The sequence below is a fragment of the Astatotilapia calliptera genome, chromosome 15, assembly GCF_900246225.1.
Source record: "Astatotilapia calliptera chromosome 15, fAstCal1.2, whole genome shotgun sequence".
NCBI classification, from domain to species: domain Eukaryota; kingdom Metazoa; phylum Chordata; class Actinopteri; order Cichliformes; family Cichlidae; genus Astatotilapia; species Astatotilapia calliptera.
Window position 1 is genome coordinate 22,677,082 of NC_039316.1, and position 72,089 is coordinate 22,749,170.

The 72,089-nt window shown below is 41.2% G+C and overlaps 2 protein-coding genes across 2 annotated transcripts in view; both read right to left on the minus strand.

Annotated features, from left to right (window-relative positions):
- Window positions 1–7,133, minus strand: part of LOC113037593 (meprin A subunit alpha-like) — a 14,691-nt gene extending 7,558 nt beyond the window's left edge. The window contains 5 exon segments of the mRNA XM_026194836.1: window positions 1–48; window positions 169–390; window positions 668–765; window positions 4,153–4,264; window positions 7,019–7,133. The exon segment at window positions 1–48 is cut by the window's left edge and continues 96 nt beyond it. Of these exon segments, the coding sequence (XP_026050621.1) occupies window positions 1–48; window positions 169–390; window positions 668–765; window positions 4,153–4,264; window positions 7,019–7,133 (595 nt within the window).
- A 22,797-nt stretch (window positions 7,134–29,930) lies between these two features.
- adgrf3b (adhesion G protein-coupled receptor F3b) lies at window positions 29,931–55,980 on the minus strand. The gene is made up of 17 exons (XM_026143434.1): window positions 55,921–55,980; window positions 55,623–55,635; window positions 55,187–55,321; window positions 45,255–45,407; window positions 43,056–43,111; window positions 42,882–42,940; window positions 42,166–42,308; window positions 37,536–37,766; window positions 36,788–37,024; window positions 36,465–36,602; window positions 35,883–36,082; window positions 34,833–35,018; window positions 32,823–34,136; window positions 32,293–32,334; window positions 32,124–32,153; window positions 31,965–32,038; window positions 29,931–31,170 (listed from the first exon to the last, which is right to left on the minus strand). Exons 1-16 carry the CDS (start codon window positions 55,978–55,980, stop codon window positions 31,973–31,975), a joined length of 3,063 nt encoding a protein of 1,020 aa, XP_025999219.1. The 3' UTR covers window positions 29,931–31,170; window positions 31,965–31,972.
- Between the last annotated feature and the right edge of the window lie 16,109 nt (window positions 55,981–72,089).

A 72,089-nucleotide genomic window follows, 5' to 3' on the forward strand; every position in this document is an offset into this window, starting at 1 on the left:
TGCTTGCATACTCAAAGGTACACTGATCCAGCAGGGTGAGCGGCCCGGCTGTATGAGAATGAGAGGAGGGGTATGCACATAGGAATGTGTTTTACACAGTCCTATAGCTGTCAGATTAAAAAAAAAAAAGTCGACTCATTGAAGCCCAGTGTGACAACATATACATACAGCAGTTGCACATCCTGGTGAGCCTGAGGGTGTCCATCTTGCTGAAATCAAGGTACTGGCCAATAAAATTGTAGAACTCTGGGATTTTGGTGGTGATAGTGGGGATGGATTCATTCTTGTTGGAGGAGAAGTGCCTGTAGTGCATGACGGACTCATAGTCGTATGCAGTGTTTTGATCAGTGATGAAGTCGTCATTGTATTTGTTGAAGTTATGTGGAAGTCCTGCAGGAAATGTTCTCTTATTTAATAAATGTTATCATAAAAAAGCAATCATAAATAACTGTACATTTGACACTTCAATTATGTGTCACAATACAATGCATCATAGCATTACACTATAATGATCGTAGCATGTATGTTTGCGTGTTCCTTGCCTCTTGTGCACAGCACAGGGTTTGCTAGTGTAACTATCTATGCAGCAGTACACTTTATCCTAATATTTTTTTGAGTCAATTTCTACATAGAAAATGGCTGAAAAGAATGAAAGAACTACATATACCTGACGTAACCTGGTCCAGCCAGATGTTGTCCATGCGGGACTGTTCATGGTAAAATCCCAGAGCATGGAGCAGCCAGTGGCGTGTCCAGCGGGGTGGCCTGGGGGGGCACAGGCCACCCCCCCAACCAGACTGACCACCCCAGGTGCCACCCCGAAGCTAAAACAATAAAATTTAATGAAATATCAAATGTACGATTATGGTTTCACAGTGAAGCTCAGATATCCGAGGGTAAGTGAATGCAGCACCGGCTTCTGCATCATGTTAGCAAAGGTAGGAGAGCCAAGCACGAAAGACGGCACCGCAGAAAACATTTTTTCGGCGAAAGGTTAACAAGTTAACATAGCTGGACTAGCCGTCGGACATTTGCACGGTGGGCTGATGACTTATTTATTTATTTTTTGCATGAACAATGAGAGGTGGTGGATTGGCCAGATGCTGGCCGATGTGTAAAAATAACTCAGTTGTTTGACTTGCAGTCAAGCCAGCCTCCAGTTTGTTTTACGTTCCCTGTGTATCCCTGCCTCACCTTCCCTCATCCACCTGTTGCCTCTGTGGAAGCTCCGCCATAGCCACCACCATACAACACTTGTGTCAAGCCAGCCTCCAATTCGAGACTTGCAGTCAAGCCAGCCTCCAGTTTGTTTTACGTTCCCTGTGTATTCAAAGTATTACGGGAATGGATGTGGAAACCGGATTTCAAAATAAAAGCCAACTTCGAGTGAATTAACAGATATGTTAAGAACATAATAACATATAATTTAGGCTTCTTTTTTTTTTTTACAAACTCTAATGTTAGATCTATATGACACAGCCTTGTACCCTAATTGTGCCCTGTCACTATCAAGGCCATCTTATTTTGGATTTCAAAGTAAAAGCCCTGTGAATCTTCATTTTTGAACTACTCTTTCAATGACTTAATAATGCTCTTAAAAGCAAAAGTCGTATTTCCAAATACCATTTGGACTTTATATCAACACTTTCCAACCACAGTCTTTTTCACAGTGATACCATATCAATATCAAGTCAGTCTGATTTTGCCTTTCATAGTAATGGCCCTTTGAAATTGCCAATATTTGACTTAATCTTCTAACGATTCAAAATGCTCTAAAATGAAAAATTCTTGTTTCCACTTTAGATCAACAGTATACAGACCCACAGTGATACCATATCAATATCAAATCATTCTGATTTTGCTCTCAAAAATAAAAGCCTTTTTAAATTGTCCATAATTGACCTACCTTTCAGTGATTTCAAATTGCTCTAAAAAGGAAAATTCCTGTTTCCACAGGGTAATTCCACTTTAGATCAACAGTATACAGCCCCACAGTGATACCATATCAATATCAAGTCAATTTGCCTTTCAAAGTAATGGTCCATTGAAATTGTCCATGTATGACCCACTCTTTCACTGACTTCAGAATCCCATTAAAAGCAAAGTTGCTGTTTCCACAAGATCATTTCACTCTACATTGACAGTATACAACCCCACAGTTTTATCACGTCAGTATCGGAATTATAATTGTTCATTTGGTACTTATAATAATTAAACGCGGATGCTGTTAACAGGACAATTATTGTTTCCACTAAGTAATTGGAGTTCATGCAAACCATACACAACCTCTACAGTGGTAAGATCTCAATCTCAAATCAATCTCGTTTTGCATTTCAGAGTACAAGCCTTTTGACTTTGTTTATAGGAGATTCTCTTTCCACAACTTCAGAATGGCATTAAATGGAAAGTTCCAGCTTCTATGAATTAATACCAGTTTGTGCCAACACATATCATTGCATATAATCTAACAGTGGAGTTGGTGACCATACTTTTCGGTGACATTAGAATGCTGTTAAATAGGAAAATCCCTGTTCCCATGCAATAATTTTTCCTCTAAATCAATAATATAGTCCCTCAAAGTTGTACGCTGTGAAAATCAAGTCGTTCTTGTTTTGGATTTAAAAATAATCGCCCTGGAAATGGTTTGCAAGCTGTTTTGTAATTTCTTTATTTAGAATGACATCTTTCCACAGACTTGAAATATGAACGTACTATCAATTACAACTTACTGGCAATTTCAATTCTGTCACAATCAATTGAATTGTGTTGAAACAGCAATTTTCATTTTTAAAACATTCTGAAATAATTGAGAGAGTATATCACATATGGACAAATTCGACGGGCCATTAATTTGAAAGGCGAAATCAGACCAACATGAAATTTACATGGTTTTACTGTCGGGTTGAATACTGTTGATCTAAAGTGGAATTATCCTGTGGAAACAGCATCTTTCAATTTAAGAGCATTTTGAAATCGTTAAAAGAGTAGGTCGTCTACGGGAAAGCAAAATCAGACTGACTTGAAATTGACATGGTAACATCGTGAGGTTGTATACTGATGATCTAAAGTGGAATTACCCTGTGGAAACTGAAATCTTCCTTTTTAGAGCATTCTGAAATCACTGAAAGTTAGGTAAGTTATGGGCATTTTCAACAGGCCATTATTTTGGAAGGCAAAATCAGAATGACTTGAAATTGACATAGTACCATGGTGTGGTTGTACACTTTTGATCTAACATGGATTCATCCTGTGGAAAGAGCAATTTTCATTTTTAGAGTGTTCTGAATTCTTTAAAAGAGTAGGTCGTATATCGGCAATTTGAAAAGTCTTTTATTTTGGAAGGCAACATCAGACTGATTTGATATTGATATGATATCACTGTGGGTCTGTATACTGTTGATCTAAAGTGGAATTATGCTGTGGAAACAGGAATTTGCCATTTTAGAGCATTTTGAAATCACTGAAAGGTAGGTCAATTGTGGACAATTTGAAAAGGCTTTTAGTTTGGAAGGCATAATCAGAATGACTTGATATTGATATGGTATCACTGTGGGTCTGTATACTGTTGATCTAATATGGATTCATCCTGTGGAAATAGCAAAATTCTGTTTAAGAACATTTTGAAATCGTTAAAACAGTAGGTCGTATATGCTCAATTTGAAAGGGCTTTTATTTTGGAAGGCATAATCAGAATGACTTGATATTGATATGGTATCACTGTGGGGCTGTATATGTCATCCAGGGAAGGACGGACGTTGTTTTGCTGTGCTGTATTTTAATGTGAAGTGTACATGTTTATTTTTTATATTGCATGTATTGGTTATACTTTGTGCAGTGTTTTATTTAGTTTGCATGTTTTAGTTACCGTCAAATTGTCCTGGAGAGACTCCGCCCTTTCCCCCGTTTTTATTAATTGGACACACCTGAGAGGAAAGGAAAGGTAATTTACAGAGTGCTCAATGACACATAAAAGGGTTGTAGCCGGTGTTCACAAGGGACACGGACAGGGAATGCGAGAAGAATGCGAGCAACACAGACAGAGGAAGAGACATGATCGGAGGGGAGATGATCAGAAAGAGAGAGACGATGAGAGGAAGACGATCAGCGACTGGAGAGGAGCAGATGCCCAGCGACTGAGGAGAAAGAGATTACCAGCGCTTGGGGAGCAAAAGATGACCAGCGGCTGGGGAGGAAAAGATGACCAGCGACGGGGGACGAGACAGTGGCAGTCGGACGGCAATAACGATAAGAGCCAGCTTGTGTACTGCGAGAGAACAGGAGCAGTGAGACAGCGGTACCGATTCCAGTTTAAGGAAGCGGCGGGCGGAGTTGAGAGCTCTGCCCACCCGGGTAAGTCTTTGACTTATCCTTTTTATAAAGTAAACTGTCAAAGGAATAGTGACTGCCGCTCCCTCCCTTCCTTCAGTGCACCGGGACGTGGAATGCGGGGAGGAAGGCGAGGACTCCGCTGGGTTTCCCTCTCTGACTACTACGCTGGATTTCTTAGTTTTCTGTGACTTTTAGGCCGTGGTGGATCCCACTGGACTTTTAATGTTGTGTGTTATTGATTTTTATTGTGTCTTCCCTTGGCCAAGGTTGTCTTAATTCATTTTACATTTTTAACTATTTAAATATAATAAATTATATTTTTAATCTTACAGTTTAAATTGTGTGCTTTCCCTTGGCGGCTCCACTGCTCTGCCCGTTTTGAGGAAGGTTTCCTTCCTTTTTAAAAAACACAAAATATTGTGGAAACATAATCAGCCTTTCCGCCCCGTGTCACATATACTGTTGATCTAAAGTGGAATTACCCTGTGGAAACAGGAATTTTCCGTTTTAGAGCATTTTGAAATCACTGAAAGTTAGGTCGTATATGCTCAATTTAAAAAGGCTTTTATTTTGGAAGGCATAATCAGAATGACTTGATATTGATATGGTATCACTGTGGGTCTGTATACTGTTGATCTAATATGGATTCATCCTGTGGAAATAGCAAAATTCTGTTTAAGAACATTTTGAAATCGTTAAAACAGTAGGTCGTATATGCTCAATTTGAAAGGGCTTTTATTTTGGAAGGCATAATCAGAATGACTTGATATTGATATGGTATCACTGTGGGGCTGTATACTGTTGATCTAAAGTGGAATTACCCTGTGGAAACAGGAATTTTCCTTTTTAGAGCATTTTGAAATCACTGAAAGGTAGGTCAATTATGGACAATTTTAAAAGGCTTTTATTTTTGAGAGCAAAATCAGAATGATTTGATATTGATATGGTATCACTGTGGGTCTGTATACTGTTGATCTAGAGGATTAAGTCAAATATTGGCAATTTCAAAGGGCCATTACTATGAAAGGCAAAATCAGACTGACTTGATATTGATATGGTATCACTGTGAAAAAGACTGTGGTTGGAAAGTGTTGATATAAAGTCCAAATGGTATTTGGAAATACGACTTTTGCTTTTAAGAGCATTATTAAGTCATTGAAAGAGTAGTTCAAAAATGAAGATTCACAGGGCTTTTACTTTGAAATCCAAAATAAGATGGCCTTGATAGTGACAGGGCACAATTAGGGTACAAGGCTGTGTCATATAGATCTAACATTAGAGTTTGTAAAAAAAAAAAGAAGCCTAAATTATATGTTATTATGTTCTTAACATATCTGTTAATTCACTCGAAGTTGGCTTTTATTTTGAAATCCGGTTTCCACATCCATTCCCGTAATACTTTGAATACACAGGGAACGTAAAACAAACTGGAGGCTGGCTTGACTGCAAGTCTCGAATTGGAGGCTGGCTTGACACAAGTGTTGTATGGTGGTGGCTATGGCGGAGCTTCCACAGAGGCAACAGGTGGATGAGGGAAGGTGAGGCAGGGATACACAGGGAACGTAAAACAAACTGGAGGCTGGCTTGACTGCAAGTCAAACAACTGAGTTATTTTTACACATCGGCCAGCATCTGGCCAATCCACCACCTCTCATTGTTCATGCAAAAAATAAATAAATAAGTCATCAGCCCACCGTGCAAATGTCCGACGGCTAGTCCAGCTATGTTAACTTGTTAACCTTTCGCCGAAAAAATGTTTTCTGCGGTGCCGTCTTTCGTGCTTGGCTCTCCTACCTTTGCTAACATGATGCAGAAGCCGGTGCTGCATTCACTTACCCTCGGATATCTGAGCTTCACTGTGAAACCATAATCGTACATTTGATATTTCATTAAATTTTATTGTTTTAGCTTCGGGGTGGCACCTGGGGTGGTCAGTCTGGTTGGGGGGGTGGCCTGGGGGGGCACAGGCCACCCCGCTGGACACGCCACTGGATGGACAGCAGGGAGAACACACGGGTGAGACATGGTGGATACACAGACGGACCAGCAACTACAATGACAGAGGATACGACTTAAATACACAGAGAAACACAGGGGAATTACACACAGGTGGTGGACACAGCTGGGAGAAATCAACAAGACGAGACAGAGGTAAAACTGAACACACTCACATGAGACGCAGACCTTCACAATAAAACAGGAACAAGAAACCATCACACTAAGACACAGACTCGACATAGAGAGAATGACACATGGAACTAAACTAAACCTGCAAAAACATGACAACTCAAAATACTGGGTCAAACTGACCCAGAACCGTGACAGTACCCCCCCCCCCCCCCCCCCCCCCCCCCTCCAAGGGCTGGCTCCCGACAGCCCAAAACAAAAAAACAGAGCACCAGACCAGGGCGGGCAGAGGGGGTCCAGGAAGGAGGGTCCGAAACAAAAAACAAGGAGCACAAGAGTCCAAACACACAAGAAAACAGTCCAAGAACACAGGAAAGCAGATCAAAAACAAAACCAAATCAGAGCTCAAGAGTCCGAGAAAAGTTCAGGGGGTCGACCCGGGGGTCGACAACACAAAGACCAAGACAGTTCTGGAGGCCGACCGTGCACACGGCAACGGCGGCAACGGGCAAACAGTTCTGGAGGCCGACCGTGCACACGGCAACGGTGGCGAAGGGCAAACAGTTCGGGAGGCCGACCACTTGGAAGGCAGTGGCGGCCACTGAGCAGGTCCGGAGGTCGGCCGCGATGCCAGCGGCGGCGACGAACTCTTTCCGGAGGCCGTCCCCGAAGGCCATGATGCTGACTTAGAGGCCCGGAAAACGGACGGGCTCCTCGGGCCCTCCAGCGGAGGAACTAAACTAAACCTGCAAAAACATGACAACTCAAAATACTGGGTCAAACTGACCCAGAACCGTGACAAAATAAGAGCTTAATAAAGACGCTTAATTTCTTTTTTTTTTTCTTTTTTTTCTTTTCTTTTTCTTTTTGGCCTGTCCCGTTTGGCTCTTTTGCCATCGGAATTGTTGTCTAAAGGCAAAGAAAGATGCCCAACGGATTTACTTTACCAAACTGACCATCCCAGCCTTGCCGTAATGGTCCATTTGATTCACCTTTTATTGTTTATTTTATTTTCACTTACTGAATACGGGACAGACTTGACTGGGGGAAAGAAGGGGAGAAAGAAAGAGGGAAAGAGAAACAGCTGAGAAGAGGGACGGGGGAGAAGGGCAAAAGACAAAAACCAACAGAACGGGCAGAGAAAAAAAATACATATATCAATCACCTGGATCACCTGCTGAGAAAGAAAAAAGAAAGCAAGCAGAAGAGAACAAGAGTAATAGAATAAACAACATCACAATGATATATGGGAATATGACAGTAAATACTAAATATTAAACATTATTGTGCAGCACATAAGATCAACAGAACACAGTGTGCTTTGAGGTAGGAGCCAAAAAGGGTGTAGTTTGTGGGTGTGATCACCCGTGTGTACACCTGTGAGCATGGACGCGCTTGTTTTTTGTTTTTTAAAAGGTTCCTTCATGTAATAATCTGCTAGAGGGTGTGGGGGGGCCACAGCCCCGTCCTCCAGGGCGTGAAGCAGGTGTGGAGGAGATCAAAACTCCAGACATCCAGAGGCCCCCAGAACACAAGAGACCAAGGAAGACCAACAGAGGGGCAGCTGCGCCACTGTCCCGGAAAGAGCTGAGGAGAGTCCCAGATGAGGGCTCACTCAGCAGCCGCGGAGCAGAAGCCAGGGGGAGTTGCAGTGACGCGCCCGTGAGCTCCGCCGGCAGCCAGCTGCGCCTGAGTGACCGAGCCCCAGGCCGAGAGGCCGGGGGCACCCCACCTCCGAAGTGGCCCGAGCGAGCCCCAGGCTCCAGGCCCCGATAAGCGGCCGCCAAGGAGTGAGCCGGTGTGTACCTGGACGCCCATCCCCGGACACAAAGAACCACCAACGCACCGATGTCTGAGGGGGTCCGCCACTGGCAGGGGAAGTGGTGGTAGGGGGAGATAGGCCTCCAAACCTGGGAGTCATACTGTTGTGATACTGGGGAGAAAAGGGTAAGGTTTGATAGACTAAACCCTTACACACAAAACTTGAAAAACCTAAAGCGTGTGTGAGACTGCTAGCTGTGTTGTTCAGCAATATACTCATCTACAAATATGTTACTAAAGAAACTGCAAACTATGAAAGGAATCTGGATTTAAATAGAACATAGTAGTGCTGTAAACACTAGTATTAGGTGTCTATGGAACAAATCTCCTTCAGCGTTCAAAATGACCAAAGTGAGGACTACAGGCGTTTCTCTCAGTTGGTTGTGTTCAGGGAAAAAGCAGCTAAATACACTGAGACTGCTCCACATTTGTTAGTGAGTTAACTCTGGATATCTGTAGGTTTTGTCAAATTTGGAGTGAACAAAAGCAGAAAAACTGTAAAAGATGCAGACAGTGAAAGCCTAGTTTATTTTATGAACACAATGAAACATTTTACAGTCCACAGAGCAAAGTAGCATACACGATAAATAGATACACATAACACAGACTGTGAGAAGTAAAACTCATCGTCTTACCACATGTTATATTCTGTAAACTTAAAATAAACCACTGAAATTAGTGTTTAGTGTTTTAAAGTCATTATTAAAAAACATGAGTCAACATTACTGAAGTGACACTTTAACGATGCTTCATATCACAGTCTTTATGATGATAAAACATGTTCTCTCATAGTAGATGTCTGTGCTGACACTTGTCATGAAAATGTCCTGAGCCAGGGTTCCTCTTGGATTACCATTGATCATTAATAGGATGCACAAAAGATTTGTTGCGTTATCCCCATAAACAACATGCTTTTATAGAAATCATTGTGACACAAATATTTAGATTCTTGTTTCACAATGTGCCTGAACTCAAAATCTTTAGAGTTTCATATTTATAAAGTATCGCAAAGAATACATTTATACCATTGTATGAGCTACGCTTCTTGTAAAAAAATAAACTGATTGGTAATGCGTCTGAGAAAAGCTCCTGCTGTGACCTTCCTTCTGTGAGGGCACACACTCACACACACACACAGAGAGAGAGAGAGAGAGAGAGAGAGAGAGAGAGAGAGAGGAAGAGATCATTAATACAAAGGATTGGAGCCGTTTTTGGATTTTCACTTGTTGGCTTTAATATGAACAGTCACATTAAATTCATTCCAATTTTTAGCCTTTGCTTCAATTAAGATGCTTCTTTAAATCTACAACGGCTTCCTTTTCAAAAAATTTACTGACATAATAAGGAAGTAGCTATGGAACTCAGTAAGTATGAGCAACAATAGCTTAGGGACAGTTTCCACAATAAAGAGGATTTCATCATCTGCAGTTCGTCAAAAAAGGGCCGTATTAAAAACAATTCAGCAGACCCTCAGAGTGTGGATACAATCTGTTTTCAACTGTAGAGGTAGAGGTACACTTCATGTACTTATCAATATGCAGTTTAGAGGCTTGCATTAGAGGGCTTTGGTGCTTGGGCCTCTTTTATTTAGCATGGTTATACCTTTGTGAATTTAGCTATCATATGTTTGACATGCAACTAAAAATTCGAAAATATATATTTTTTAAATCAGTAACTTTGCAAATTTAGAGGAATTGTTTTCGGACAACATATGTGTCACATTTTAAACAGGGTTTGAATAATCAGCACTGACCTACAGACAGACATTTATGCCCTGGGTTAACAGACATGCTTACCTTGTGAAAGGCCCTCGGATTTCTTGGAGCAGAGAAACATGCTGTATTGTTGCTTTTCTCTATTGTATAAGCAGCGCCCGACTGTCAGAAACGCTCTGTGCGGGTAGCAAAGTCGGCTCCAACGCACATTCAGGTGAAAAAATAAAAAGTTAAAACGATATACCTTGCGGCATTTGTGAAGTGCTGAGGAAATACTATGTGTCTGATGGGGTGTTTTTATATAGGTGGACTTGGTTTCAGTTGGGCTCTGAGATGCAGATATAAAGAGCAGGTTGTAAAGAGAAAGGTGGAAAAACTATGGTGGTTCGGTTAGTCAGTAGGATGTGTAATTGTCTGCCTGTAGAGATAAAGGTGTGGGGTGTAAGAAAATGTGAAAACCATTTGGAGGCTCAGTTGGACATGGTTTCAGTTGACCTCTGACATGATAAGATAAGATAATGGAACTGTTTGTAATTAAAAAATGTGGAAACTATGGAACTATAGTTGGGTTGTGTGCTGGGATGCTCTTGATAAGGGAGCCTCTTTTATTGTTTCATGACTTCTTTTGCTGACTGTTGGGGGCCTAACTGTAACCCTCTCTGTCTAACTGTTGCAGAGTGTGACTAGGTGTGAATATGTGGTTTTAGAAGTATCACAAGAAAAGTTTATTTCTAAAGGAATACCTATTCTTGTTTGTGGTACTCTATTTAAAACTATTAGCCTCTGTGTCTTTTCGGAGCGCTAAGGAAAAAAGTAAAATGCCCCTAAAGTAGTTAAATCATCTATGTGTAATCATCGAGACTTACTGTTGCAGTGTGTTTGTGACTAGTAGATAATCATAGGGCTAGTTGCATTAAAGGAACATTGGGGTTGATACAGTGCTAGTGTGACTAGGTGTGAATATGTGCTTTTAGAAGTATCACTGTTTATTTCTAAAGGGATACATGTTGTTTGTGGTATTCTGTTTAAAAACCACTAGCCTGTGAAACTATTAGAAAAGTGAAATCTTCCTAAACTAGCTAAATGCCGTGTGGGAATACACGGTTTTTAGAAGTATCACTGTTTATTTCTAAAGGGATACCTGTTATTTGCGGCACTCTGTTTGAAACTATTTGCTCCTAAATAACACTAAAGAAAAAGCAAAATGCTCCTAACTAGTTAAAATACCCCTAAACTAGTTAAATTACTACAGCTCTGCATTTAACACCATAATTCCCTCCACACTCACCACCAAGCTGGAGCATCTGGGACTCAGCTCATCTATGTGTCAGTGGATCTCCAACTTCCTAACTGGCAGACCACAGGCAGTAAGGATGGGCGGACATGTCTCAGCCTCCACCACTCTCAGCACTGGAGCCCCCCAGGGGTGTGTTCTGAGCCCCCTGCTGTACTCTTTGTACACATATGACTGTGTGGCCACTACCAGCTCCACCACCATCATCAAGTTTGCTGACGACACCGTCGTGGTGGGCCTGATCTCTGATAACAACGAGACGGCCTACCTGAAGGAGATTAGGAATCTGGAGAACTGGTGCCAGAGGAACAACCTCCTTCTAAACGTCAGTAAGACAAAGGAGCTGATAGTGGACTTCAGCACTAAGCAGGAGAGGAACTACCAGACCCCCGTCATCAACGAGTGCCCAGTGGAGAGAGTGGACAGCTTCAAATACCTCGGAGTTCACATCACGCAGGACCTGTCATGGTCCTGTCACATCAACACCGTGGTGAAAAAGGCCCGACAGCGTCTCTACCACCTCAGACGCTTGAGAGACTTCCAACTGCCCTCCAAGGTGCTCAGGAACTTTTACTCGTGCACCATAGAGAGCATCCTGGCGGGAAACATCTTAACCTGGTTCGGGAACAGCACCATGCAGGACAGACGAGCTCTACAGAGGGTTGTGCGGTCAGCTGAGCGCACCATCCGCTCCGAGCTCCCTGACCTGCACTCAATCTACAGCAGGTGGTGCTGGACCAAGGCCAGGAAGATCGTGAAGGACCTCAGCCATCCCAACAACAGACTGTTCTCTCTGCTGAGGTCAGGAAAGCGATTCCGCTCCCTGAAGACCAACACAGAGAGACTGAGGAGGAGCTTCTTCCCGCAGGCGATACGGTCTCTCAATCACACCACCACACAGTACTGACCCACACATATGGTTCTTACACACACACTGGACTTTCTGGACTTTGGTTTTGCACAACACTGGTCACTATATTCTTCATTTCCGGTTAATACTTGTACAGCTGCTGTTATTGTGTATATATTTATTTATATTTAGATTTCTTCATACATTCTTATATAGTTCTATATTGTGTATTGTGTATTTTGTTGTACAGTAATTTTATTTTCAACTTTAATTTATATATTTATCTTTATCTTATTCTTCCCAGTTAAATTTACCCTTCATTCTAATTTGTGTTGTACAGTTATTTCATTTTTAACCTTAATTTATATTCTATTCCTTCCTAGTTAAATTTACCCTTTTTAATTTTTCATATTTATTTCCTATCTTATTCATAGCCTTTTCCTTTTTTGTTTTCTTTAGGTCACGAGCAGTTGTCCAAGCATTTCACTACATATCGTACTGTGTATGACTGTGTACGTGACAAATAAAATTTGAATTTGAATTTGAATTTGAATTAAATCATCTATGTCTAAATAACAGTGCTCTGAGACCTATACAATCCTTTAAAAAGAGTTTAATTAAAACACATAATGGTTTCTGTGAGGAGAAAACTCTTAGGAGGCAAGAAACTCAGACTCAACGATTTTGCATGTACATGGGCGATGCCCCGCACAGAGGAATCGCGCGGGGCTGTCAGTACATTCTTTATTTATACTCAAACAGCTTTCACACCAATAGGTGTGGCATGTACAGAACTCAATAACAACTCCTTAAAAGGAGAGACCGTTAGCTTATCTGTTGAAACAGGAAAAAGGCGTTTAGCTGTCACAGCACATTTTTTCTGCACACAATGTCTCACTTCCCTTTCCTGCAGTTGTACAACTCATAAACTCTTCTTCCTTTAAATGAAGCTACAAATAAACATAACACAAAACTCAAAATCTTCCAACATTCCCTCCTGTTGTAGCTGAATTTAAAATATACAGCAGATACATCAATGTGTTTCAGACACAGACCCTACATTGTGAGTGCTTTCGGTCTAGTCGTCATAAAATGTGTATCATTCAAACATAATCATTCATCATATTAGTTTCATACTCATCGTCTTCTCCTTCTTCCTCGTCTGGCACAGTGACATATGCAACAAGAGATTGGGATATCATTCTTGATACCATTCCTCTCACACAGGGAATAATGCATGTCATAAAGATACAAAACATGATAAGTATTACGCCAATAAACATCAAAACCTTAAACATCAGCATTTTCCATGAGCCGCTCATAAGCCAATCCCACCAATTACTTTGTGAATTTGCCCAATCGGTTACCTGTGCCTGTTGAATTTCTCTAAGTAATTGTAGAGCATTTGTCATATTGTCAGAATGCACACAGTCCGCCCTTTTCTGCCAAGATCATGTCCAGGGCAACTCAGTGTTGCATAACAGTTATTCTTATGGCATCAATTTCCTGATTTTGCTCTTTGTTGATGCTGTTCGATGCATTTAAAAACAGCCCAAAACGATAGTCCAATAGTCAGGGGGTCACTGTGGTTTAGGACAATTCCTGAATATTGATAACCTAGACTGGCAAAACTTGCTGCGCATTTCACTTGGGTCATGTTCATAGGTCTGCCATATAATGTAGCATGCTGTGTTGTAGCAGGCATGTGTGAGCATATATAACAATCTTTGCCTTCTGTGCGATTATATATGTATCTGTACCAGGCGTTGTTCATCCAGGGATGGATGTGGTCCTGTGTCACTTCAGCCAGGTGTGAGTTGTCATGTGTCCATGCCCTTCTATGCAAGTTGACTTCTTGATCCATTAAGTACATCAGGGTCCATGCTGTAAGCAGCAGGGCCAAGGTGGTAAGCAGAATAATCTTCATGGTGACCAGACACACCGATTTACTCTGGTGAGTAGACTACAGGCGAGAAGTAGAAGGCGGGATGTACCCAATCAGCCCTCCCTTCACCTTATAGATCACCAAAGAGTCGGGGTGGTGGTGTCTTTAGGTTGAGCTATCACTCACTTCCACCTTTTTGCAATGGCTCTGGTGGATCCAAGAGGGCCTCTCAGCGATTTTGCAAGCTGTTGGTGTCGTTAGGAGTACTTGGTATGGACCTTCCCATACCATCGAGACAAGTGGGAGGTCAATCTGTAAAATTTTAAGCCTAACTCTGGCCTGTTTTCTCCCAATTATTATTATTATTATTATTAACCTTTATTTTACCAGGAAAAGTCCCATTGAGATTAAAAACCTCTTTTTCAAGGGAGTCCTGGCCAAGAGGTGACAACATGTTAAAATTACAAAGTTACATACATGTTATAAGTAACAATTACATTTTAAAAAACATTTTTCTCTGGCTTTCTCAATTTGGACTTAAAAGCATTTAATGAAATAAGATCTGCTATCTTCCAGTCTTTTTTGCATCATGTTCCATGTAAAAGGGGCAGCATAAGAAAAAGCCCTCTTTCCCAGTTCAGTTCTGGCAAATGGAACATTGAGCAGAAGAAGATCGCTTGAACGCAGGCTATAAGAAACAGTACTCCTCCATGTGAGCAGATCGCAAATATAGGTGGGCATTTGTCCAAGCAGGGCCTTGTAAATAAAGATGCACCAGTGATCAAACCTCCTGGAGGACAACGAAGGCCATCCCACTCGAGCATACAGATCACAACAATGGGTCAAAGCCCTACAGTTTGTAATAAACCGTAAAGAGGCATGATAAACTGAGTCAATCTTATGAAGACACTGGGCGGAAGCATTCATGTAGAGCAGATCACCATAATCTAAAACAGATAAAAATGTGGCATTTACAAGACGCTTTTTTGTCTCAAAAGAAAAGCAAAATTTGTTTCGAAAGAAAAATCCTAATTTTAGTTTGAGTTTTTTCACAAGATTGTCTATGTGAGATTTAAAGGTCAGAGAATCATCAATTAAAAAGCCAAGATATTTATACGTGTGCACCACTTCTATGAGGTTTCCCTCAAGAATGGACACCAAAGGGACAGTTTGAGGAAGTCTCTTCATGTTTGAAAACAACATTAGCTTTGTCTTTTCAGCATTAAGAACCAATTTCAGCTCCAGAAGTGTGTGCTGAACCACATCAAAAGCTTTCTGCAAAGATTCTATTGCCTTTTCAAGGTTTGAGCCAAAGGAATAAATAAGATAAGATAAGATAAGATAAGATAAGATAACCTTTATTAGTCCCACACGTGGGAAATTTGTTTTGTCACAGCAGGAAGTGGACAGTGCAAAAGTTATGACGCAAAAATTAGAATACAATAAGAATAAATACAGTACACAGCTGTACAGAATAGAATCAGAGTCTAATTACTGATACGTTAGTTATAAAAAATTACGAGAAGAAAAGATAAGAAAGAAAGAAACTCAGAATGAGCAGAGCTGCTGTAACAGGCTGCCGCACACGGGGGGCGCCGGAAGTATGCCGGAAGTATGCATTTATTATTAAATAACTGTGTCATCAGCATAAAAATGCATACTAGCATTTGACACATTTTGTCCCAAATCATTTATATACATGATGAACAACAGAGGTCCTAAAATTGAACCCTGTGGCACCCCAGTGTGAATATTCAAAAATTCTGAGTACAGATTTTCACATTTAATGCATTGAGTCCTGTCACTCAAATAGTTAGTGAACCAGGAGACAGCATGTCTAGACAGCCCCAAAGAAAGAAGCCTATGCTTCAAAATAGCGTGATCCACAGTGTCGAAAGCTTTTGACAGGTCGATAAAGAGAGAAGCGCAGTGCTGTTTTTTATCCAGAGCAACAAGTATGTCATTTATCACTTTTGTGGCAGCCGTAACAGCACTATGCTGTTTTCTAAACCCAGACTGCATTTTTGAGAGAACTTCATTAGAGTACAAGAACTCTTTTAATTGCTCACTGATGAGAGACTCAAGGACTTTTGCCAAGACATACAAGTTTGATATTGGCCTGTAATTAGTCAGAATGGCCGGGTCGCCTCCTTTTAATATTGGCGTAACAAAAGCAGACTTCCAAACAAGTGGAATTTCTTTAGTTTGGATTGAAAGATTAAAAAGGATCATAAGAGGTTGTGCAATGTAATCAGCTGCTATTTTCAGAAAATAGGGCTCTATTAAGTCTGGCCCTGGGGGTTTCCTGTGATCTAAGGCTTTAAGAGCTTTATGCACTTCCTGGACAGAAAAAGGAGAAAAATCAAAAAGCTCCCCAAAATATGTTTGGGGTTCTGTACAGGGAGTCATGGGGGCTGCTCCAACAGAGTTAAATAAAAAACCAGTAGCTACGAAGTGCTTGTTAAAGCTATTTAAGACCTCAGTTCTGTCATAAACTGGGACAGAATCTTTTAAAATGAATTTTGGAAGAGCCTGTGATATTTTATTTATAGATAAGGACTTAATTACTTTCCAAAATTTCTGAGGGTTATTGAGGTTTTCTGTAGTAACAGATAAATAGTATTCTGACTTAGCCTTCTTGATAAGTGTCGTGCATTTGTTTCTTATTTTCCTAAAGTCTAACCAGTCAGTCAGGGAATCATTTTTCCTAGCTTTTGCCCATGCCACATTGCGCTGATGGATGGACTCTGATAATTCCGATGAAAACCAAGGGTTCTCCCATCCCTTGACCCTAAATTTTCTGGCAGGTGCATGCTTATTTAAAATCTTCATAAAAATTCCTTTAAAATAAGCCCAAGCCAGATGGATGTCTGGTATCAGACTCAAATTTTCCCAGTTTACCATGGACAAGTCATAATGAAACGCTTGCTCATTAAATGTTTTAAAATTTCTTTTACAAATGATACGCGGTTTACATTTAGGGATTTTAGTGTTCCTACAAGTAGCAACTACACAATGATCGCTTAAATCATTACAGAACACGCCTAGAGACAGGAACTTATGAGGGACATTTGTTAGAATTAGGTCAATCAAAGTAGATTTGTCAGGACTCTTTATATTTGGCCTTGTAGGTAGGTTGACCAACTGGCTAAGATTTACAGAGTCACAGAAGGATTTAAATTCATCAGAAGCTATATTCAGCCAGTCCCAGTTCAAGTCTCCAGCCAATAGAAGTTCATTATAATTTAATTTGGACAGAAGATGCTTTAAAGATAATAAAGTTTCCCTTACAGCAGACGGAGGCCTATAGCATCCAACAACTGTTATAGAGAGAGACTTTACTATTTTAATATTCAAAGCCAAGAATTCCATTTGTTTAGGAATAGATTCAGATAAAGCAATAGATACTTCATATCTTGATTTAACATAAATTGCTACGCCTCCACCTTTCCTAGGCCTATCTGTACGATAAAGATTGTATCCCGTTATGTTGATGTCCTCGTCTGTAATAGATTTGGACAACCAAGTTTCGGAGATAATCACAATATCCGCGTTTGTCGATTTCGCCCAAATTCTGACCAAGTCCATCTTATGTAATAAACTGCGTACGTTTAGATGAATACATTTTAACCCTGGCTGAGATTTAAAGTCGGCAGGGGTCTGAACACTTTTTAACTCAGGTCCAGGATTTGGTTTCACATCTCCGGATATAAGTAAAAGTAAAACAATCATCATTAACCTTCGTTTCATATTACATTTAAAAGCATTTTCGTACTTTGCAGATGTTAACGACAAATACTGCTTTTTCTTAAGTGAAAGTGAAAGATTATACAGAACAAGAGAACCTTGTAGTTTGGGTAATACTTCATATCGGTTTAAGCTTACAACCAAAGCCAAATGAATCGTTGGTGACTCCAGGTGCTCTGCTACAGTTGACCTAGTGCCACTAAAATAAGTCTCACCCATACTCAGCTCATATTTTGCAGTTCTCACCCAGGGAGCACCGCAATGTCCCAAGTCCCAAACCACGAATGCACACAATAAAGCTTCGATAAGTTATGTTATGTTAATCTATGGTTTTGCCACTGTACTCAAAATTCTAGGTTGAGAAAAGTCCACCTTTATTTATTTGTGACCTGTATTGACACACTAAACCATACCATTAATATCATTTTCATTTCTTTTCTTAAAACCTCCATTTGCTTCATCTGTGTACGTGACAAATAAAGATTTGAATTTGAAATTTGAATTTGAATTTGGCTAGAGTCTGTTTCTTCTGTTTTTCTCTCTGGGTGCTCAGTTGTCACAGTGAGTCTCCTTTTATGGGCATGCAAAGTTCCTGTCACACACACTTCCTGTTACTCTCTTTTGTGTTTCTACAGGCTAATCAAACTCATTTTGTATTTACAATCTACAAACCCTCTGTAATTCTACTAACTTTTGATCTAAAATGTAGCATTATTCACACAATAATTTCATAATCCTCTCACACACACTGCCTTTTGAATAAACTAAACTCTTTGCATTTTTATCTATTTCAGGCATTTTCTGAGTCTCTGTTTTATGGTGCCGTTAGCCCTCTCTACTAACCCTGCACTCCGTGGGTGATAAGCACAATGGTTCTTATGCTGAATCCTAGTGCTTCAGAGACCTTACTGATCACATCATTGACAAAATGTGTCCCATTGTCTGACTTCTCAGAGAAGGGATACCATATGATGGAATAAAATGATTACATAGACATTTTGCAACTGAGATTGCATCTGCTTTTTTCACTGGATAAATCTCTGGTCAGTTTAAAAACACATCTATGATCACTAAGGTATATTTTGATCCTTGACATTCATTCAACTCAATAAAATCCATGTGGATGGTATGGAATGGATGAGGTGGTGTGGGGAACTGGCCTCTCTTAGGTCTTAGGTTTCCTTGTGAGTTGTGTTTCTGACAGATTAGGCATGTTCTTACAAATTCTTTTGCTGAAATTTCAAAATTTATAGTGTAAAAGTGTGTATTGATTATCTATACCATCCCTCCTGTTGACACATGTGTTACTCTATGTGTCACTAAGGCTGCTGTCCTGTGTAACGACTCTGGTAATATTGATTTTCCATCACAGACCATTAAATCATCTTTCAGTTGTGCTCCACATTTCAGCCACCTGTTCTGTTCAGTGGTTGTTGCAGATTTTTTTGTTCGGTTTTTAGTACATCAAGTGGTATTTGTGGACAGTAGTCGGATACTAGTAGCTCTGCCGATTGTTGTGCAGCCTGTTTTGCTGCTTGATCTGCAAAATTATTTCCTTTTGTGACAATAGAGTTGTCTTTTTGATGTGCTGCACATTTGCAAAGTGCCAATTGTTTTGGCAAGGTGATCACTTCCAATAAGGTTTTTAATAAGCTTCCGTGTTGCATTGGGTTACCCGTAGAGGTGACCATACCTCTGTTATGCCAAATTTTTGCAAAGTGGTGCACTGCTGAAAAAACATACTGGCTGTCAGTGTATATATTTATATTTTGGCCTGCGTGCAATTCATATGCACGTATGGCTGCACACGTGCAGCTGACTTTTTTACTGCCTCTGCTGCGGCTACACAGGCTTGCACATGCAGGCAGGCCTGACGCAACAGAGTCTAATTTACACGAGTCTAAGTTTCACTAGGGAGGCTAACGGGCGTTGTTTTTCTCCAAATGCTTGTGTTAACACAGCTTTCACATAACCTGCTCCTCCATCTACACGTAAGTAGAAAGACTTATCATAGTCAGGCAATGCTAAAACTGTATTTGTCTGTAATGCCTAATTTTAAATAACTGAATGCTTCTTCTTTTTTCTTCTCTATAGATGCAACATTACATTTTCACTTAAGGCATTTTTAGATAATTTGTAGTTTTTCAAAGAATTCACACATCACACACATCTTACATATTTCAAACTTTGAAGTTAGGGTTTTATATATATATATATATATATATATATATATATATATATATATATATATATATATACATATATATATTAAACTTTGCATTGCTCACAGTTCATAGCTCACAGCTCTAAAACTAGGCATTTGTAAATCATATGCCTAATCACTATGTGTCACTGTGATCCACAAGTATGGTCACAAATTTGTTTCCAAACCAACAAAATAAAATAATCAAACAAAAACAAAAAACATACATGAGTCAGGACACAAAAAGAAAAAGAAAAAATGCTGCCACTGAAACAAAGCAGAAGTGTGAGGGAAAAAACTGAACTCACAGACAGCTGCATGTGTTGGCTTTTAATAGTATGCAGCTTCTGCTCTAAAAAACAAATATTATCATCTTTTTTCTTTCTCTATAATAACAATAATATATTACAATTGTCATGATCCTGGGTCCTTTTGACCCAGCGTTTTGTGTTTTCTCTTCGCGATTTTGGTTCTGTTCTTCCTCTGGTTAGTGTTTACTCTGTTCTGCCCGTGTGTTCCTGTATCTAGTCCGCGTTTCTTAGTTTGTGTCCTTTCATGTGTAAGTTCCTGTTTTATTGTGAAGGTCTGTGTCTTATGTGAGTGTTTTCAGTTTGCCTCCCTAGTCTCGTCATGTTAATTACTCCCAGCTGTGTCCCCACCTGTATGTAATCCCCCTGTGTTCTCTGAGTGTATTTAAGTTGTGTCTTCTGTCATAGTAGTTGCTGGTTCGTCTGTGTTGTTTCCCCTCGGTCTCCCTGTATGTATTTCCCCGGATCTCCCTGCACCGTCATTCTTGGTTTGTGTTGTTAGTTTACCCAGTTTAGGTTTCAGTTTCATGTTCCTAGCGCCTTTGTTGTTTGCATTTTTGTTGTTAATAAACACTCACCTGCACCAGAGCTGCCGCCTTTTGGTCCTATATATATTCCACACGGCTTGCCCCCGCAAACCGTGACAGAACGAACCAGCCACCATGGACCCAGCGGCAGTAAATCCGTCCGAGGAGCTCCAGGACGACATCACATATAATGTGGAGATCCTTCTCAGCCTATGGCTGGAACATCCCCCGGAAGAGCTTCGCCGCGCAGCAGAAGACCGGCTGCAACGGCTCTTTTCCGGCCTGCCATGGCTATTGGACTCGCTTCCTCCGACCATGCAGGCTTTTCTCCGGCTCACACCGCACCTTCTCTCAGCCACTCCTGCCTCGCTGCCCGACTCGCCGGATGTGATCTTGCCCGGCCCGTCGGAGCCGTCTGCGGGGAGGAGACGCCGATCGCGCCGCAAGCGCGCCACCCCACAGCTGGACGTTCGGACTTCTAATTCGCCGGCTGTGGTGAGTGAGGACTGTTTTCCATTTGCGGACTGTATGACTGTTCATTCAGGGGCGGTGTTCTGTGCGGCAGATGACTTTGTGAACAGCATATCACCTCCCCCGCAGCCTCTCTCAGCTCAGTTAGCTCCCCCGCAGCCTCTCTCAGCTCAGTTTCCAGAGCCTCCCTCAGTTCAGTTTCCAGAGCCTCCCTCAGTTCAGTTTCCAGAGCCTCCCTCAGTTCAGTTTCCAGAGCCTCCCTCAGTTCAGTTTCCAGTGCCGCCCGTAGCGCAGGCCCCAGTAGCTCCAGTGCCGCCTGTAGCGCAGGCCCCAGTAGCTCCAGTGCCGCCTGTAGCGCAGGCCCCAGTAGCTCCAGTGCCGCCTGTAGCGCAGGCCCCAGTAGCTCCAGTGCCGCCTGTAGCGCAGGCCCCAGTAGCTCCAGTGCCGCCTGTAGCGCAGGCCCCAGTAGCTCCAGTGCCGCCTGTAGCGCAGGCCCCAGTAGCATCGGCTTCACTCATTCACTCCGTGCAGGGAGAAAGTTCAATTTCACCTCAAGGTGCTTTTCCTGGTTCAGCCGCCATTGGCACTGTTTGCCGCTCCAGGGCTTCCCCAGAGGCTAGGTCCCAGTCCTCAGCTGATTCTGGACCCCTGGAGTTTAAGCAGCCACCTGGGAAGTGCCCCGGGTCAGTGCTGTCTGAGCAGGGCCAGTGCTCAGCACAGCACCCATTTCCTTCATGTCTGCCAGTGGACTCCATGCCTGCTGGCTTTGTGATGGCTTCTGCTGGAGGGTCCAAGGGGTCCGTCCAGCCTTCGTCTCGTGTCTCCGCTGGAGGATCTGAGGGACTGCTCCAGCCTTCGTCTCGTGTCTCCGCTGGAGGGTCCGACGGACTGCTCCGGTCTTTGTTTCCTGTTTCCGCTGGAGGGTCCAAGGGACCGCTCCGGCCTTTGTCTCCTGTTTCAGCTGGGGGACCCGAGGAGCCCGTCCAGCAGCCTTCCTCATCAGCTGGTGGTTCCGGAGAACCACACCAGCCTCATGCCTCGTCGGCTGGAGGGTCCGAGGGGCCCGTTCAGCCTCCTGTCTCCGCTGGAGGGTCCGAGGGGCCCGTTCAGCAACCTTCCTCGTCAGCTGGGGGTTCAGGAGAACCGCACCAGCACCATGCCACATCAGCTGGAGGGCCCGAGGAGCCCATCCAGCCACCATCTGCTACGCCAGCTCCAGCCTGTGCTTCGTCAGCTGCAGCTCCAGCCTGTGCTTCGTCAGCTGCAGCTCCAGCCTGTGCTTCGTCTGCTGCAGCCTCAGAGCCTTCGTCTGCTGCAGCCTCAGAGCCTTCGTCTGCTGCAGCCTCAGAGCCTTCATCTGCTGCAGCCTCATCGCCTGCTGCAGCCTCATCGCCAGCTGCAGCCTCATCGCCAGCTGCAGCCTCATCGCCAGCTGCAGCCTCATCGCCAGCTGCAGCCTCATCGCCAGCTGCAGCCTCGTCTGGTCCGGCTTCATCCGAGTCTTCATCCTCGTCTGGTCCGGCCTCTGCCTGTGCTTCTGTTACGCCTGGTCCAGCCTCTGCCTGTGCTTCTGTTACGCCTGGTCCTGCCTCTGCTTCAGCGTCGCCTGGTCCTGTGCCCTCCAAGCCTCGGCCGGTGCGCCTGACACTTGGGCGCCGCCGCTGCCTTCCGCGCGGCCGGCCCCCTGATCGCCATCGCCTGAGTGGCCGCCGTTGCCTTCCGCACGGCCGGCCCCCGGACCGCCATCGCCTGAGTGGCCGCCGCTGCCTTCCGCACGGCCGGCCCCCGGACCGCCATCGCCTGAGTGGCCGCCGTTGCCGTCCGCACGGCCGGCCTCCCGAACTGTATCCGCGTCGCCGCCGTTGCCGTCCGCACGGTCGGCCCCCCCGAACTGTTTTGGACTCCTGTGCTGTCGGCCCCCTGGCCGGCCCCCCCGAACTGTTTTGGACTCCTGTGCTGTCGGCCCCCTGAACTCTTCTGTTTTGGACTCTGTTTTTTTTCCTGTGTTTTGGTGTGCTTCGTTTCTTTTGGTTTTGGGCTCGTTTTTTGTTTTTGTCTTTTGGCCTTCTGGTGCTCCGGTTTTGTTTTGCTTCGAGCCCTCCTTCCTGGGCCCCCGCCGCCCGCCCTGGTCGGGTTGTTTTCTGTTTTTTCTGGCTGTTTTGTTTCTTGTTGGGCTGTCTGGAGCCAGCCTTTGAGGGGGGGGGTACTGTCATGATCCTGGGTCCTTTTGACCCAGCGTTTTGTGTTTTCTCTTCGCGATTTTGGTTCTGTTCTTCCTCTGGTTAGTGTTTACTCTGTTCTGCCCGTGTGTTCCTGTATCTAGTCCGCGTTTCTTAGTTTGTGTCCTTTCATGTGTAAGTTCCTGTTTTATTGTGAAGGTCTGTGTCTTATGTGAGTGTTTTCAGTTTGCCTCCCTAGTCTCGTCATGTTAATTACTCCCAGCTGTGTCCCCACCTGTATGTAATCCCCCTGTGTTCTCTGAGTGTATTTAAGTTGTGTCTTCTGTCATAGTAGTTGCTGGTTCGTCTGTGTTGTTTCCCCTCGGTCTCCCTGTATGTATTTCCCCGGATCTCCCTGCACCGTCATTCTTGGTTTGTGTTGTTAGTTTACCCAGTTTAGGTTTCAGTTTCATGTTCCTAGCGCCTTTGTTGTTTGCATTTTTGTTGTTAATAAACACTCACCTGCACCAGAGCTGCCGCCTTTTGGTCCTATATATATTCCACACGGCTTGCCCCCGCAAACCGTGACAACAATATTTTATTAGTGTATACCACTATACTACAACTGAGCCAATTTAATAGTTAGGATCATCTTACTCAGCAAAAAGATAATTTAGAATTCATCCAATCTGCACAGATTTGCTTTTTCTCTGAACAGGTTTGTGCCTACTTTTTTAGACTGGTCTTCTGTTTGCCTCATCTCAGATCCAACCTTCGGTCACATTCGTTCTCTCTGTTGCATGGCGAACCAGGCAGTTTATTATAATATATTATTTATATTTTATTTTGTATCCATCAAGGGCTTCGGGTGATCTGCAGTTTCACCATTTCCCAAGTTGGAGACATTTACCTTTTCACACACTTTCCTTGGCTGAACAATGACACAGCCTTAATGTACCTTATGCATCTCTCTGTTTTATTTAATAGGTTTTCGTGTGAATTATTTCCTTTTATTCATTCTATACATTCTGGGCATGGTCGTCATGCCAACTATGTTTCATTGTTAATATCAGTTTACAGGTGGTTATCCTTGCTATTATTAGTTTGAATATGTTAAAGATAAGTTCTAATGTAATTTTGCCTTTGTTTATTTTATTTTTATACTTCTTATATTTATATCTATTCGGTGGGGTCTGTTTCCAACCTTTTTAAACTACTTTAAACTACTTTAAACTACTTTGATCTCTAGTTTTCCCTTAATAAGGGATTTGTCAGTTGCTGCACTGTAGTGTGACCTGATGCTGATTTTACTATTAAAGTATCTTCTGAGAATTGTACTTCCTGTGTTTTTCTGTTCAAAACGGTTTTACATGCTCCTGTGTCACATAACATCTGCACTGGTTGGCCATTAACATATACTGTCAATGTAGGTTTGCCTTCTACTTCAGAAACTAATTGATGGATATTAAATACTTCTGCGTCACTTTTGTCCTTTTCTCATTTAGTCATTCATTTGAATATTGTCGTTTGTCTGTTTTATGTCTGCAATCTCTGGCGAAATGCCCTTCCTTGCCACAGTTCCAGCACTTATTATCTCTTTCTTTACTTCTTTTGCGTAAGTCTGTCTGTCCTACGTATCTCTGGCCCTTTCCTCTAAATCCTCCTCTGTCCCTATCTGTTACCTCTGCCTTTTTATTTTTCTTTTCTTGTTTCTTTTGTTTATTCTCACATCGTCTATCTGCCTCTCGCTTCCATACTTGGAAATATTCTAATTCTTGCGTGCATTTTCCTTTTTTCTTTAAATCTTTTGCTTCTCCTACTTCTTTTAGTAGGGCTTCTTTAAGTTGTGTTAGTGCAGATGGGCTACCACTTTCACTACTGCCTGCGATTGGATCCTCCTTTTTATTTCCACACGGCTCATCTCACTCGCCGTGACAGTTTTTGAGGGTTTCCACTGATATCGCACACAAGGTTTTGGGGGATACTGGGAGTCCCTAACAAGTTATTGTATGGGGTTTAGCACACCGCTAAACCGAGTTCGGGAGAAGCCGGAGGGTTTTTTCAGGAGTTTAACCTGCTTATTTGCCTAAAGGTTGGGTGGGAGCCGCAGTGAGCTTATGCTTGGGGGGATCGCAAGGGTTTGTGAATCAGATTTTGATTCTCATTTTCTTTGTTTGGATTAAACAAATGCAAATAAATTGAAATAAGTTTTCCAACGGGGCATGCAGCCTGTATGTCTCACCATACAGAACGTTACAAAAGCACAAGTTTAACTAAGCACTTTTACTCTGGTTTAAGGCATTTTTACACACACACACACACACACACACACACACACACAGAGAGAGAGAAGGGGCCCAGACACAGGCGCACGCACACACGCACTGACCCACCACCAGATGGCGTTTTTTTTTTTTGCCCATAAAAAAAAGTAAACTTTTTTTTGGCTTGAAAATAAAAAATGCTATTTGATATATAAAAACGTTATTTTTTCTTATTTTTGGAAAATTAATGAGTTATGAAATATGATACTTTTATGAATATGATAATTTTATGAGTGTCACTTGTCTTTGAGTGAAGATTTAAGGTGATGGGAAATACAAATAACTGCAATTTGAATCTTTACTGAAGCTCAGTATTTGACACAGAGTTCAAGCTCATTGCTGTAATAACTAATAATGATTAATATAATATTAACTTTAATATCGGCCATATTATATTTACATTACCAAAGTGAGATGACTTTAGTCTCATGAACAATATTATCTAATTGTTATTTACTACCTAATCTTAAAATGACTGTCCAGTACAGAAATGAAGCCCAACAATCATGTTTTTACAGTCCTGTGGTCTCAGTCTCAGATACTTATCAAATCACACAAAGCTCATGTTGACACAAACAAACAAATGAACAAAAGATTTTCTCCTTCATTTCTGTCAAACAATGCTGTTAGAAATGTTTCCAGTGGTTAGTATCATGGTTGCTGGGCAACCTGGGCAGCGCGACGGAGGCTGGACTGTCCCATTTCACAGGCCTCGCACTTCCGGCCTTAGGGGTCTTTGAGTATGCAGCCCTTGTGGACCATTAAGGCTGCGTACTTTAAGGCTGCAGACCCTGAATTGGGATACAGCCACAGAGTGGCATGTGCTGCCAACCCCTGTTCCCAACCCCTGTTTTAATTGAAGAGTGTGTGTGGAAGTGAGGGGAAATCATCTTGCAGGTTTGTGATGGTCTTTAGAATTGCATACACCTGATCTGTCTTAGGCCATTTGTACCTTGCTCAGTTTTTATATTTGCTTTTATACTTTTATGACTGTTTATGTCTAAATGTTATCTTACCATGTCTGATATCTATACATTTTTCTTATGTTTTTAATGGTATTGTTTATGTGTTACTGTAAGGTGACCTTGAGGGCTGAAAGGCACCTATAAATAAAATGTATTATTATTATTATTAGTCCCTAAGGAAATTATGTGGGTTACAGTTGCTCCAAGACAGCAAAAGTAACAGACTAAACTATTTAAACAATACAATATGTTACAATTTTTAGAAATAGCAATAATATATACATACATTTTGGGATGAATATACTGTGTGGCATTATTAGTATGAGGTAATTTTTCCATTTCTGGGCTTACTGCTTTCCATAATATTTAATTTTATATTATAGATTTTATTATCAAAGGAATATAAATGGATGAGGTCAATGACACAATCTATAAGGCTGAAATCTTTATAAACATGCACATTTTTATTCCATTGCAACATCAGATCAATATCACCCCTGAGCCTGGGCATTAGAATAGAATAGAATAGAATAGAATTCAACTTTATTGTCATTGCACATGCACAGGTACAGGGCAACGAAATGCAGTTTGCATCCATCCAGAAGTGCTTTAGTGATATAGATATATTACAATATATATTAGCAATAGTATAGATATGTAAGTATATTACAGAAATGGGTCTATTATGGTATGTTATAATGTACACGGTATGAAGTATGTTGTGAATGTTCTATAACTATAAGTATGTACAGGCTGTAGTGAGTACAAGCTATGTACAGGCTATGAACAGGATATAAATATGAAAAACTATACAGAATATGAAATAAATAACTTTACAGAAATCTGAGATATACAGCTATACAGAAATGGGAACTATGCAAGTTGTAAACAGTTGTAGGATTAAGTTTCTACAGAGGCTATATAAAGTGCTAGTGGTTGTAAGTGGTGGTTCAGTCCATGTTATTATTGTGTGTTTGAGGGTACAGTTGTCCATTGTGGGTGTGTGTATGTTCAGTCCATGTGTTAACGTGGGTCAGACACAGTTTTAAAGCATGTTTTTAAGATACAGTGGATTGCTTTCATATTAAAAGGTCTGTCTGCTGCTTTTCAGGTGTGCAACAAGCCAGGCCAGATACTAGTGATGTGCGGATCGATCCTGAAATATCGATTCCTCCAATACCAATCATTTATGTTCTAGAATCGATTCTCACATTAAAATATCGATATTTTAGTAATTTAGAGTAAATTTGTAGTTTATCATTAACAGTAACAGAGTGGAAAGAAACCATAACATTTGGATTGTCTACATTAAAAGGAACTACTTCCTCTTCCACCTTTCATAGTCATGTGCGAAATACGGCTGTATAAATGTCTCGCAGCCCCTTGGCGTGCGCAGCTGAGCGTAATTGGAGTCATGTGCGGACGTATTTTACCTCCACAAACAGCTGAGACGTGGTTTGCGATACATGTGGCAAAAAAGTGAGGTGTTGTGGCCATACTAGAGAGACATTCAAAAGGGCTGTTGGGGGGTGATAAATACATTTTACAGGGTTTATTTAAGGGATAAAATACGTTAAATGTCACCGTTATTATTGGCCGGCTCGGAAACAGCGGGGGTGTCCAAATTCAGAGGCTACTTCCACCTGAGGACCCGGCCTTCGCGGTCTAAAGAAAGCCGGGTAGTACGGCACGAGCTCCCTCGGTGGAGTGAAACTCAGCCGTCTGCTCCTTGCTATCTAAAATATAACTGGGCGCTTGCGTGAACTCTGGACTGTCTCACACTTTGTTTAATTAGTTTTCTGTTTGACGTTTATTCAGCTGTGTGAAAACCCCGGAGGAACCCTCCCGTTAAATTTTATTTAATCTCATAACTTTAATCTCAGCCAAACCGATTTACTCACAAACATATAAAACACCAAAAAGCCAAACAATAACATTTTTAAGTTATCAAAGTGACTTATATATCATGTTTAACCCGAGTAGCGAAATACCGCGGGGGTTTGAAGACGATGTGTCGGTCGGCTCAGATATTTGACGTTTACAGAGCTACATTTTCACCTCAAAATATGTTAAACGTTTTTTTGCGACCCAGAAAGAGAAATAAGAGTAATATTAAAACTAAGTAGCTGCCGTCATTGTTGGAAACTGGAATTGGCTGGGCTGCGCTATGAATTCTGCAATATGGTTTTTCAATTTTGTTGTCCGGTTGGAAAATCGGGAGAAATTCGGGAGAATGGTGGCTCCGGGAGATTTTCAGGAGGGGCACTGAAATTTGGGATTCTCCCGGAAAAATCGGGAGGGTTGGCATGTATGGTTGTGGCAACATCACTAACCTTGTCAAACACCTCAGAGTAAATCATATCACAGAATATGACGAGCATATGTTGAGGCGAACTGAAGAGGAGGAGAGGGACAGGTGCTGCTAGGGCAAGACACACGTCTCTCACAGAGTCCTTTAGTGCTGCAGGCAGGCAAGGTGTTCAAATAGCCACAACTTCAGTTTTTTATTTCTATATGATGAACTCTGCAACAAGTAATCTGATGTCCTGTAATCATTATGATGCTATAATTTGAGATACAATAAATAAAATAAGTTTTTGTACAAAGTATCGGTATCGGATCAGTATCGTCGATACCACCCTGAATATTACTTGGTATCGGATTGGAAAGGAAATCAGTGGTATCACACATCACTACCAGATACTACTCTGGAAAGATGTGTGAGAAGCTTAATATAGATAGAATCTTCCTGGCAGCTGTGACTGGTGGCATAACAGGAACAGTAGTGCTGACCCTGGTTATTGTATTCATTATCAGAAGACCACAGTAACTTTCACTTGAGTGGATGACATTTTCTCTGCATTTGTTCATTAATGAAATCAAAACTGTCATCAGTACTGGAGTGTAATGTAGCTGAAACTTTAACTTTGAAATGTAAATTTGTTATATTAGGGCTCATTTGGGAGGGAGATGGATTGTGAATGTTTCCACCTGCAAAGATTATTGTATCACATAAACCTTTCCATTGATTTTTGAAATAACAAGGACCTTCTATTAGGCATCAGGATTAGAAGCAATATAAGGACCAGGAGTAAATTGAGCCACTCCACTCAAAGGTGATGTCCCAACATAACATTATAAAAACAATGATTTGTCTATTTGTATGTGACAGTGATTTTTTTTAAAGGAAAATGTAAGGTTGGAATTCAATTTCACAACAAAAAAAGAATGTTATTTATTTTTATTTGAACAGATTTCAGATACATACAGTGGCCACACAGGGATAGTATACAGGTTATAGTTCACGCCAAACATAAATTTAAATATACAGTAATTCATCTTAAATACAACCATTAAACAAGTCCGGACTTGTTAAAGCATTTACTTTGTTCTATGCACAGTGAGCACTTGCACTCTTAGTCTACTTAATATCCAAAATCCAGTTAAGTCGAAGATGTACACAGTTAGTTATCTTTAATTTTACTTGGAATGGAAGAAAACAAATGATTGTTGCATCTACAAAGATAACTGACAAAATCTACCAACCTTAGCTAATAATAATAGCAAGAAGAATAGCTAGAAGTACTATGTGTCATGTACAAATATCATCGGAACCTTAGCGCTAATCATTGACAACAATGCTCTATTTAAAGGTATAGTATGCTACATTTTTTGGTTATTGCTAGCAAACACAATTTTCAAACTCACTACCAGATTCACTTCAGCCAAAGACAGTATAAAATATGTTCAATGTTACCCGCTGGTTCCTGAAATCTCATTTGAAGCTTTAAGATAATTCTTTTGAGTGGCATTTTGGTGTTTTGAAACCTGATGTGAAGAGTGAAGGGTAGAACTGACCATGAAACTTGTGTTGATGTAGATATCGTGGGAAATTCTCTTTTCTGGCAAGAAGAATGACCTAGATTTCCAAGATGACTGGAAACGAGTCACTGAAACCCTAACCCTTGCCATTCAGGCTGTCATTTATGTCAAGGACGGCATTTAGTAACGACTGCAAACAAAAGTATAAGACAAGCCTCACTTTTACATCTGGCAGGTACAGCCATGTTTTACACTACCTGTCAATGCAGCTGAAGTGCATTCTTCGTCCTGTTTGCTGTTATTGTCCTGTATATGTGTTACAGTCAAGAAACATCAGTTACATGGCAAAATAAGAATAAATAAGAAAGGCAGGGTCTCTGGAGATAAAGACACTGTCATGCACTTCTAATTGGTCATAAATAATAACTAGACAGGGGTTCTATTGCTTTTTAGGAAAACTACATATAACTATAGATAATGATATGATTATAAACAACATTTAGTTAAATCTCCTTAAACAACGCACTGTAAATGTCAATGAACTACATACTAACTTAATGCTAACTGTATTCTCCAGTAGAGGGGTAGTTGGACAGGCGAGTTGTTAGTTCAGGATTCACAGTCTGAAAAGCAAAAAAATAAAACTTTTAAGACTCAACTTTAATTCACAAAAGATCATTTCTGCTTCCATGTGGTGAAGAAGTAATTAATGCTGACCATATGGGTACTATAACTGTTTGACACGAGAGCCTCGTGAAAAACAGCACAACATTCAAATTGTGATCACAAAACCAGCAGAAAACAAGTATTCATATTGTTTCAACAGGTTCAGTGTGACCATGGTTTAATAACTCATTTTATTCAGTTTGGGTTACCCAGAAATCAAAATGTCAATTTCTGCTGCTTAAAAAAAAGCAAAACCTTGAGAAATGTGTCTTTTCCACACTGTAGATAAAGCAAATAAACAGGGTTCATAACTTTGGCAATCCATGAAATGTTTATCATCCAACATAATCAAGGCAAAATTACAATTTCTTTCTTGGCTAAATTGTTGCAATTATTTGTAATTACCTTATCCCTTATCCCTAAACATGATATCTGCTAAACACCAACGTTATCATTTTAAGCATGCTAGTATGTTGATATTACACAACCTATGCCGTTCCACCGGAGTACAAGTGCAACCCTGCTACTCAGCCTTGTTATAGATTACTTTGTAAACACAAAACAACTTGTATTTGTGTGGTGGTTTACAGCAGCCATCAACAGTTAATAGATATAACCCTGAAAATGCGAGTTTAGTTACTGAAGGATCTCTCATCACTCAGGATTGATCAGTTCAGTGGGCTACCAAGTTTCAAGATAGAAATTTGGCATTATTAAAGGAATATTGTTAAGGACAATAGATAGAACTGACCTACATCTTCAGTGGTCTTTTGTGTACGTAGTTGAAGTGAATTTCTTTGTGCTGTCATTTCCTTTTGATTTTCCCTGAGGGAAGAGACCAGAAGTATTATCAACCATGTTTCTATCACTTTATCAGGCAATTCTGTATGTATCTCATTGTTGTGCTTACAGTTATGAGCTTGAACAGTTCCTCTCTGACCTGATAGTAACAATGTAGACAAATTGTTTAATACATTAAGTACATGGCAAATACTAAACACTTTCTTCTAACCATCAATTTTTTTTTTTTATAAATATATCTAGAGTGATATCTGTTCCACTAAAATGATTAAACCTACCTTCTGCTCTGCAAAACACCCTGTGATCAAAATAAAAAAACCCTGGAAGAGAGAAAAAATACGTAACATGTCTAAAAAGACACAATGGTTTTCCTTTTGAATCAGGTTTGCAGTTTTTATCAGCAGAGACAAGAGTTTAAGGGAGTTATATGCCAATGGGAAAGTTAGATCTGTGCATTGCCATTGAATGAAGTTTTCTGATCATCATCAGAAACTTGGATATTGATAATTAACTCAACTTTAATACATGGCTTTATTTTTACTTTTAAACAATGAAATAATGAATGTTTTAAAATATGTTACTTCTACAATTGATCAACAATGAAAAGCAAAAAAATATAACTTTTAAAGAAAAAGAATTATAAAAAAAGACAATTATAATTTATAAACTATAATAGAGGGAAATGGAGATTTGTCCATTGTTGATTTTCTTATTCATATTTGTGAATGTTTTAGATCATCAAATACATTTTTTGAAATAATTATTACCTAAATTTGCTTGGTATGTGCTAACTGTGCATTCAAATTACCTGGAAGGTATTAAGGATGGTGAAAATGTAGGTGATAACGTTATAGATGGGGCTATCAGACATGATGAGTTGAATGAAGCCAACAATCCATGTCACTCCAAAGACAGGTGTTAGAACAATCACCACTTTGAGGATGCCTTTTGCCGTTTCCTTGTCATCGGCCTTGCTGCTGTCAGGGACTGAGGTCTTCATCAGTGTAACGATGACAACAATCATGGAAAAGAGATTTGCCAAAACAATGGTTCCCACAGGCAGGAGAAAAGCATGCATGGAGCCAACCAAGAGTTTTACATAAACTAGCCAGCATGTTTTGCTGTCGTAGTAGTCCTGGTTGGTGTATTTGCAGTACACATAGCTGGATCCCACCATTAGGATTGGGCAAACATAGCCTAAAATGCTGGAGAGGAACATGAAAACTCTTTTCCTCAGTGGGCTGAAGACAAAGATGAGCTGGTGGACAAGCATGATGCTCAGGCACAGCATCCAGCAGAACATAGCCAAGAAAAAGAGGTGTTTGCATATGGTCAGTACTAGACACCAGCTGTCAGTTAAAGTCTTGGGATTGCTAGAAGCCAAGAAACTGCAATATGCAAGCAAGAGGAATGTGGCAATGTTCACTATAGCTGTGTGCCGAAAATGAGAAAGGTTAGTCTTGACCACAGCTGACCACACCAGAGATTCAATGATGAGAAAGATCACCAAGGAGCAAATGGACACACCAAGGCCAATATTTGAAATAAGTTCAAGGATAGGATCTTGTTTTCCTCCATCACCCTTGGACATTAGGACAGAGAATGCAGTTAGGTGGTTGCACTCACATATTGTGTGGTTTTTATCAGAAATGCTGATATTGCATCCTTCATCTGACCATTGATTCCTTGTGGTGTTCCAGAAGACACAGTGAGGTTGAGTGGGGTTGGTTTTCCCACTGGGGAAGTCCAGTCTAATTTGTATAGTTGAATCACTATTATTGTCCAGTGTGGCTGATAATATGAGGTCGGTACGTTCAGGTTGTATGCCATTAAAGCTGTTATTTAATTTACTCATTAGATTTTTCACAGCTACAGTTTTCAGTATTCCATTGGTCTTGTTCATATTCACACCAATGTCAAACACAGACACATCACAGTCATTACTTCGACAGAATGTAAGGTCTAGATTTGTACTGTTGATTCCGTCGCTCTGGTTGACCTTAATGTTCTTCACTAGACCTTCCACAGACTCTAGGTAGTTTGATGACATTTTATAACGAATTGTGTCATTTACCCCACTCCAGGTGCCATTCAACATATTGCTTGCTGCACTAACAAAATCCTGAAAGACAGTAAAATAGAAAATAAACTTAAAAAATTTATTTGACTGAACAGTGACTTTTCACACTTTCTCAGTTGATGCTAGGACCCCTATTCAGGCGTAATCCGCTTGGGTGTACAGTCAAGGATCTTTAAGTACTGCATGGTCTGTTGTTGAAATTTAAAGTGGAAGAGAAACTACATGTATAAAGGGTCATTTCCACTACAGAGCCCTGTTTTGGTTAGTTGTTGCTAATAGACTTACATCATTTATGTTAGCTAATTAGTAACAGAACAAGTAACATGTTTAGAAAGAGTTATATGTTGCTGTATTGACAGTTAGCTGCATCACAGAGTCGTGAAGGACATTATTTTAGCAATTCTTTTGTTATTCTATTATTTCTTAAAGGTCTTACTGTAGATTAAAGAAAATGTAACATATTTAAACTGATGAAACTGATAATCTGCCATATTAATCCATATTATACAGTTGGTGGACATTTTTTCCTGCAGAATAGGTACTTGTACATTTTTATTGACTTATTTCCATTGTGTTGTATTATTGGTATTATTCCTCTAACTATCTTGACATGACATGAGTAGTAGAATGTAGAATGAGTATATGTTGAGGATTATTTGAATTTCTACTTCTAAAATGAAGTCTGAACTTTTATATTCAGAACTATGTATGTATAACAGAAAAGGTAGATGTGCTTACAGGAAAGATATCCTCTCCCAACACAGTTGTGTTTGATGCGTCGGCCATCATATTTAGAACACCGATGGAGGCGCTAATGTCAGCAATACTTTCACCAGATCCAGAACTTAATGTAGAGCTGTTCTTTAGCCCTTCAAATATATTCTTGGCCACCTCCGTGGTGGCCCCTAGTCCCTTCAGGAAGGCCTAGATAAAGGAATTAGTGTGTAAAGAAAAGAAAAATCCTATAATTCTATTTTATAGTTCACAACAGTAAGCACAACAGACACTTTATTTTAAAGTCTTGACATACTTTTACATTTGGATTTGTATGGGTTACATGCAAAACATTAAACAAAGCAGTAGTTTTACATATGCAATATGCTACGCTGTGTAATTGAAATCGCTCCAGATTTTACCATACTCCTTCTAAATGGTATGATCTATATAGCTTAGTTTTGGAGTTTATTAAATTTTACTTATAATGTTGGGTGAAAATGGTAACAAATTGCAACAAAAACCTCTTCGTGATTAGTTGCCAGCAGATATCTGTAGTTTACATGAAAAATGCCAACTTGTCTGTCAAACACTCACCATTTTATTCTCTTAGTCGTAGTGACAGTATGATGCAAACAGTAAACTGAAGACTGAGTTGAAATGTATTGGTTGCATTAGTAAGGAATACTTTATCAGTTTCTGGTTTGTGTAAGTGTATTTGGAGCCAAGTTAGCATCTATTCTGTAAACCACTGGTTATTGTGGGAACCTGCTGGTGACTAAAGCAATTCACTCTAGCTTCCGTCAGCAAACTTCCAGTTACTACTTAATACTGGAATACACTTTTTCCGTAGCAACTAGTGGTCACCGACCAGTCTCTAGGCCTGTGTGACTGAGACCTAGCCTCAGCAGAGAGCTGAGAGTATGAACTTTAAAGTCAAGGTGAACTAAGATGAAAATTTACAAACCTTTATCATTGCAGTTTCAGAAACTAAAAATACTGAAACACATACACAAATGCAAACGAGAGCAAACAAAAACGTATTATTGTAATGACAAATAAAGACACACTCACTTCAGCTGCATTTGAAATTTTGTTCAATTGTTCACTGACGCAGCTTGAGAACACTGCCTGCCAGGCTGGGCCGTTACAAGGTCGGGACTTATAGCCAACCGTGCCTGCTGGGCATGTTCGAATAATCACTGTGTCTCCAGCTGGGGTTTTTGGCCATGTATCTTTATCCAGTAGCTCCTCTTTACAAAATGGCTTCCCAGCTTAATAATAAAATAAAAAAAACATTAGGAAAAAGAAAATAATATTATTAATTATATTTATATCATTAGCTGGTGCAGCATAGGCCTTTGCAAACATATGCAATTCTAAAGCCTGAGAATATGTCATTATACTACACATGAAATTTACAATAAACAGATTAAAGTAGACCCATTATACATTTCAGGCATATATTGCTGAATATTGGGTAGCCAGTCAGTTGACAGTTGGCTTAAAAGAAAGGTGGTATTATTGGAACTGTTTTTCAGACAAGATTGCACCAGCCCCTGGCATAATAGTAGAATAGAAATCTGGAGCTGGACTGAGCATAATAAGGCCCCTTTAAACGTATTTTAAAAAATAGACAATTTAAAGAATCCTTACCATAGATAACTGGGATGTTCAATTGTGCACTTTTAATTTGACCGATTACATTCTTAAAACTGATATTAACATATGGTTCAATCGTTTGTTCGCAGAGGATGGCAGGATTGAATGTGTAGTTGACGTAACTGCTTGAAGCTGTAACAGAAGATGACATTTTTTTTAACTGAATAAAGATTTTGTGCAGTAAGCTTTACACATATTTTGCATTACTGATTAATCTGAGTGTTTTTAATGACATAAATAAACAACAACAACAACAACAAAAAAAACTATGTATTTGTTTCTGTTAGAATACTGAAAATTCAAGGAAAAAATCTTACTTGTCATTTTTACATCAGGAGACACTTTACCATTGTAGCCCCACGAAATGGCATAGGTTGTATTGCTTGCTGGGATTATGGCACTGACGGTAATGCTTACACTTCCCTGATTTTCTGAACAGTCCACAGTAAGAGGCATGCTACTCAGGGTAATTGTATCAGGTAGGAGGGCCACACTCAGATTAGTCCTGCCTATGTGCCTGATTGACCCAATGGTAAATCCACACTCATATGTGCCTGCAGGGAACATAAGACAGTTACAATTATAATGGAGGGTTGGCCCTTTACACATTAATTGACATTTCAGTTAACAACACATGCAGGAAATGACAGGAGCTGAGCCACCAGTTGCCATATTACTGACCATAGTGGAAACAGCGCTGAGAGTATAAACAATATATGTCAAAAATATTACAATGCAAGTTTATAAAAAATCAGATTCTTATTTGTTATGAACAGGTTCAGAGCAGAGCTGATCAAACAGTTTAAATCCATTGTGCCATTGTGCTACCCACACAAAGGATCAAACCAGTTTTTTTGACCTGTCCCCTCATCCCTGTTGAAAATCAATAAAATATCGATCACAAAAAAGAAAATAAATATTCAAACCTGTTCAGAGGAAGTGCTTCACAGGATTAATTCATTATACTATCTTGTTAGTGTGAGTTTATAACTAAGTGTATTTTGTATACTGATTTCATATCAGAGATGTTTTATCTCTAATCAAGAAAAAAGTGTAAACACTTGCCTTCCCAAGTGCCTGTCACCTTGTTGAGGGTAACACCAATACAAGATTGGAAGGTATTTGTGCTACAGGTCTTATTCAGCTGGACCACACTGCCGTCGTTGAGCTCAAAGCGCTGATTCCCTGTGGTTAGATTCCAGCCTGCGCTGTCTGTGGCCTCCTCAAGTTTGCATGCAAGTTGTGGCGTGGACTGATAGCAAACTTGAGTCCCTGGGGCCTCTACAATGACCATTCCTGTGTTAAGATAATACATGGAAATATAAATTATAAAAATGCTAAAAAGGTCACTTTAAACTTATCCAACTTTAAATTTAGCCAACAACATTGTTTTGGAACATTTATGAACATTTATTTTATTCATACTGAATGGTTAGAATAGATAATGTCACAGTTCTGGGTCATTTTGACCCAGCATTTTTTGTTTTTTATATTCTGGTGTTTATCTGTATTATGATTTATGTTCCGATTCTTGGCTGTGGCTCAGGTGGTAGAGCAGATCAGCTACTGATTGGAAGGTTTGTGGTTCGAGTCCTGGCTTCCCCAGTCTGCATGCCAAATATCCTTGGGCAAGTTACTAACCCCAAGTTGCTCTCCGATGCATTCATGAGTGTGAATGTTGGTTAAATTGCACTTGATCTTAGAAGTGATTGTATGAATGGTGTGAATGAGGCATGTTGTATGCAGCGCTTTAAGTACTCAATAGCCCTAATTTCACCCAGCTGTCTCCCTCCTGTTTTTCATTCCCTGATTACTATGCCATTTATTTAAACCCTGTATTTGCCTTTGTCGCGTTGTACCCTCTAAATGCTGTGTGTTTGTGTTCCAGCTCCTTTGTTCTGAGTTGAGTTTTGTTTTGCTTTTGTGACTTTTATTTTATGAGGTTTTTCCAGCAATAAAAGCTGTGTTTTGAGTTCCAGTCCCATCGTTGAGTGTCCTGCATTTTGGGTCCTTTTTTTCCTTCCTGCCTGCACACAGCCTATCATGACAGATAAATTGTAATAACCATGCATTAGTGAAAACTAAAATTAATTGGCATGGAGACAAATAATGGGGATATGGTAAGCTAATGTTACTGCAGCTAAATTGGTATGGTTAAATATATGTGGGCATAATATTTCATTTTGTTTTGTTTTTCCAATTTTTTCACATGTAGTTTTATTGATTCTGAAAAGACAGATTGACATATTTGACATTACTGGAATTAACTGAAGAACTCAAACATTTTATAGACAATAAAGAGTGTGCAGTTGGAATACCTCTATCTAGGGATTGAGAGTAACGAAGTTTCTATTCTCTGTATGTCCTGTACATGTGGCAGAATTGACAATAAAGTTGACTTTGACTTTGACTCTAGATCTCAAAATGCTTTTGACACAATATATTATTAAACAAACTGGAAAAGTGTGGTATTAGATAGTTTGTGCTGAATTGGGTGATGAGACAGCAATTTGTAGATATAAATGAATACAAATCAACCTGCATGGATATACAATCTGGAGTTCCTCAAGGTCCGGTGCTAGGCCCGAAACATAAAATATTCATATGACATATGAGTCTCAAAAATAATAAAATGTTTAAGACTCATGCTACGTGTTCTCACTTTGTTGCACTTGTGGAAATATATGTTTTTCAGTGAGAGTTTACAGCAGCTTTGCTGAATGGTAAATGGCCTGTATTTGTAAAGCGCTTTACTAGTCCCTAATCAATCAATCAATCAATCTTTATTTATAAAGCACTTTTCATACAAAAAAAATGTAGCACAAAGTGCTTTACATAGTTAAAAGCAGCCCACCCCACCCTCCAACTCACTCCCCACACTCTCATTAACATAAATGATGTGAATACACACATATCCCCCCCCCCCCCCCCCCGCACACACACACACATACACACACGCGCACACTTAAAGAGTAAAAATTGGGCTGGGCTCGCATGAGCCAAGTGAGGAAACACTATAACAGGGAGCCGTCTGCACCGGGAGCCGGTCACAGACCGCAGCCTCCAGGCTGGGCACACAGCAGGAGGGAGGCCAAGGAGCCCCCCAGCCAGGCTGAGAGGACCCCCAGAAACCCAGCAGCCACAGTCGATCACAGCCCCGGTGCAGAGAGCGCCCTCTGAGGAAATATGACACAATAGGATATATACAGGGTAAAATGATATATACAGGGTAAAATGATAAAATAAATAAGAACAGGATACAATATAAATATAAATATAAATAGAGTAAGAAGATTAAAAAATGAATAAGAATAAAATCAATAAATATTAGGTAAAGTCTAAATTAATAATAGAATAACAGGATAGAATAAATAAGCATAAAATAAATAAACGTTAGGTGAAAGCTAAATTAAAAAGGTGGGTCTTGAGCCTGTTCTTAAAAACATGTACGTTCTGTGCGGCCCTGAGCTCCTCCGGCAGGCTGTTCCACAGACGAGGACCATACCACTGAAAAGCTGCCTCTCCGTGAGTATGTGTCCTGACTTTAGGGACAGTCAAAAGGCCAGTACCAGAGGACCTCAGGGTCCGCGAGGGTTCATACGGTAAAAGCAGATCTGAGAGATAAGAAGGCCCAAGACCATTAAGACATTTAAAAACCAATAAAAGAACTTTAAAATCGATCCTGAAACACACGGGGAGCCAGTGCAGCGATTCTAAAACCGGTGTAATGTGGGCCCGCCCTCTGGTCTTCGTCAGCACACGAGCTGCCGAGTTTTGCAAAAGTTGTAAAGTTGAAATATTCTTCTTAGGAAGACCAGAAAGCAGGGCATTACAGTAATCAATGCGACTGGTAATAAAAGCATGCATCAGCATCTCCGTGTTGGCCCGAGAGAGAATTGGGCGGACTCTGGCTATATTTTTTAGATGATAAAATCCAATTTTGGTTACATGTTTAACATGTGGGATAAAACCAAGCTCAGAGTCAAAAATAACACCCAGGTTTTTCACTTGTAGCGAAGGACATAGTGAAAATGCCTCTAATTTAGACAAGAGTTTCTCTCTCTGAGCCTCAGGACCGACAATTAAAACTTCAGTCTTGTCCTGGTTAAGCTGTAAAAAGTTTTCTGCCATCCAAGGACCTTAAAGCGCTTTACACATTCAGTCATCCACCCATTCACACAAACATTCACACACTGTTAATTAAAAAAAGAAGTGAGTAAATTTGGCTTGATATGAAAACTTTATGTAGCCCTGGCTATATAAATAGGTCATTTATTTAGATAGTTCATTTATATTGATAGTTAAATGCAAATGTTCACTGTGTTCAATAATGTGTATACAAATGCCTGTAAGGTATGTGATGTGTGTCACTTAAATGCACAGCCTTTTTATTTGTATTTTGAGGTTTATGTCATTATTTTTGAAATGTTATTGATATGTACTACAGCTCCAGTGAACCCTGAAGTAGTCTCTGGTAGATGGGTGGGAGTAAGTGGGGAGTGCACTCTGCAGGAAGCGAGAGAGATGAGAGCTGAACAACAGTGTCGAGTGAACGCAGAGTTCATAGAAGGGCGACAGACGTATTTTCGGGTTGACGGGTAGTTAACTGTAGTGGAAAACTGTTGTACTCTACTGTGAGTAGGAGACGGACGTCTTGCTGGTGTGTCAGAGAGGTCCCTTCTGCTGGTGTGCTGAAGTTATGTGTTCACATGATAGCACGTGGAGACGACGACTGTGAGTGCTGCTGCCGCGGCCTGCTGGTAGCCTTGACCCAGTGGAGGTGTGAGTACTATTGTTTGCACGTGCTTTTTATTTTACTGCTTGGCAACAAGTGAAGCGACCATATTGTTTTAGGTCCCAAAGCACCCGAGCCACGACTCAGGCCTGCAACGAGGGGTTTGCTAGCAGAAAGACTGTAGCACTTGAGGTGTGTGTGTGTCGGTGAGAGTGCGTGTGGGCCCACAATATTATTTGATTATTTTGTTTCTGTTCAGGTAGATGGCTTACCATTGTTTATCAAACTTTATTAATTTTACTTATTTTCCTTTGTGTTGTTGTTAACCAATTATTCACTAAAGTGGAGTTAACTTTATAATTGACCTGCTTGTGTGTGGTTTATTTCCATATAGTGTAGTTTTATTGCATATTTTATACCATAAGCATTAAAAAGGGAGTATCAGTAGAAAAGTAACAACAGGAACCCAGGGCCCCTCTCAATAGAATGTGGGATGGGTGTTACATTTAACTTTGCATTAAATGTAAGCAAAACAAAGATCATGTGCTTTGGAAAATGAAAACTAACTCATTAAGCATTGTTGCTAATGTATGGATAGAAAATACACTTGGGGTGTGAACAAAAACAGCTGGACGGCTCATTTTAGACATAAAAGCAAAAGAGCAAAGACTGTTGCATTGTTGGAAACACAACATTCTGAACCATACTGCTTACTTATTTTGTCATAGTTGAATTAGTGTGTGGAAATATGGGGTAACATATACAAAAACACAATACCCATAATGCACATTCCAAAAAAAAGAGGTATGATACTTAATATAACTCCATATCTGGAGCACACAAACTCTATATTTTTAGGTCCAAACAAATGTCATAAATCTCTGGTACAGAGAAATATATAGATTAGAAGATCAAGTTGTACAGGAATTGAAAGAATAGTAAAAATAATTTTTTACTGACCTAAAGTGTCCACAAATATAGCTGTAGGTGTAAGCAGACTTGTAAGATTATTGACTATGTCTTGAAGTTTACTAGTCAGCACTCTGACACTGACAGCTACCTGAAAGTCAACATACTGCAGCGATGGGGATGTGGAGATGGTTCTGTAGAGAATGATGGAAAAATAACTTGTTATCGACATAAAAAAAACATTACAGTACAAACAGTAAGTTTTATTTACTGTGCATATCTAATAAATTACATATTGCAAGGTCTCCAAAAAGTATTTGGACAGTCTCTTTGGAATCCTAAGATTAATCTTTTTCGCAATCACTTTTGTGCACCATGAAATGCAGAAAAGAAAATTAATGAATGCAGTTTTCAAGTGCTGTCCCCTCTATTGCCAGGGAACAGCTATTGACACTAGTCATCAGGTATGCACAGAGTTACTGAAATGATGAGAGTTTTACATAGAATTCTTTGGCATGGTTTCAGGGTTTCCCATCTACCAATCAGCTTTGAAGCTCAGGTCTCTGAAACAGCCCTGAAGACATTAGCTAACTCAGGTAGAATCATTTACAAAAAACTCACCTATAATAACTAACAGTTTAGTTGGTGACTATAAGTGGTGTCACAATAATAAGTGATGTTGTTTAAAAAAAAATAACATTGACGAAAAACAAACACAAAACCAAAAAGGTAACTTATATAACATATTTCTTTGTAAAATACAGTACCTTGGACCAGTAACGTTCACATACTGAATAGCATTCAGTTTTTGAAATTGGTTTTGAAGCTAAGAAAAGAAAAAGCATGACATCGTTGATATTTTTGTACTATGTAACAATAGAAAACATATTTATATTTATAGTTTATTTATAGAATAGTACAAACGTGAGGATGAGACATACCGTTGTGGTCTTGGTTGAATCCCATGCTGCAGTCTGTACTGATCCATTGATGAAAACTGTGTTCATTGTAAATATTACAGTTTGTTATTACTTTGGGTTTTATTTTGGTTGTCAAAGACAAGCATGCATATCAGCATGGGGACTGCTTTGAATGCACAGACTGGGATATGTTTAGAGAAGCTGCTACATACTCAGACACCGTGGACCTGGAGGAGTACACAATCTCAGTGACCAGCTACATCAGCAAATGCATTGAGGATGTCACTGTCTCCAAGACCGTGATCTGCAAACTATAAACCCTGGTTCTCTGCAAAGCCACGCAACCTGATGAAAATCAGAGACTCTGCCTTTAGGTCCAAAAATAGAGGAACTTACACTACAGCCAGAGCAGATGTATCACGGGCCATCAAAGACGCAAAGCGGCAGTATGCAGACAAGATCAACACACATTTCACAAGTACAAAGGACACTCGGCGAATGTGGCAGGGCATCCAAACAATCATGGGCTACAAGCCAACACCTCCAGCATGCAGCAGGGATCCCTCTCTGCCAGACCAACTAAATGACTTCTTTGCATGTTTTGAGGCAGAGAACAAAGAGCCAGAATAACAACCTGTCTCGCATTAGTCTTCTGAACATTTAGATGGTTGTTAACTTCAGGAAGACCTCAATGGCTCACACTCCACTGCACATCAACGGATCTGCTGTTGAGATGGTCAACAGTGTGAAGTTCCTCGGTGTGCACATCTCAGCTGACCTCTCCTGGAACCTGAACACCACCACCATCATGAAGAAAGCCCAACAACGTCTTCACTTTCTTAGGAAACTGAAGAAGGCCGGTCTCCTTCCTCCTATCCTCACATCATTTTACTGGGGAACCATTGAGAGCATCCTCTGCTGCTACATCACTATCTGGTACGGGAAATGCACCCTCGCTGAAAAGAAGTCTCAGCAGCAAATAGTGAGGAGAGCAGAGAGGATCATTGGAAGCCCTCTCACATCCATCTCCCAACTCTATGACAGACACATCATTCGACGTGCGAACAGCATAGTGAAGGACACTTTCCACTCCTCACATGCACTGTTCTCCCTCCTTCCATCTGGCAGACGGTTTCGCAGCATTAAAACTGTAATGACCAGACACTGCAAGAGCTTCTTCCCCCATTCAGTCATAGCCCTCAACTCACTACCACAAAAGGACTGATATAAACATACACCTCTACAAACACCTTACAATACTTATCAAAAGACTCAAAAACAAGAAGAACTTCCACAAATCCGCTTCAAACTGGTCCTGGGAACAATATTCTCATTTGCACACTCAGTCACATACTTCTGAACACACACCTAAATTCTTTAGGTGAAATCTTTACATTTTTGCATTTCGTACACGTCTTTGTCATGTCTCATCAATAATATCCTGACAATAGCTTGAAACTGGTATTCAATACCTACTGCACATTCTCTCAGTCCTGTCTTTGTTTATCTTTGTTTATCGTACAGGTAATATTGTATAGTTACCATTATAGTATTGTATAGAATTGTATAGTTAGTAATTAGCACCTTTTTATCCCTTAATTTTTAGCATTTCAGTACACTGTATACTGTGAATACTACTGTATTGACAATAAAGCTCTTGAATCTTGAAAAAGTAAAAGAGTGAAAAGCAAAGGATAAACATAGCTGTATTCAACAGATTTGTACACCACACTTATTATAGTTTATATTAATTTAGTTTCAACTGGAATCCAAGTACATTTTCTCATTTTAATTTAGGTGTAATTGTTCAAAATGTTCAAGTTGTTACATTACTTTCAGTGTATGCTTTGTTTTTGATTAATTTATTTGTGCTTTTTTCATGGCAATATTTTGGAAATTCAAAACAGTATCTTAATACTATTCAACAAAACAGACACTGTTGTCAAATTTGACCAAAGACATGTTTGACTATTGTTATATATATTTTTTTAAATAAATAATATTGTTTATTTGCAAAAAAAGTACTTCTATTTTTAAGTACTTTTAATGCTTTCAACACTCATTTTAATGCAAATAGTTTAATTTTGCATTAGTTCTCTATAACACTGGTATACACTAAAACTTATTCCATATCATTAATCAACAGAATAGAAAAAATAAAATAAAAATAATAAACAAAAAAACAAACAAAAAAAGAGTTACACATTTCAGGAGATCTACCTTGAACTTTAGGAGAACAGAGGGGTGTGATGTAGGATACATTTTGTTTGCAAGTAGCATCCCCGCAGCAGCTGTAGTTGTAGCACACTTCATTGCTCCAAAGATAATTTGTAGAGCAGTTGCAGTTCGTGTCAGTTCCAACAATGAGGCATTCTAGAAATAAAAGAAAACATTCTTAATTCTCTGAGTTTTTTCTTTTTAGTTTTTTTATTTGAGGGTTAGGGCCACTCTGGATCATCAGAACTGTATGGGAAAATTTGACTGACACCTGCTTTCCTTCATAGTACAACAGTAGACAACATGTAATGTAAAAATATCTTGTCATGGTCCGTGGTCCTGTGTCTAAGGTGTCTGTGTGTGTGTGTGTTGGATGCCCTGGTGGCCACACCCCTGGGCTGGGCCATTACCGGCACACCTGCTTTCCATCCGGGGCGATTACCTTTTTTTTTTTATAAATTAGTGTGAAAATGAAAATCACTAAAATGACCATTTAAAGGTAATTTTTTAAACACACATCTACATCCCACTTCTGGTTTGGCAGAATCTGCAGATGCAGCTTGTAGCAATGCTCATGCAAATTCAGACCACACACCATTACTTCCACAGGCATGCTGAAATGATCTGTATGTAAACATGCCATGTTTTTTCTTGCAGTTTCAGTACAAAACTATCCAAGGCCTAAAAACTCTGTTTGCATTAGGAGTGTGTGTGTTATTTTGATAGTCTTGTGTTTCCTGTGCTTTGTATCGGCTTTTACTTCCCCTGTCTCATTTCCTGATTTGTTGCAGCTGTCTTCCTTGGTGTTTCCCATCTTCCTAATTATCTGGTGTGTATTTAAATTCTCAGCTTCCATATGCTCTTTGTTATGTCCTCTCTTGCAGTTTTTTTTTTGTTGAGTAGTTGTTGATTTGGTTTCCTTGTTCCTGTACCTGCATTATTTTGTATTATGATTAAAGGACATGGGAAGTAAGTAATTAGTTTGTGGGTTACTATGTTTTTTTTTCTGTTGTTTTTTCTGTTGTTGTTGTTTTTTTGTTGTTGTTTTTTTAACCCTGCAGTAGTTTTATGATTTAAGCTTTTTTTGTGTATTAAAGTCACCAGTGACCATCAAAAAAAAAAAAAAAAAAAAAAGATTCTAGCCAATCATTTTACGTTTCCGAGGATAATAGGCGGGGCCAGGTACGTGCGTTCTTTTAGAGCAGAGCTACAGATTAAAAATGGCCAAGGCGAAGCGGTCAAAAGTCTGGCTGTACTTCACAGCAAAATATGCAGACTCAGCAGCCTGCAACAAGTGCTTTAAGGTGATACTGTCAAAGGAGGTAACACCTGAAATCCGATGAAACACCTGGCGACGCATAGCGTTTTCTTTTAAAAGCCCAGAAATGCGCCGTATGATAGCTTGCTGCGAGACCTCACACCGAGCACATCTACTGTGCGTGGGTTGCCTGTTATCGGACCCGGAGTTAGCAATATCCCCCAAAAACCCCGAAGAGGAGAGTCCTGGCCCCTAGCCCTGCCAGTGTAGCAGAAATGATGATGGCAGCAGCAGCCGTTCTTCTCTGGGTGAGTAGCTTAATGTTGTTCATGTGTAATTTACGTTGCGTAGGCTAACCACGTTATTACATTAATGCATGTGAGGTGAACTAGCAAACACTATCATAGCTACATGCGGCTGTCTTCTTGTTTGATGGCAGATACTCCCTTCACCCTGGCCAAAAAGGCTAAAATGACCAAAGAAAAAGAGGGAAACAGATAAACATGAGAGTTTTTTGGACAAAGTGTTTTTTCCATTGATTAAGCACTGCTTCCAGCTAAGAGTGATACCATATATGCCCCATAGCTGCAGAAAAGGCTAACTTTGTTATCTTTTTACAAAAAACAAGCTGAACATGAGAGATTTTGGGACCAATTTTGTGTTCTCCATTCTTTAAGCACCGGTTTGAGCACCGTTTGAGCACCGGCACCGTTTCAAAAGTACCGGTTTGGCACTGGTATCGGATAAAACCTAAACGATACCCATCCCTAGTCTCCAAAGACGTTTCAGAGAATTTGGCAGTACATCCAACTGGCCTCACAACTGCAGATCATGTGTAACCACACCAGGCCAGGACCTTCACATCCAGCATGTTCACCTCCAGGATTGCCTGAGACCAGCCACACGGACAGCTGCAGCAACAATCGGTTTGCATAACCAAAGAATTTCTGCACAAACTGTCAGAAACCATCTCAGGGAAGCTTATCTGCATGTTTGTCGTGCTCATTGGGGTTTGAACCTCACTGCAGTTCGTCGTTGTAACTGACTTGAGTGGACAAACACTCAAATTCAGTGGCATCTGGCACGTTGGAGAGGTGTTTTGTTCACAGATGAGTCCTGGTTTTTACTGTTTAGGGCAGATGGCAGACAGCGTGTGTGGGTGAGCGGTTTGCTGATGTCAACATTGTGGATCAGGTGGCCCATGGTGGTGGTGGGGTTCTGGTATGGGCAGGCGTATGTTATGGACAATGAACACAGGTGCATTTTATTGATGGCATTTTGAATGCACAGAGGTACCGTGACGAGATCCTGAGGCCTATTGTTGTGCCACTCATCCACGACCATCACCTCATGTTGCAGCATGATAACGCATGGCCCCATATTGCAAGGATCTGTACACAATTGCTGGAAGCTGAAAACATCCCAGTTCTTGCATGACCAGCATACTCACTGGACATGTCACCCATTGAGCATGTTTGGGATGCTCTGGATTGGTGTATACGACAGCGTGTTCCAGTTTCTACCAATATTCAGCAACTTCACACAGCTATCGAAGAGGAGTGGATCAACATTCCACAGGCCATGATCAACAACCTGATCAACTCTATGCGACGAAGATGTGTTGCCCTGCATAAGGCAAATGGTGGGCACACCAGACGCTGACTGATTTCCCCCCCCCCCCATAAAGCAAAACTGTGCACGTTTCAGAGTGGCCTGTTATTGTGGGCAGTCTAAGGCACAACTGAACATTATTTACGCTGCCTAATCAGTAGTGATGTGTGGATCGATCCTGAAATATCGATTCCTCCGATACCAGTCATTTATGTTCTAGAATCGATTCTCACATTAAAATATTGATATTTTAGTAATTTAGAGTAAATTTGTAGTTTATCATTAACAGTAACAGAGTGGAAAGAAACTATAACATTCGGATTGTCTACATCCAAAGGAACTACTTCCTCTTCCGCCTTTCATAGTCATGTGCGAAATACGGCTGTATAAATGTCTCGCAGCCCCTTGGCGTGCGCAGCTGAGCGTAATTGGAGTCATGTGCGGACGTATTTTACCTCCACAAACAGCTGAGACGTGGTTTGCGATACATGTGGCAAAAAAGTGAGGTGTTGTGGCCATACTAGAGAGACATTCAAAAGGGCTGTTGGGGGGTGATAAATACATTTTACAGGGTTTATTTATCGGATAAAGTACATTAAATGTCATCGTTTTTATTATCGGGTTGGAAACAGCGGTGGTGTCCAAATTCAGAGGCTGCTTCGCGGTCTAAAGAAAGCCGGGTAGTATGTCATGAGCTCCCTCGGTGGAGTGAAACTCTGCTGTCTGCTCCTTGCTATCTGAAATATAACCGGGTGCTTGCATAAACTCTGGACTGTCTCACACTTTGTTTAATTAGTTTTCTTTTTCGACGTTTATTTAGCTGTGTGAAAACCCCGGAGGAACCCTCCCGTTAAATTTTATTTAATCTAATAACTTTAATCTCAGCCGATTTACTCACAAATAAAACACTGAAAAAGCCAAACAATAACATTTTTAAGTTATCAAAGTGACTTATATATCATGTTTAACCCGAGTAGTGAAAGACCGCAGGGGTTTGAAGACGATGTGTCGGTCGGCTCAGATATTTGACGTTTACAGAGCTACATTCTCATTCTTGAGGCGAACTGAAGAGGAGGAGAGGGACAGGTGCTGCTAGGGCGAGACACACGTCTCTCACAGAGTCCTTTAGTGCTGCAGGCAGGCAAGGTGTTCAAATAGCACAACTTCAGTTTTTTTTATTTCTATATGATGAACTCTGCATTATTAAGTGATAAGAACAAGTAATCTGATGTCCTGTAATCATTATGATGCTATAATTTGAGATACAATAAATAAAATAAGTTTTTGTACAAAGTATCGGTATCGGATCAGTATCGTCGATACCACCCTGAATATTACTTGGTATCGGATCGGAAAGGAAATCAGTGGTATTGCACATCACTACTAATCAGCCCCTTGATATGCCACACCTGTGAGGTGGGATGGATTATCTTTGTAAAGGAAAAGTGCTCACTAACACATATTTATAAAGATTTGAGAACAATATTTGAGAGTCATGGGTCTTTTGTGTATGTAGAATAATTTTCAGATGTTTGCGTTCGGCTCGTGAAAAATGTGAGCAAAAACAAGTGTTGCGCTTATATATTTTTCCGTGCATTTATTCATCAATCTAAACTAGTAATCTCACATGAGTTTAGTAGAACTGACAAATGAGCACTTCCTGACAAAACCTGAAACAGTGCACATTGGTAATATTCTTTTATTAAAACAGAGTCCAGTCCAATAATTTTGACTCTTGTAAGAAAAACATCAGTTATAGACAAATTGCAGTTAATATTACTGCAGCTCTGTTATGTTGAAGATAATGTTTAAGTAATCACAGCCTGATGATCCTTTTTTTTTAAAGGTTAGATTACACAATTTTATTTACTTGGGGATGCAATAATAACAGCTCTTCACACAACCCTCACACACCTGGACATTAGTAACTCCTATGTTGGAATGCTATTGGTGGACTTCAGATCTGCCTTCAATGCAGTTCAACCCCACAAACTGGTTAAAAAACTAAGCAACCCATGACTCAGCAGCTCACTGTGCAGCTGGATATTGGACTTTCTGAGCAACAGACCCCAGAACATCAGAATGGGAGAACACACCTCCTCCACCCTCATTCTGAATGTAGGTGTCCCACAGTGGTGTGTCCTCAATCGCCTCTTATACTCACTTTTCACCCATGACTGTTCTCCAATCCACACCAGTAACACCATCATATAATTTGCTGACGACACCACCATCATAGGACTACAACAACGATGATTCAGCCTACAGAGAGGAGGTTCAGCATCTGAAGCAATGGTGTGACGACAACAACCTGCATCTGAACACAGCCAAGACCAGGGAGATGGTAATCGAGTTCAGAAGAACAAAGCGATCGGGGCACTCTACCCTCTACATTGATGGGGAGGAGGTAGAAAGGGTAGAAAGCTTTAAGTTCCTCGGAGTCCACATCTCGGCCAACCTTACCTGGTCCATAAACATTTCCCACCAGGCAGGAAAAGCACAACAAAGGCTATACTTCCTCAGGGAACTACGCCAGGCCCAATTACCCCAGAGACTGCTAGTAAACTTCTACTGCTCCACCATCGAGAGCCTTCTGACCTACTTCTGCACACTCTGTTTCAACTGCTGCACCGCAGAGGACAAGAGGAAACTGCAGCGGGTGGTGAGGGCAGCAGGCAATCGGCACTTCACTAACCCCCCTCAGAGACATTTATACTGGCAGACTTCAGCAGAAAGCCAGCATCGTCATCAAAGACCCCATGCATCCTGGACACTCACTTTTCCCCCCTTCCCTCTGGTAAATGCTACAGGTCCATCAGGTCGAAGACAAACAGACTCAACAGAAGTTTTACCCACATGCTGTCCAACATGCCCTACCTCCACCCTGATTGGAGGATAACTGCACTGCCAACGCTCATGGACATTATCGGGGCGATTGTGGCTCAAGAGATGGGAGTTCGCCGGTTCGAGCCCCGGCTTGGACAGTCTCGGTCGTTGTGTCCTTGGGCAAGACACTTCACCCGCTGCCTACTGGTGGTTGTCAGAGGGCCCGGTGGCGCCAGTGTTCGGCAGCCTCGCCTCTGTCAGTGCGCCCCAGGGTGGCTGTGGCTACAATGTAGCTTGCGATCACCAGTGTGTGAATGTATGCATGAATGGGTGGATGACTGGATATGTAAAGCGCTTTGGGATCCTTAGGGACTAGTAAAGCGCTATATAAATACAGGCCATTTACCATTACACCTTATTTATAAACCGTATTTCTATTTATACTTCGATGCAACCAACATCCCTACCTCTCTAAACTGTATTTATTATAACCTTATTTATTATAGTTGCAACAGCACCCCCCACTCGATGTGCAATATCACTGATCACACTGCACCTCTCAATGCACCTGCTCCTCAGATTATTCATTTATATATATATATATATATATATATATATATATATATATATATATATATATATATATACCGCTTTACTAGTCCCTACATGAATAGGATGAGGGACCTATGGATTCTTCGATACCCAACATCCACAATGACGGCGAAACAACTAGTAGTTCAGTGTTCCAACATTCGAAAGAAGGGACTGCTCTCACAGCTAGAGATTGACGAGGTACAACACAAATGCTACGGCAAGGAGGAGTCAGGACGCCAGGTCAGGGAGGCGATATCATCACCCCCACCCGAGATTGGGTACATAGCCCCAAGTGCGATAGGAGAAGGATCGTTGAGTGCGAGAGGAACTGACCTGAAAAATAGGATCATGGCCAAGCTTGAAACCTGGATCCCCCGTAGCCGGTTACCAAGATTACGTGAAGTACCCTCAGAAGGTCTGCTAGATGATGTTAATGCAGCACTACGGGCAATACCTACAACCACGATTACCGACACTAACAAGCTGATCTACAATACGGCAGCAGTGATCAGTGAGATGCTTGGCTACAAGTTGAACAGCCACAAGGGGCAGTACCCTCCATGGAGAAGGAGGCTAGAGGGCAAGATCAAAGTAGCACGGAGGGAGGTTAGCCAACTAACGGAGTTGCAGCAAGGTGCGACAAATAAGGTGCCTAAGAAATACAGCAAGCTGTCCATACCTGAGGCCTTGGAAACTGCCAAGCAAAGACTCAGAGCCTTGGCCAGCCGCTTGAGGAGGTACACCAGAGAGATAGAAGGCAGGAGAATAAACCAGCTGTTCTCCACAGAACCAGCAAAGGTGTACTCTCAGTGGCAAGGGAACAATAAGAGAACAGCACCACCAAGGCTGGAGACGGAGCAATACTGGAAGCGCATATGGGAGAAGGATGCAACCCATAACGGCAATGCTCAGTGGCTAGAGGATCTGAGGGCAGACCACAGCGACCTCCCTGAACAGGGTCCAGTAACCATCACAGTGGCAGATATCCAAGAAAGGGTCTCCAGTATGAAGAGTTGGACAGCACCAGGGCCCGACATGGTTCACGCCTACTGGCTGAAGAAGCTGACTGCACTCCACGAGCGTCTGGCAGCACAAATGAACCAGCTGCTAGTTAACGAGAGACACCCGGAATGGCTAACCGAAGGTCGGACGGTCCTGATCCCCAAGGACCCCAAGAAGGGACCGGTCCCCTCCAACTACCGACCAATAACCTGCCTCAGTACTACATGGAAGCTCCTGTCAGGCATCATATCGGCTAAGATGAACAGGCACATGGGTCAATACATGAGCGGGACACAGAAAGGAATTGGCAAGAATACCAGAGGCGCAAAACACCAGCTACTGGTAGACAGAACAATCAGCCGAGACTGCAAGACCAGACTGACCAACCTGTGCACTGCCTGGATTGATTACAAGAAGGCCTATGACTCAATGCCCCACAGCTGGATACTGGAATGCCTAGAATTGTACAAGATAAATGGGACCCTAAGAGCCTTCATCAGGAACTCAATGGGGATGTGGCGTACAACACTAGAGGCCAACTCCAAGCCCATAGCACAAGTCACCATCAAGTGCGGGATCTACCAAGGAGATGCTCTGTCCCCACTGCTGTTCTGCATAGGCCTGAACCCCCTCAGTGAGATCATTAACAAGACTGGCTACGGATACCGACTACGGAACGGAGCAGTTGTCAGCCACCTCCTGTACATGGATGACATCAAGCTGTATGCCAAGAGTGAACGAGACATCGATTCACTGATCCACACTACCAGGCTATACAGCAATGACATTGTAATGTCGTTCGGACTGGAGAAGTGTAGTCGGATGGTATCAAAGAGAGGGAAGGTAGTCAGAACTGAGGGGATTGAACTACCAGAAGGCAACATTGCAGACATAGAGGACAGTTACAAGTACCTGGGGATCCCGCAGGCAAATGGGAACCATGAAGAGGCCGCTAGAAAGGCTGCAACCACCAAGTACCTGCAGAGGGTCAGGCAAGTCCTGAGGAGTCAGCTGAATGGTAAGAACAAGATCCGGGCCATCAACACGTACGCCCTGCCCGTGATCAGGTACCCTGCTGGGGTAATAGGCTGGCCAAAGGAGGAGATAGAAGCCACTGACATAAAGACAAGAAAGATCCTTACCATGCATGGAGGGTTTCACCCCAAGTCCAGCACCCTGAGGCTGTACGCTAAGCGGAAGGAAGGGGGCCGGGGACTGGTGAGTGTCAGCACCACAGTCCAGGATGAGACAAGGAACATCCAAGAATACATTGGGAAGATGGCCCCAACTGACCGAGTGCTCAGTGAATACCTCAGGCAGCAGAAACCCAAGAAAGAGGAGGGAGACGAGGAACCATCATGGAAGGACAGGCCCCTGCACGGTATGTACCACCGGCAGATAGAGGAGGTGGCTGATATCCAGAAATCCTACCAGTGGCTGGACAAAGCTGGACTGAAAGACAGCACAGAGGCACTAATCATGGCAGCACAAGAACAAGCTCTGAGTACAAGATCCATAGAGGCTGGGGTCTATCACACCAGGCAAGACCCCAGGTGCAGGCTGTGTAAAGATGCCCCAGAGACAATCCAGCACATAACAGCAGGGTGCAAGATGCTAGCAGGCAAGGCATACATGGAACGCCATAACCAAGTGGCCGGCATAGTGTACAGGAACATCTGTGCCGAGTATAACCTGGAAGTCCCGAGGTCAAAATGGGAGATGCCCCCAAGGGTGGTGGAGAATGACCGAGCTAAGATCCTGTGGGACTTCCAAATACAGACGGACAAAATGGTGGTGGCTAACCAACCGGACATAGTGGTGGTAGACAAACAGAAGAAGACGGCCGTAGTGATCGATGTAGCGGTTCCGAATGACAGCAATATCAGGAAGAAGGAACACGAGAAGCTGGAGAAATACCAAGGGCTCAGAATAGAGCTCGAGAGGATGTGGAGGGTGAAGGTAATGGTGGTCCCCGTGGTAATCGGAGCACTAGGTGCGGTGACTCCCAAGCTAGGCGAGTGGCTCCAGCAGATCCCGGGAATAACATCGGAGATCTCTGTCCAGAAGAGCGCAGTCCTGGGAACAGCTAAGATACTGCGCAGGACCCTCAAGCTCCCAGGCCTCTGGTAGAGGACCCGAGCTTGAAGGATAAACCGCCCGCAGGGGCGTGCTGGGTGTTTTATATATATATAAACCTCATGTATGTATGAGGTACATATATATATATATATATATATATATATATATATATATATATATATATATATATATATATATATATATATATATATATATATGTTTGTATATATGTGTGTGTGTGTATATATATATATGTATATATATGTGTGTGTATGTATGGTATGTACGCATGCATACATGTGTATAGATATATGTATGTTTGTGCGTGTATGGGTGTATCCGTATATTTGCAGGTGTATGTATAACTTGTACATATCTTTCTTGTGTAAATGTAAATTTGTCTGTTATTGTGTAAATACTTACGCTATTGTGTACTTCACATACATGGAAAAATGCCAAACAGCCTTTCACTATTCTTGTAACAGTGACTATAAAAGCTATTCTATTCTACTTCAAAAAAATTACAACTTAACAACAAATTCAAGAAAATGTTCCAGAAACATACCTGCTACCAGTTCAGTGTTTATGATTTGTACTGTTTGTTTGCTCAGTGGGAGGTTTGTTGAATTGATAGCTGACAGGACAGTTTGGGCATCCAGTGTGACATTACTCTCCACCATTATCTCAGCGCTGTAGATATCTTAAATAGGAATAAGATTTGATATATGTTATTATTTTGTGTGATTAGCAACTTATTTGAATAGAAGAGGTATTTGAGAAATAGAATAAATGTAAAAATTATATTAACTACATGATGAATTATTGTGTTCAATTTAGGAATTCAGATTTATTGGGATAGTAAAAGGTAGATTTTGGTTCTCATCATTACTTGTGAAATACCTAAGGCTTACTAATAAAATAAACTAAAATACATTATTAAATAAACTTAGCTTAATCAATGTGATCACCTTCAACTCCTCCTTTTTACCTTACTGGCTTACCTTGTGCAAGGACCTGCAATGGCAAAACCAGAAAAATGACAAAATAACGCATTCTCAAAAACTAACAATTCAATGTTAAGATAAATTAAAGTACACAAATCATATCTCTGTCCATAAACGTGAATATATGGATATACTGTGGAGTTGAGATTTGGAATAAAACAGGTTGAATTTTCTACATTAAACTAGTATATAACACACAAGAGTAAAATATAATTAACATTTAACTTGAACCTTGATTGGTAAACTGTACTCCTATACAAAAAAGTACCCCATTAGACTGAAGACGGTTCTCTACCTGGTAGTAGATGTACACAGCTCCGGTCAGAAAAATGAAAACCTTGGAATACATTTTCATCACCTGGAAAAAAACACAAGTTATGACAAGCTGAGAAGAGAGATACTCAATGAAGAACATACATAAAGTACACAATTTATCCAAGGTACAGCACATGGATGCATAAAGAAATACTGGTCCTATTTGTAAGGACATTAACACTCTCACAACTATTATTGTGATTTGCTATTATAAATAAAATGGAACTCAATTGAAAGTGTCAGAACTTAAAGTGTCGGGAAGTATAATCACTAAGCTAGAACTCTGTTTTCTGAAGCCAGTAAAAGCACCGGATTCAAAAGTGTGCAAAGGTAGAGGTTTTAAAACCAAAATACTGAGCTGAAATGCAGTATAAGACTTCACCTGTTTCTATTCCTACATGTGCTTATTGAAATCTCACTATAAAGTTTTGTCTTTTTATTAACTGTGTCAGCACTGGGTCTCCCATATATTTAACTATGAGTCTCAAACTATCTTGAACTATTTTTGTCTTTAGCTTCCATAATACTCTTATCAGCTGCTATCTGCTTTCCATTCCAAAGTACAGGAAGCTTGTATTTAGCTAGGAAAAACCTGTTTGCATCATTTTGCATGTTGGCTATGAATACAAACAACAAGTTGGTGGTTTTTCTTTTAACAGTGCACTGTTCATTCCTGTCCACACCAACGGTAGGATAGCACCACTGTGTACACAAAGCCCGGTGATGCGGTATAGCTTATGCCCACATTATTTTCTTGTTGAGTCAAAGACACGGCCGATGTGTTTGGTTCAGCAATCGTAATGTATCATAAATATTGATAATTTAAAAACACATTTTTTTTAAATCCAGAAACAGAAACGTATGCACCAAACCATGTTATAAACTAAAAAAAAAAAACCTAAACTAATCAGTGAACTGAATAGATATAAAACACAACTTGTTCACCTACTGTGATTCTACTCAACTTGATGAAATCACAAAGTATTTTCAGTTCTGTTATTTGGCTTGTGGAAGGGAAGATCCTGTTAACAAAACAGAGGTTAAAGGGTTTCTTATCATAGGAATAGCATATTGTGATACTGAATGGTAATGTATCTCATGACAGCCATAGCATGCTGGGGGCTTCTATAGCAGAAACATAAAGAGATTCACATTTAAAGGTTTAACTATTACAGGATTTATGACTTTTTAGATTATGTTAAACTATGATTATTTAACATCTTAAGAACCACAAAGGTCAGGGATAGTGTTTTGGTAATATGCATTTTTTAAAACTGATATATCCAGATGGAGACATTGAAAACATAAAACCTGAAAGGCTACAATATATGAAACTTAATTTGAAATGTCAGAAACTTTTAACTCCAATAATTTAATACAAGAGGCAGACTTGTGTGTAGTTCAGTCAGGTGGTAGTGAGAGCTCACCTCTGTTATTTTCCTTAAAAAGATACAACAATCTAAAGAAATACACAAATAAAACATTCTTACCTTTGCTGCACTCTACACAAAAATGATTGTTAACCCATTAACTTTGCTTCAATTAACAAACAACACTCCATGTCTATCAGACACCGATCAGATTTCCAGTCAAAGTGAGTGAGCAAATTGCTTATGAACACTAAGTTACACTGAACAGAGGGTGTGTGTTAAGGGTAGTGCGTATGCGTTTGGTTGGGAGGGGATGTGTTACGGGACACATTCCCTCACAGATAGTGCTGTTCTGGCTTTGGTTTTGAAAGACCATTTGCATTGATGGCATCTCTCCATATGTGTCGAGCCTTTTGACTTTCCATGAATATTTGTCTAACAAATCGAGCATTCTCCTTCAGGAGGTCAGAGCGCAACTGCCTGCCTCATAAAAAAGCTCAGTGTGTGTGTGTGTGTGTTGTGTGACAGGGGTGATTCTAATGTATATAATATAAAACAAGCATTGAACAAACTAATAAATGCTGTAGTGAGAAATGTCTTTTTTCAGCTATCTAGAGTTAAGCCTTTGATCTTTTGCCTTTGGCAAGAGATCAAAGAGATTTTTGCAATGCACTTTATGTTGGTGTTGATTCAAGCCACCACTTTAATGCTGCTCCCTATTTGATGCAGGGACACAGAAACATTACAGTGGTTTCCTGTATGGAGTACCATAATGTGAAAACAATATGTTAGAATATTACACAGTAGCACATTCTTTTGGGTTGTAAGAGACATAGTTCAGTTTTGGAGGATGGTTAATTTTGTCACCAATATCCATCGATTTACTCATCCATCCATCCTTCACTTATCCAGTTTTACATTGGTAAAAGATGTAAAGATATCACTCACAGACTGTGGTGTTATGGCAGCAGCAAAGTTTACTTACACTAAAAGGAAACTAGACTCACCAAACCCAAAAGGCTAACCCTTGAATGCAAAAACCCCCAGTATCATAGAAACATTTCAAAAATTGTACTATTGTATTATCCAGCTAGGGTTTACAAAGTTATCTATGTATTTAAAATCTATAAATGTTCACATTTATGGTTTTCTTCATTAAAAATCATTTAAATACATCTATTAAGCTTTTGCAGGGCAACAAACCATTTTACGTCATACCTGAAGAAGTGGGTGAAATTCATGGAAAGTTTCTTTTCAAGTGTGCACACAAGGTGCGTGCATACAGTCACACATCTGCTTTTTGCATTTTGTTAAGACTTCCTCACTTATTTAAATATTTCAAATTAAGTGGGAGCATCCATCATGCCAAGGGCGAGCCAGAGGATGATACACAAATTAAAGGTGATGATGTATCCAAAACAGGAAATACCTCTGATCTTATATCAAAAGCGTAAAGACCAGTCATAATCTGTCTTTTTCACTTTTTATATTTTCCCTGCTGTTCTTCAGGATTGCAAACTAATGCATATTGCGTATTTGCACATCAGCAAACATGATGTAATGAGCTTTGAGTCCCTTTTAGCACATTTGGGACAATTCCCAAAGAGATCCTAGCCTAAATCTTGCCAGAAAGAAATGACAGGAGTGTTTACATCATTTGCAGGAGATGAACCATGAATGAAAATCATGTGGTTGTGAAAATGCCATCTCCAAAGAAGGGAAACAGAGAGAAAAGACTAAGGCATGAAACATTTTAAAAAGAACTGCAGTATGGCCTTATGGACTGATTAAACCAAATTTGAAAATTTTGGAGTCTTTCTCAGTAAGTACAGTGGTGGTCAGGAGAACAGTAAGCCTAACTAAAGGCATCTGCTATGATGCTCACACCTCTGATAAGGTTTCACATGTATCAGTACTGATAAATGATCAGAATTATAATATTTCTGACTGTCTGAGGCAAAATTGAATCGAATCGGGACCTTGTGAATCGGAATCGAATGGCTTGTAGAAATCAGTGATGATACCCAGCCCTAGTGAGCAGCCTAGGCCCAACAGAAGTGGATATAGCTGTGGTTAATAAGAAAAGATGAAAAGGACTATTGATAAATTTTTTGATCCTTCTGAAATTCATAGCCAGTGCTCTGACACGGAGCCATCAATCGTTGAACGCTGAAAAAGCAGTGTATCCAGAAAATACATTATATGCTGCAATAAACGCACTGCCCAAGTGTCCCCTCTCTCCACTGACTTTAAGCGGCAGGCAGCAGCAGCAAACAGGTCATCAGAGGAGGCTGATGTGATGATTAAGTATAACATTGCCTTACAATATTGTCAAAGAGTGCCAACGCACTTTAAGCACAAGCAGTTTTTCAGTAACTTATCTTTCTGGTAGAAATGTGCTCCAATTTTGCATTGAAAAGATTGTTAGGTTAATCATTTACAAATTAATAGTGTCTGGATGGACAGCAATTTCTCCCCCTTAAATGTGCACACGTAAAACTGGGCACAAAACGTGTTAAGCAATCGTGCTGAAAAATGTTGGTGCACCTAACCATTGTGCTGGTGGGCCTAAGGAAAAAAGTTAGGCACACCAGTCCAACCATGGCAAAAAGTTAGTCTAGAACCCTGACTTATGTAATACAATCTGAAAAGCATCTGATTGGCAATAGATAATGGTAGGTGCTACATTTCTTATCATATTGGCATTAAAGCAATTAACATTAAGACAGACAACAACACTGGTGAAAGGTACGGGTCTGATCAGTGCTGTATGCCACAAGAAGTATTTGACATTCAGTGAAGCACTGGGATGAGTAGAAATGGCTGTTTTTTCAATTTCTGATCATTAAGGAGGGCAATTCCTTATTTTACATGCTGGGGTTCAATTTCACTGGTAGGCCCACCCAAGTCTGTTTGTCATTGTGATGTTAACCCTTGAATAAATAAGTTCACTGATCCTTTTCAGAAAAGCTTTGCCAACTGATTTGTTTTGCAAAGCAAAACAAAAGAAGATCAGTTTTGCATGTACTTCAAGGACAATGTTGTTTTAGAGTTACATAACGAAGAACATTATCTGTAACATGCATTTAAAAACAGAAGAGTGTTTGTGATACTATGAGTATGAGAGCGTTTGTTTGAAAATGCATCGCTTTCTCTCTGTTCTGTCCTCCCGTCTACACTGAGATGTCGTTTTCCCCAAGGAAAAATGCAGTGTTTTGAAAACGCATCATGTGATGCAGTCATGTGACCAATTTCTTCAAATTCTTTAATACTCACTGCCTTTTGCATATGCGCAGGACTGGAACGTAAGAGTTTTTGGCTGGTTCGATGTGGACGCACAACTGTGTGAAAACGACTGAAAATACTAGTGTGGACCTGGAGCGTTTTCAGACGAAAACACCATTTTCGGGGACATTACAGTGTAAACTTGGTTCTTTTAGTGAAAGACTATCTCTCCACACTGTTACATATTCCATATGTACGGGGGTACGGGCCGGTTAGGGGAAATCAAATTTGGGGTTAGGGGGGGATCTCAAATTTGGGAGCACGGACCCCGAAGGGGGCCGGGCTCCGATGCACAGACCGTACCTGCTCCCATCTCAGGTGTCCAGGATTCCCGAAGCATGACCCAAATTTGGGAGCACGGACCCCGAAGGGGGCCGGGCTCCGATGCACAGACCGTACCTGCTCCCGTCTCAGGTGTCCAGGATTCCCGAAGCATGACCCAGAGGAAATTTAAAGTAGAATCCCGTGGATGGGGGGAGGAGAGGTAAAGAGGAGCAGGGAAAGGATAGGGGGAGGGGACTGAGCCTGCCACCTCTGTGAGGCAGGAAATGCACGGGCCATCCCTCCCGAAGGAAACCCACCCTGCTGGTTGTCACGATTACGGGAAAGCCTCCACCTTTTCCCGTATCGGATGACGGTCCAACCTGCGGAGGTCATCCGGTCCTCAGTCTTTGGCTACTTTTTGCATTTGTGTTGTTGTGTTGTATGTTTTGTATATTGTTATAGTTTTTGTGATGTCGGTTCGCCTTTGTTATCTAAATAATTATAACTCTTATATGAGCTTTTATGAGGCGAGATACAAATGCAGAAAATGAAAGGGAAAAAAAGGAAAAGAATAAAGAAAAATTAAAACAAAAGCTTTTATTAATTAAAAACGTTCAAAAAAATAGTGTGCCATATGCGCAACGTTTCGACCCCTCAATGGTCTTCTTCAGGTGCTTGGCACACAAAAAAACTGCTGCGAAAATGTGGCTGTAATGCACAGTGCTGCGGCTGGTAAGAGATGTTCACTCTTCAATGCTCCAAATCCGAATGAGCTCCTGGCTGACTCCACCTCCCTTTATACCCTTCTGTCTGTGAATGTTTTTTCTTTTGTCAATCCCTTTCCAATTCTGTTTTGTAAAATTTGTATTAACCTTCTGTATGTGAATCCTTTTCACCATTGCCATTAAATATGAACTGGAAACATTGTACAATAAACTTTTTAATATTTAATATTTTTAACTGTATTTGGTTTTTGAGTAAGAAACAGACCACCAGCAAGCTGGTAGATTGGCGTGCACGGACCATCGATGGGGCTGGTGTCCCTGCCCTGGTTCAAAAAATTACCCATTTCTAGTGTTTAGTGCACTTCATTGGGCCTTCGCTGTCACGGTATGGCATGGCAAACCGTGGAAGGAGTGGGGAAGGAGGACCCAGGCGCGGTGCTCTATGTATAAACAGTGTGTTTATTTACAGTGTGCAACAAAGTAACAATAAATCCCCGTGTTTTCCCAGACTCCCGTGTCGTGTCTCTCCGTGAATAGTCCGTGTCTCTGTGCTCTCCGCTCCCGTGTCAGCATCCCCCGGTGCTCGCTGCTCTCGTGTCTTCCACGCTCCTCCTGCGGGAAACAATAGACGCAGGCGTCAGGACACATACAACTGCGGGCATACACACACACTAACTCAATCAACGGGACGACTAATGTGGAGCCTCAAGGAAATGATCCCGCGTCGGTGGGAGCTCCAACTCTCTCCTAAGTAGCTCCCCCGACGAGGCCTGATCAGCAGCAGGTGTGTGACTTCGGGTGTGGCCAGTCCCTCCGCAGGGCCACACCCCTCAGGCCTGCAGGTGGCCGAGCTCCATCCTCCAGGCACACCCGCAGACATACACACCCATACCTCGCCCAGTCCCAGGACCCTGACATTCGCGACGTTTCGGCGTAGTTTCGCCTTCCTCAGGCTGGCCCAATGTGTTTCTGACTGGGGTTAGGGAATGAAGACTGACTCCTCCCCCCTCTTTCGAAGGCAGAAGGACGTGCACGGTCCATCCCCCAGGTGACCAGTTGCTGCTGGAAGTTGGACCGCCCAGGACGCCGCTGGCGCCTCCCGCGATGGACCACCATCCAACAATCCTCATTATCAAAAAACGCCATCGAGCCCGATAGACTTTTTAATGTCTTTTTGTTTTTGTTTAGTTATGTAGTGTGTTGACTTTTATTATTGTGGTATCACCTTTGTTATATATTAATAATGTCGCCTTTGGTATCTAAGTAATCAAAAAGTAAGAATGGTAAAGAAGAAAATAAAATGAAATAAAAGCTTTTTGTTTTTCTGTTATTTATTAGTTTTGTATTTATGAATTTAAAAAAAATGAATTAAATTAAATTAAATTAAATCAAATTTCAGTTTGTGCCGCCGCGACGTTTCGGCCCTGAAAAGGGCCTTCTTCAGGCTATGGCACAAAAGGGTTAGGGGAACATAAGATGGGGGCTCGGTCGCCGCAGGCGATCGAGCACCAATGCACTGGCCATCCCTGCTCCCGGCTCAAGGAACCATGTCTCCAATATGGTGTCCTAAAAAGGATTGTGTTGGCATCCTGGGCATGAGACTTCCATTGTGATGAACCCGAGATGAGAGGGGGGGGGGGGGGGGCGGCAGGAGAAAGGGGTAAGAAAGAGAAAGAGTGTGTGAGAGAGAGAGAGAGAGAGAGAGAGAGAGAGAGAGAGAGAAAGAGGGAGGGAGGGTGGAGTTTGGAGTTTAGGGTTAGGGTGTGGGGAAAGACTAGGCCCGGCTATGCCGGAACCTAAGTGCACGGTCCATCCATGGGACTGGTATTGGTGCCCCCTGATCAAAAAATTACCCTAAGCGGGTGTAGTGCACTGTGGTGGGCCTTCGCGACGTTTCGGCTTCTCTGAGCCTTCTTCAGGCTGGCCCACCCGCTTTTGTGTTCTGTTTCGCCACTCTGGGCCTTTTATACTTTTCTTTTTCCTTTTCGTTTTTCTTAACTTTTTCTGTTTCTTAGTTTTTTCTTGTTCTCAGCTTTGGCTGCTTACTCTCCCTTTTTCTATCTTTTTCTGTTGTTCTTTATCTTTCTGTTTTTCTTTATCCTTCCCTTTGTATTTCTGTTATTCTTTATTCTTGTTCTTTATTCTTTCTGTTTTTCTTTATCTTTCCCTTTGTATTCTGTTGTTCTTTATTCTTTCTGTTCTTTATTATTCCTCTTAATTTCTCTTGTGTTCTTTCTTTTATTCTTTCTCATATTTCTTTAAATGGCACCCCCTTCTCTTTAGACATCCCGTCCGTGGTCTATATTTTTCTTTTATGGCACCCCCTTCCTGTAAATCCTTTCCTTTTGTACTTTGTCTTTTTTCTGACCTTTCTTGTCTTTTTTTCTCTTAGCTTAGGCTTTTAAAGTTCCCTTAGAGTTAGGGCTAGAGGGGGAGGGGGGAGGGGGGCAAAGGGGTTAGGGTTAGGATAAGGTAGTGGGTGGGGGGCTCCCCACAATGAGGGAGAGAGGAAATGGGCAGGGGCACCACCAATCCCAGGAGGCACAGGCTGGTTAGGGTGTGGGGAAAGACTAGGCCCGGGTTAGGGTTAGGGGGGTTAGGGTTAGGGTGTGGGGAAAGACTAGGCCCGGCTATGCCGGAACCTAAGTGCACGGTCCATCCATGGGACTGGTATTGGTGCCCCCTGATCAAAAAATTACCCTAAGCGGGTGTAGTGCACTGTGGTGGGCCTTCGCGACGTTTCGGCTTCTCTGAGCCTTCTTCAGGCTGGCCCACCCGCTTTTGTGTTCAGATGTGCCACTCTGGGCCTTTTATACTCTTCCTTTTTCATTTCTGTTTTTCTTAACTTTTTCTGTTTCTTAGTTTTGTCTTTTTCTCAGCTTTGGCTGCTTTAGCTCTCCCTTGTTCTATCTTTTTCTGTTGTTCTTTATCTTTCTGTTTTTCTTTATCCTTCCCTTTGTATTTCTGTTATTCTTTATTCTTGTTCTTTATTCTTTCCTTTTTTCTTTATCTTTCTCTTTATATTACTGTTGTTCTTCATTCTTTCTGTTGTTCTTTATTCTTTCTGTTTTTCTTTATTATTTCTCTTTATTTCTCTTGTGTTCTTTTCTTTATTCTTTCTCATATTTCTTGAAATGGCACCCCCTTCTCTTTAGACATCCCGTCCTGTGGTCTGTATTTTTCTTTTATGGCACCCCCTTCCTGTAAATCCTTCCTTATGTATTCTGTTCTTTCTTTCTGAACTTTCTTGTCTTTTTCTCCTTTTATTTAGGCTTTCTTAGAGTTCCCTTAGAGTTAGGGCTAGAGGGGGAGGGGGGAGGGGGGCAAAGGGGTTAGGGTAAGGATAAGGTAGTGGGTGGGGGGCTCCCCACAATGAGGGAGAGAGGAAATGGGCAGGGGCACCACCAATCCCAGGAGGCACAGGCTGGTTAGGGTGTGGGGAAAGACTAGGCCCGGCTATGCCGGAACCTAAGTGCACGGTCCATCCATGGGACTGGTATTGGTGCCCCCTGATCAAAAAATTACCCTAAGCGGGTGTAGTGCACTGTGGTGGGCCTTCGCGACGTTTCGGCTTCTCTGAGCCTTCTTCAGGCTGGCCCACCCGCTTTTGTGTTCAGATGTGCCACTCTGGGCCTTTTATACTCTTCCTTTTTCATTTCTGTTTTTCTTAACTTTTTCTGTTTCTTAGTTTTGTCTTTTTCTCAGCTTTGGCTGCTTTAGCTCTCCCTTGTTCTATCTTTTTCTGTTGTTCTTTATCTTTCTGTTTTTCTTTATCCTTCCCTTTGTATTTCTGTTATTCTTTATTCTTGTTCTTTATTCTTTCCTTTTTTCTTTATCTTTCTCTTTATATTACTGTTGTTCTTCATTCTTTCTGTTGTTCTTTATTCTTTCTGTTTTTCTTTATTATTTCTCTTTATTTCTCTTGTGTTCTTTTCTTTATTCTTTCTCATATTTCTTGAAATGGCACCCCCTTCTCTTTAGACATCCCGTCCTGTGGTCTGTATTTTTCTTTTATGGCACCCCTTCCTGTAAATCCTTCCCTTATGTATTCTGTTCTTTCTTTCTGAACTTTCTTGTCTTTTTCTCCTTTTATTTAGGCTTTCTTAGAGTTCCCTTAGAGTTAGGGCTAGAGGGGGAGGGGGGAGGGGGGCAAAGGGGTTAGGGTAAGGATAAGGTAGTGGGTGGGGGGCTCCCCACAATGAGGGAGAGAGGAAATGGGCAGGGGCACCACCAATCCCAGGAGGCACAGGCTGGTTAGGGTGTGGGGAAAGACTAGGCCCGGCTATGCCGGAACCTAAGTGCACGGTCCATCCATGGGACTGGTATTGGTGCCCCCTGATCAAAAAATTACCCTAAGCGGGTGTAGTGCACTGTGGTGGGCCTTCGCGACGTTTCGGCTTCTCTGAGCCTTCTTCAGGCTGGCCCACCCGCTTTTGTGTTCAGATGTGCCACTCTGGGCCTTTTATACTCTTCCTTTTTCATTTCTGTTTTTCTTAACTTTTTCTGTTTCTTAGTTTTGTCTTTTTCTCAGCTTTGGCTGCTTTAGCTCTCCCTTGTTCTATCTTTTTCTGTTGTTCTTTATCTTTCTGTTTTTCTTTATCCTTCCCTTTGTATTTCTGTTATTCTTTATTCTTGTTCTTTATTCTTTCCTTTTTTCTTTATCTTTCTCTTTATATTACTGTTGTTCTTCATTCTTTCTGTTGTTCTTTATTCTTTCTGTTTTTCTTTATTATTTCTCTTTATTTTTCTGATGTTCTTTTCTTTATTCTTACTCATATTTCTTTAAATGGCACCCCCTTCCTTATAGACATCCCGTCCTGTGTTCTGTATTTTTCTGTTATGGCACCCCCTTCCTGTAAATCCTTTCCTTATGTATTCTGTTCTTTCTTTCTGAACTTTCTTGTCTTTTTCTCCTTTTATTTAGGCTTTCTTAGAGTTCCCTTAGAGTTAGGGCTAGAGGGGGAGGGGGGAGGGGGGCAAAGGGGTTAGGGTTAGGGTTAGGGTTAGGGTTAGGAGTTGAAGAAAACAGGCCAACAATGAGCCTGGCGTGCACTGTCCATCGTGGGGGCCGAGGGTTCTTGCCGGGAGGTGGAGGGTTAGGGGTTAGGGTTAGGGGTTAGGGTTAGGGGGGTTAGGGGGAGTGTTTGGGCCCCTCCTCCAATTGGAGGCGGGCGGTGCACGGGCCATCCCTCGGTAAGGGGCCTGGACCTTGGATTGTCCACGGCGTCCGCCATGGCGCACCAGGGTCCAGTCAGAAGTCCATCCAACCATGGTGAGTTGGATGGAGGCGAGTGTTTTTTTCAATTGGTTTTTCTACCAAAGTTTAAATTAAATTTTTAAAGTAAATTTTTAAAGCTTTAACTTAAATATGTAATTTTTAACTTAAATTTTTAAAGAAATAAAATAAAAAAATGAATTGGTTTTGAAAAAAACCTTTTAGTTATTAAAGAAAAAAGAAATCAAATTTTAATAGGCCAAATAAATGAATTTGTGTGCCTATGTGGCAACGTTTCGACCTGTGAAGGTCTTCTTCAGGCCAGGCACACAGAAAAACAAATGAAAAACAGGCTTGCTCTCAGAGGTCTGCTCTGTCCGATGGCTTGGAATGAAATGAGCAGCGAGTGCCTTCCCCTTCTATTTATACCCTCCCACTTTTTTTCAGTTTGAATTTAGTTTTAGAAAGCCAAATTAGTGTTTTTACCCTTTCGCTTTTAATTTTTCTAATAGAATTTTTACAAATGTATTTTTTAATCACTCCTCACTGGCAAAAACATATTTTTAGAAAGATTTTAACTTTTTAACCATGTAAATAATTTATAATCGTAGAAACATTTTTTTAACCACATTTAACCATGTCTACTGTATTTTTTTATTATTGTGTATGTAGTATTTTGTTGTAAGTCATGAATTGAGTGTTTTTAATTAATTGTAAATAATTTTTATCCAGTAATTAGGGTTAGGGCCAAATCAAAAAATATTTAATTATGAATTATGAACCCAATTAATTAGGGTTAAGGCCAGAACATCAAGTGGTTAGGGTTTGTCACGTGGGTTGGGGCTAAAGTAAGGAATAGGGTTGGGGCCAGATTAAGGTTAATTAGGTTAGGGTTAGGGCCAGATTAATGGAGTGGTTAGGGTTAGGGCCAGAATATGGGTTGGGGCTCATTTTAGGGTTAGGGTTAGGGTAGGGGTTAGGGGTTAGGGTTAGGGTTAGGGGGTTAGGGGGGTTAGGGTTAGGGTTAGGTTAGGGGCCTATTGATCTTGTACAGTCACTATTGTGAGTCCGGTGCACTGGCAACAGCTGCCTGGTCACTGTCACTCATGTCTCACCCCTTGTGGCAAACCAGTCTATTATCACTCTCATTAGAAGAAAAAAAATTCAATTGAAGACACAATATTCTTTTTTTTTTTTTTTTTTTTTTTTTTTTTTTTTTTTTTTTTTTTTTGCCCCAGCATGTACCTCTCCAACTTTTATTGTCATGTCAAGAGTCTCACAAAGCAGCAATAATTGTCAATACAATTGAAAGGGAGCAATTCAGACTGCGTTCAGGCCCCGTGGATGTTGAGTTCGCAGTCTGGAAATCCACAATCTCTCATATCTCCTCCTCTGGCCCTCCGTCCATGTCGCACAGGTTTGAAGTCCCGTTATACTGAGATGTTGTAATGTGTGAATTTGGAAGTGCAATACTAGTGGAGTGTCCAGTCCATTCCTCTCAATATTGTAAATATGTTGTTTTAACCTCTCCAACAGAGTTTGACCTGTTTCACCCACATAGAGTAGACCACATTCTTCGCAACAGATGCAATAAACGATGTTGCTCGTGTTTAGGGACATTCTCTGTAAGATGGGTGCCCCTATTTTCCCATAAGGATTATACAAGAACCGTTTCGGTTGAAAGGCCCAATGATTGGGTTTCCCCGATCTTATACGTCTCATCTGTTCTGGCAACTTGGCCCTGACGAGCATATCTCTCAGATTCTTGTTCCTCCTGTGGGCTGAAATCACTCTGCAGTCTTGGAGTCGTATCAAACCAGAGGTGTATTTCTTAAAGTTTGTTTTGAGTTGATGATGCAATGGTAGGTGAGAACGCGAGTAAGTGGTAACTAATGGCATAAGTCTATTCTGTTCTCCCTGTTGTATCTGATTTTGAGTCTGATTTCCCCTCATTGCATTAGAGTTTAGTCCAGCAAGGGTGCTGCTCTTAATTGTTCTAAGGAACCTACTAGAATATCCCCTCTTCCTGAGGCTCCGGAATAATATGCCAATTGCATCCTGAAGATCTGATTCCTTTGAAGAAATTCTATAGAACCTGATGATTTGGGACTTTATGATACCCTTAAAAGTGTGTTTGGGATGGTAGCTGCTCTTATGCAAGAGAGCATGGCAATCTGTAGGTTTAAAATAAACCTTAGTGGAAATTTTCAGATTTTGACCCAGTTGTTCTAAAAATACTGTCGTGTCCAAGAAATTGACCTGTATTGGATGTATTTCATATTTGACTTTAATGGAGGGATGATGACTATTCAAGATGTTGATAAATTCAGTGAATTTATGTTCACCATGGGGCCACGCCCCTATGATGTCATCTAAGAACCTAAAATAGAAGGTTGGTTTATGCGGACACTTTCTCAGGGCCTCACATTCCCATTGGCTCATATATAGGTTAGCATAAGAAGGGGCATATCTATGTCCCATAGCTGTGCCCTGAACCTGTAAATATTGTCTCCCCGCAAATTCAAAATCATTACACCTCAAACAGATTTCCAACAGCTGCAAGAGTTCTGCGTCCGGTCTCTTAGGATCTGGATGCTGTTCCAAGATGTTTTTTATTGTGCTTAAACCTAATTCGGTATTAATGTTTGTATAAAGACTTTCAATATCAATTGTGAAGAGTTGCGTATTTATTGGTAATCGTATTGGTTTGATAAGTTCCAGGAAGTGATATGTATCTTTCAAATAACTAGGATGTTTAACCGAGAGAGGTCCCAGAAAGTGATCTATATAGAGGGAGATGTTATAAGTCGCACTGCTACAGTCCGATACAATGGGCCTCCCTGACGGAATCACGTTTGGTACTGTCCACGTCTGGGGATCTTTATGGATCTTCGGAAGGAGGTAAAACTGTCTATTCCGAGGTTCATCTGGGCCATATAGAAAATCCCTTTGTTTTGCAGTAATATATTTTTTATTGTATAATTTACTCACGATACTACGAACTTGGAGTTGTGTGTTCTGTTGAATACTGTTCTCAATAGCTCTGTAGTATTTACCATTAGCCAGCTGTCTATTAGCTTCCAGAACATATTGATGTTTATCCAAAATCACAATCTTGGAACCCTTATCTGCTGGTTTAAAGATAATGTTTTTATTTTGTTGAAGTTCCCTAATCACTTCCATATCCTCACCTCCCACACCATCAGTACCCCTGCTCCACAGTCGGAATCCAGCAGAATCCCGCAAGTCGGCTTCAATTAACTTTCTCACTCTCTCATCCAACTGGCCCCAAGCGGGTTCCCAATTAGATGGTAGCGTAAAACGAGTCCTACAGTCCCCATCCTTTTTATCCTCACCAAAATGGTCCAAGAGTTTAATCCTCTTTTCACATTTACAGGAGACAGAAAAAGGACGTGGGCCAGCCTGAAGAAGGCTCAGAGAAGCCGAAACGTCGCGAAGGCCCCACAGTGCACTACACCGCTAGGGTAATTTTTTGACAAGGGGGCACCATACCGTCCCATGGATGGACCGTGCACTTAGGTTCCGGCATAGCCGGGCCTAGTCTTTTCCCCACACCCTAACCAGCCTGTGCCTCCTGGGATTGTGGTGGCCCTGCCTTCTCCCTCTAGTGGGGACCCCCACCCACATACCTTATCCTACCCTAACCCCTTTGCCCCCTCCCCCCCTCCCCCTCTTATGCCCTCAACTCTACGAACCTCTCTTAGGAGACAGAGCTAAATCATCAACAAGAGATAAGACAGATTCAGAAGAAGAGTCACGCTAAAGACAAAAGAAAAGATAAGACAAAAACCAAAGGAGGGAAAAAAGTTGGACCACAAAACAAAAGAAAAGAGGAGAAACTTAAGGAATTGCAACTCCAATCAACCACCAATTCAGACTCTTAAACGTTACGACCAGATTATCTGGTCAACACCACACAGTGACGTGAGCGACGCTCATCTCCTATACATGAAGAGATCAGAAGCAGCACCAGTGGTTATCGACGTCCTTTAGGGTAGAGACCTGCTACACGCATCCCTAGCAAAACCCACGCTAGCTAAACCCACCTCACTCACGCTCAATCCCGGTAAGATACTCTCTGAGGCGGTGAAGCCAGGTGAAGCAGCGACAATCTCCACTAGCTATCAGACAACCTTCCGTGGGATCAACATAACTCGGCGCGACAGTACTCACCCTACCACCGCGCTCAACAGCATACTCATCCCTAAAACGAAAGCCGTCATAGATAAGGAAAAAAACAAAGAGGGGGAAAAAGTAGCCACAACAAAAGAAAAGAAAAACTAAGAAAGTTCACGTGAAAGGGACACCAAAGAAAGATAAGAAAAGAAAAACTTTTCAAGAAAAGAGGGCATTAGGAGTCACGGTAAAGACACCCATCCTCACGCTACACGCCGCCTCTAGCGGTGCTTCAGACTATATGCTCCCATGTCGTTCTTGAACTCACAACAGTCTAGCAGATGTTCATAGCACTGAATCGATTTCACTGTACACTCAGCGCTAACAACCTATGCGTGTGCGGACGGTTAAAGACCAACACACCACACAACGCACGTAAATAACTTCTGCGCGACACCTACTCCCACTGACCCTATACCGACTCCTGAGTAGCATCATGTACACACTAATTCAGACATATGCGGGCCCATTCATCAGAGTAGCGCAACCTCAGTCGGAGACCTATATATCAGTTCAAGTATTGAACCACATCATATAATTCAAGGTCTATAGATCATCTACTCGCTAACTCGCATGCAGTATACAGGTCACCCAGACACGAGGTCAACATGAGGAAAGGACCCAGCCCGCCAATCGAGTGCCCATTAAAGAAAAAATATAAAGAACCACAGGACCGGGGAATGGGGTCTTCCCGATGCCAGCAACGGTACGCGCTGGTTCGTAACACTGTGCACGTACGCCGGCCTACGGGTTCGAGCGCGCTCATCGCGCACCTGTGCCAGCCCTCTCCAAATAAGATCACTCTCCGAAACAGAAAGACACGTTCGTATTCCCCGGTGAGCTTACTCGCTCCGCGCTCCGGATACGCTTGATATTCTCTAAAAGAGCACGAATGACACTACGCACCAACCGAGGATATCGGAAGCGACTGGGTCGTTCAAATTCCGCGTAGTTGAGGTTGAAAGGAACAAAAACGTAGAAGAAAAGGGATAGCAGAAACAGGGGGGAGGAATCCACGTAAAAGCTGGAGAGAAAACAGAAAAACATTAGAAAAAAGAAATCTCACAGAGAAACGCCAAAAGGGGCGACGAGA

Excerpts from the sequence above, each read along its gene's own strand:
- adgrf3b (XM_026143434.1), bottom strand. The coding sequence starts at position 55,980 with ATGAAAATGTATTCCAAGGTTTTCATTTTTCTGACCGGAGCTGTGTAC. Across the intron at positions 42,309-42,881 it reads GTGAACGTTACTGGTCCAAG|AACCATCTCCACATCCCCAT; the intron begins GTACTGTATTTT and ends CATTCTCTACAG. Across the intron at positions 37,025-37,535 it reads GGTGACAGGCACTTGGGAAG|GCACATATGAGTGTGGATTT; the intron begins GCAAGTGTTTAC and ends TGTTCCCTGCAG.